Source organism: Rhipicephalus microplus, chromosome 4, assembly GCF_043290135.1.
Source record: "Rhipicephalus microplus isolate Deutch F79 chromosome 4, USDA_Rmic, whole genome shotgun sequence".
NCBI classification, from domain to species: Eukaryota; Metazoa; Arthropoda; class Arachnida; order Ixodida; family Ixodidae; genus Rhipicephalus; species Rhipicephalus microplus.
The window spans coordinates 140388767-140460855 of NC_134703.1; the positions used below are offsets into that span (position 1 = coordinate 140388767).

At 44.1% G+C, this 72089-nt stretch overlaps 2 protein-coding genes across 3 annotated transcripts; both read right to left on the bottom strand.

Annotated features, from left to right (window-relative positions):
* Positions 1-18346: 18346 nt before the first annotated feature.
* LOC119172379 (uncharacterized) lies at positions 18347-28068 on the bottom strand. 2 transcript variants are annotated; one of them, XM_037423445.2, is made up of 3 exons: positions 27886-28068; positions 22987-23026; positions 18347-19426 (listed from the first exon to the last, which is right to left on the bottom strand). In XM_037423445.2, the coding sequence occupies exons 1-3, from the start codon at positions 28021-28023 to the stop codon at positions 18846-18848; spliced, it is 759 nt and encodes a 252-aa protein (XP_037279342.2). In that variant the 5' UTR covers positions 28024-28068; the 3' UTR covers positions 18347-18845. The 2 variants fall into 2 exon arrangements, with proteins under 2 accessions (XP_037279342.2, XP_037279343.1); XM_037423446.2 differs by lacking the exon at positions 27886-28068 and adding an exon at positions 25053-25164.
* Positions 28069-49070: 21002 nt separating this feature from the next.
* Positions 49071-59170, bottom strand: LOC119172380 (uncharacterized). Its single transcript, XM_037423447.2, has 4 exons — positions 59053-59170; positions 58209-58249; positions 50058-50329; positions 49071-49442 (listed from the first exon to the last, which is right to left on the bottom strand). Exons 2-4 carry the CDS (start codon positions 58243-58245, stop codon positions 49134-49136), a joined length of 618 nt encoding a protein of 205 aa, XP_037279344.2. The 5' UTR covers positions 58246-58249; positions 59053-59170; the 3' UTR covers positions 49071-49133.
* Positions 59171-72089: the final 12919 nt, after the last annotated feature.

Sequence of the window (72089 nt, forward strand, 5' to 3'; positions counted from 1 at the left end):
GGCAGACATACAAAACATAGACATGTCGTTATGGCGCCTCATATATGAGCAGCATTTGTTTTTTTGATTGACAATCGCACAACTATGGATGCTAAACCTTGAGCAATATTAGTGGGCGCTGCGGATGGGGTTGACCGTTTGGTGCCGTTTGATGTATAGTTAGGGCGGAAAAACAGACAAGTGTACAGACAGACAAACAGACAGACAGACAGACAGACAGACAGACAGACAGACAGACAGACAGACAGACAGACAGGCAGACAGACAGACAGACAGACAGACAGACAGACAGACAGACAGACCAAAATTTTTCCGTCGAAGGTCCCCAAGAAAGACTATCGTCTTCAGTATATAGCTACATGCAAAAACATAAGACAGTATTTTAGAGGCGAAGCTCCTTGAAGCGGCACCCGTTCATCCCTCGTAGTAGTCGTAGTGTGTAACCAGTCTTACGTTCTGACCTGCAAGGTGGTGCCGGTGGGAGATTTCTCTTGTGTGCTGTTGAACAATAAAAAATTTGCAGCGTGCGCATTAACTAAAAGCCGAATTCTCCTTTCTCTCATTCCCCATCAACAGCCATTGGCATGTACATTGAGCACTATCTGACAAGAAAGGGTTGCTACATTATACTCGCTGGGCGTAAGCTCCTTAGTTTTATAAAGGTTTAGCGAGCGTTGGGCCGCAGTTCCACGGACACAGTGAACTAGTATATAGCATGAACTCGAGGTGGTTAAAGGTTGGAAGTAGACGCGAAGCGCAAGCCGTAAGAAAGTCTGCGTGTGCCACCTCTCGTTTAGTCCTTGGAATGTCCGCTGGATGGCGGTGTTTCTATATGAGGAATATAGAAGCACCGAATATAGAAGCACAATATGGGGCACTGTGGAATTACAATAGGTATGATGTTGTGAGAGGAATATGGAAAGGGGTCATGGTTCCTGGGCTGACGTTTGGCAATGCATGAGATCAGAAGTTCAAGCAAGATTAGAACTTAAGCAACGTGGAATAGGCTTGCTTTAGGAGCTCACGGGAATACACCAAATCAGGGAGTACAAGGTGATATGGGATGGACATCATTTGAGGGCAGGGAAACTAGCAGCAAGATAAAATTTGAGAAGCGATTGAGAGAATTGGGGGAGGAGCGTTGGGCTAGGAAGGTTTTCAGCTACTTGTACATGAAGAATGTCGATACAAAATGGAGGAAGCGAACCAGGAAATTGACTGGTAAATACTTAGAAAAGAGCAAGTGGCCAAACCAAAAAGAAATATCGGTTAAGAAAAAAGTGAAGGAAACGGAGACTTACATGTGGAGAATGGGCATGATTAAGAAGTCCGCACTAGAGATCTATTGAACTTTTAAGCAGAAAATTGCCAAGGAAAGGATCTATGATAATACTCGGGGTAGTTCTCTACTGTTTGAGGCCAGGACGGGAGTACTGCGAACCAAGACATATCGGGCCAAACACGAAGGGGTAGACACAGTATACAGTGCTTGTGGAGAGGAAGAAAAAACTGCCAAGCACTTGATAATGTTCTGTAAAGGGCTTCACCCAATAGTTCAGGATGATGGTGCAGAGTTTTTCAAAGCACTGGGGATTAGGGACCGGGAGGGCAAAATAGACTTTAAGCGGGTAGACTTAACTAGAAGGAGGTTATTTGATTGGTGGCTAAAGTCAAAGCACGAGTGAAAATGAAACCCTTCACTGCAAAGTACGAATCCTCAAACTCACTTTTTAAAGAAAAAAAAATCTATTTTTTGGTCCATTGAGTATTATGGCTTGGTGGCGCTAGCCACCGCCCGATCTAAATGGTACAGCCATATCCATTCATCCAATATATGATGAAAAGATGCGGGATGGTGGTAATTGGAGTGTTGACTAGATGCACGAACGGACACACAGACAGATGCATAGATGGACGCACGGATGGCTGCACGGACGGATATGCTGCCACTTTTTTTTCACATCTCACGGTGAAAATAAGAGCGCAATTGTAGGACTACTATAATTAGTGGTATGATACGCGCAACATAGCTCGGTAGTCTTTATTGCATTGCCAAGAAAAGTTGTCCACGAGTATAGAATGAATACTCTTTCGAAGCTTTCGTATTATTAAAATGATTGTGCCTTTATTGCATTCTGTAAGAGCTTTGGCTACGTCTGTAAGCTCGTGGTATGTCTATTTGTTTGTCCTGGTGGCTTATGCTTTCAGTTATTTTATGTACATCTTATCAATACTGCTGAGCGTACCACGACGTTGGCTTGGTTTAGCTTTGTGTTAGTTCTACACTTTTATCGCGGCGCAAACCTGAGGCGGCAAGAACCATTAAGTGAGAAATATAGTGGTCAGCTCATGAAGAAATTTCTATGAAAGTTCTCAACCACCTTTTCAGGTAATCATTGAATGAACACAGTATCGGACCGTTTTGCCTCATGGCTCGATAGCCGTAAAAACTGAAGGACACTTGTAAATTTGCAAGTGTGTTCGGCGAAAGCCTATGGTCATTCAACTGACTATGCCATGCTTTTTTAGGGGCGAAGCTCCTTAAGCCATGGGTCCTGCGTCCCCGATGTATGTGGTAGTAGTAGTACTTCTATAGTAGTAGTATTGGTAGTAGTAGTAGTAGTAGTAGCAGTAGTAGTAGTAGTAGTAGTAGTTGTAATAGTAGTAGTAGTAGTAGGCAGCCGCATCATGTTTAGTCCTTGGAATGTCCGCTGGATAGCGGCACTTGTATATTATGACAACGCATCCTAGAAAAACTATGCCTGGAACGTCGCTCTCTTTTCAAATGGGAGCCTCCTGCCAGCACGCAATCTCAGAGGCCATGCCTCCTGCCTTGTGTTGCGACCGGCCACTGTGTGAGACCGCTTGCCTCCGTACCGTTCAGTCCCAGACATTACGGCTGCTCGGAGGCAACTGTGAGAGCATTGTGAGAGCATTGCAATGTTCGCAGGGGGCGGCCGTCGGAGACGCTCGCCTCCGTACCGGAGGCGGAGGGTAAGATTAGAGAGAGGGTAGGGCAGCTCGTTCGTGACTCACGTTCCAGTCAACTTGGTCCTGTGCTTGCTGCTGCTAATTTATACCCGCAAAGTTATTAGTCTAATGTGCCCACCAGACCTTCTGTCTCCCCCTAACCCTCCCGCCTTTTCTAGAAATCTAGTTAGTTACCCTTAATGACCACTGGTTATCCTGTCTACGCGCTACATGCCCGGCCCATGTCCATTTCCTCTTCTTGATTTCAACTATTATATCCTTGACCTCCGTTTGTTCCCTAATCCACTCTGCTCTCTTCTTGTTTCTTAAGGTTACACCTACCATTTTTCTTTCCATTGCTCGCTGCCCTCAATTCAAGCGTAACCCTCTTTGTAAGTCTCTAGGTTTCTGCTCCGTAGCTAAGTACCGGCAAGATACAGCTGTTATATACCTTCCTCTTAAGGGATTGTGGCAATCATCCTGTCATAATTTGAGAGTGCTTGCCAAATGTGATTCACCCCGTTTTTATTCTTCTAGTTACTTCAATCTCGTGGCTTGGCTCCGCGGTTATTACCTGTCCTAAGCAGACGTATTTTACAACTTCAAGTGGACTATTACCTAGCTCGAAGCGCTGTCCTCTTCCAAGGTTGTTGTACATTACTTTTATCTTCTGCGTATTAATATTAAGACATACCTTCCTGCTACCCTTGTCTAACTCCGTGATCCTGAGTTGCAATTCGTCCCCTGAGATACTCAGCAGTGCGATGCCATCGGCGAAGCATAGGTTACTAAGGTACTCTCCATTAACCCTTATCCCTGACTCTTCCCATTCTAGGCCTCTGAAAACCTCCTGTAAGCACGCGGTAATTACCATTGGGGAGACTGTATGCCCCTGTATCACACCCTTCTTGATTGGTATTCTGTCGCTTTTTTTATGGAACACTATGGTGACAGTTGATCATCTGTAGGTTTCTTCCAGGATGTTTATATATGCTTTGTCGACGCCCTGATTCCTTAGCCTCTGGGTGACTGCTAATATTACAGTGGTTAAAATACAAATTGGCGATCGCCCATTTGTAGCATGAGACCTCGAGGCAATCCTTAAGGACTTCTCAGAAATAAAACCGCCTAGTCGCTCAATAATTCATCCTGCTCCCGGGATCATACCCGGGACCCTCGCCTTCCGGGGTGGTAAATTTACCAATTGCCAAATGAGAGTATCAGGATGCTAGCAATTGTCATTGCGAGGGTAAACATATCAGTATTCGCTATTCGTAACACGTGTATTTGACCAACTGTCGGGTATATGTTATTATATCTGATTGTCTGATTATATTTGTTAACTATGTATTGTTTTTAGAAGGATCGCTATGTTTTCATGTATTTCTTTTTCATTCCTGTAACAGCTATATGTGAGGGCTGACAGTATCCGTAAATATATAAATGAATAAATAAATAAATATATAAAGACACACACACACACGCACACACACACACACGCACGCACGCACGCACAAACACACACACACACACGCACACACACACACACACACACACTGAAAAGGCACTTGTCGGTGACATGACTAGGGTAAACGGCCATGCTTTAGAGCATTCAAGGAGCACAGGTGCACATACAGGAATGCATAGCTGCCACCTGTGGCGAGCAAACTGTTACACATAGATAATCCCAATAAAATACTCGTCAACCTTGCAAGAAACGATTGGTCATTACTTTGATTTGTTTTCATGAATAAATTACCCGATACAAAAGTTGTTTCTTTAGTATTGTAATTTATTTGGGCATGATAAAACCTAACAACTGTTTTCAATGTATTATGCATATAAAAATGGAGTCTTTGTTTAATCGAATTCCACGGGGCTTGTTTTACGGGATGTGTTTCCACCATTTATGCAGGGTGGATATCTTTGTAGTGTTCAACGAGATATCTTTGGCGAATAGTTCTAGGGCATTTACACTGGCTTAGCCAGGTTTTTTTGTGTGGGTTCATTTCGTAACAAGTGACCAATATATGGTTTCGCTAACGTTATAACTTATGCTCTTTATAATGAAGACTGCCATGAATTTGCTAATTTTGAATAAGGCAACCGTGTTTAGCGCCGAAACGTCAATTAGGTTAAGTATTGTTATTTAGTTGTAGAGTGCGAGTACTACTTAGTTGTAGTGTAGTTGTAGTGTAGTTGTAGTGTAGAGTACTTCTTGCTGACCAGGATGGTCCCCAGCCCCTCCTTTCCTATACTGACATTTTACAACACATCGGGCTCGATGAACGCGCACACCCCCCGACCCTAAGTTACATAAGGTGTTAAAGTGTCACAGGTCACGTGGAGACGACTACAATTGTTTCCAAATCTTTAAATATTGTTCAAGATAGACCCTTAGATATACAATTAGCAGTGTAAATTCTGTCTTAGTCCGGACGGCGGCAAGAGCCAATGGTCGTCCGGACTGGGAGGTACAACCACTTTGGTGACTTATTTAATACCAATAAAGATTTCATTTTCTCTCTTTCTTGTCCAAGTATACAGCTCTTCTCGTTTTTTTTATTGGTTTCCTCGTGGGTCGCGCGCTGCTGTTATGGTTCGGATCAAGCAAGCATGTGCTTTCCGAAAGACGTTTACCTTGTTTCGCACATATGCCGCGGACAATGGGAGGGCGCACACTATTGGTAGGTCTGAGGGCATAGTTTGAAACAATATTGTGTCAATATTACCTTTTTAAATACAAAGACATCAAAACTGTCGCTTTTGATGACATTTATTGGTGGCCAAAGCATGACATATTCGCTGCACTAGAAAATGAATGTCTCCTTCAAGGGCAACAACGCCAATTCACCTCAAATTAAAGCGGCTGCTTCTGTCCGTGTGCTTAATACGACAGAAGCTGAGGAAGCGGCGATAGCGCTAGCAGCAGCATCCGGATTCACCACTATACTCAGTGACTCAAAGGCTGCTATATCCAACTTCGCACGTGGCATTGTGGCCCCCACAACTCTGCGTTTACTATTGCCCAGTCTCCTTACAGATGCTGAGGAAGACGCACTATCCTCCATTGCGCTGGTATGGGTGCCGGCTCACGCGGGGAACCCAGGGAACGAGGCGGCCCACCTATATGCTCGAGGATTCGTCAGCCGAGCGGTGGTACCCGCCTCTGATTTGGAAAACCCTGGTGAAGCCTTGACATCCTACCATGACATCACACAATATTACCGTCTTTCGAGGCAGACAAAACCACCCCCGCACCATAAGCTAACTAAGCGCCAGGAGGTTATCTGGCGCCGCTTGCAAACACATTCATTTCCGTGCCCATACATTTATGCACGTATATACCCCGACTCGATTGATCCGCATTGCTCGCATTGTGGCTCAATAGCCACACTTAATCACATTCTCTGGGCCTGCAGGGAAGATCCCCCCTCTCTCGATCTCCTAGCCGCTCCCTCGCCAGAGGGGTGGGAGGCAGTTCTGACCTCCACCAGCCTGGCCGTTCAGCTCCAGGCCGTACAAAGGGCAGAGGAGGTGGCCATCAGGTTCAGCCTGGCGGGTCACCTACCTCCTTAAGTCTGACGACAATAAAGTTGTGTTCTCTCTCTCTCCTTCAAGGGTATACCGTGAAAGCAGTGCCCGTTTGCTCACTTAGTATTGTCATGCTTCATTTGCCGGGACCACCCACGTACTATACTAGGCCTCCTCTTGTTTGCCTTCATCTCGACCGTTCTTGTTTCTACCGGTCATGCTCCCGTATAGCGGCTCCCTGAGCAGTGTTCTCTCAAAGCCTCGAGGGCCCCCTCGTGTCACTCGGAACAACAACCCAGGGTCCGGGTAATCTCCGACAGGCCCTCTGGTGCAGCCGAGAGCTCCTACAACGACCAAGGGCCAAAAATTCAGGATGCTCAGGTTCAAGGAGACCGCCTCGCTTAACAACGACAAAACAAGCGGCAAATCCCGCGAGACAGGCTAACTGAAGTGGTTGGTGTGATGCGATGGTGATGCGACTGGTGCGCGTAATTGTGAATGATTGAAAAGTGCGCGAAATTAAAGGATGACCGAGTGCACGTGCTGGGTCGCCTGAACAACGACGACGCCGAGGACCGGTACACGTGAGAGCGTGGAGCGCAAGCATCCAAGACCATAAAGCAAACAAGGGCCAATGGCTGATCACCACGGAGTTTTGAAAGGCCAATCGGGACGAGACAAGTGTGCCCCAGAGGAAGCCAATCCTGAAGGGCAAAAGAGCTAGTAGTTCGAGGTGAACGAGGCAAGAGGAAGGTCACAGCGGGGAGCTGAAGACAGGCAGTCGGGTGGCAGACCTGAGCCTTCTGGACTTCACCCGGTCTGGACCTCCGGACAACGCCTTCCAAGGACGGCGAGCTGCCTCAACGGTCGAGACCAAGGCCTGCAGATTCCGGTGCGGGTGCAGCAACGGCAGTTCGGGTCACGGGCCTGAGCCTTGCAACCAGCCACCTCATCGGGCGAATCTGGGCCGCCACAGGCATCACCGAGCGAGTCCCGTTCCATCGTCGCCGCCAGCGAGCATCGGTACACGCCGTCGCCACCATTACAGCAGCAACGTTTTGGTGAGATCGAACTTGCTCTCTTCCCTGCACCGCCGAATCACCGCGTCAGAACTGCATCATGTAGCTGTGACTTTCCGTCGGCAGTTTCGGGACTTTAGATGTTTGTTTTCCTTCTAAATCCCGCTTTTAGCCAGCTATTCATTTCTTGTAGTTTGTGTTTGAGTTTTGCTTCAGTTCTGCAGTAAATGTTTAGGTGTTGTTTGTTAAGCAAACGGCTTTGTCCTTATTAGAAAAACTCTCCGGGGCTCAACCAGGAGAAACAAATCAGCAACAAGAACCCGCATCACAAACTGGCGTCCGCAGCGACAGGACAAAGCCGTTGGTTTGACACCTTCATTTATTGACGCGGTCGACATCATGTCGAATATGCGAGAGCTAATGGCCTTGGCGGATCGCATGGGAATTGATGGGGCGGATTTTAAAGCATGGTACGAGGAGAAGGAGGCACGAGCACGAGAGGAACGGGCTGCGGAACGAGAAGCTCGAAAGGAACAGTTGGAACGGGAGACGCAGGCCAAGAAGGAGCAGCTTGAGCTCGAGACGCGCGAAAAAGAAAAACAGCTCGAACTGGAGACACGCGCAAAGAAGGAGCAGCTGGAATTAGAGAACCAAAACCTGCAACTGCGTCTTAGACTTGCCGAAGCTGAGAGTAGCCGTGTGGAGACAAGAACTGTTGACTCAGCACCAGGCTCAGCACAAGAAAGGAGTGTTTCATGCAGCGTGAATCCTCATAAGTTGATACCGGGATTTAATGAAAGCCGGGACGACTTGGACGCCTATTTAAAAAGGTTCGAGAGAGTCGCCATCGGTCAAGAATGGCCTAGGGACAAATGGGCCACAGCTTTAAGTTTATGTTTGAGCGGAGAAGCCTTAAAGGTGTTTGGAAGACTTTCGCCGGAGGATTCACTCGATTATGATAAAGCCAAGTTGGCGTTGCTCCAGCGTTTCCGTTTTACGGCCGAAGGGTATCGGGAAAAGTTCCGACAAAGCAAGCCACAGGACGGCGAAACAGGCAAGCAGTACGCAACTAGGCTACTGAGTTTTTTCGATCGTTGGGTCGAAATGTCGAGGACCGGAAAAGAATATTCGGCTCTTCGTAACTTGATAGTTACAGAACAGTTCTTAAGAAACTGTCATCACCGTTTGGCACTTTTCCTGCGAGAAAAGAACTTCAACAAGCTAGAGGACATGGCCGAGGCCTCAGATAACTTTTTAGAAGCTCAGAGGCAAGTCAACCTGTTAGTTTTCCGAGAAAAAGTGGAATCTAAAAGCAATACGGAAAAAAGTGGTAGTTACTCGGAGAGAGGAGCAGTACGTTGTTTTGTATGTGGCAAAATGGGTCACAGGGCATCGGAGTGCCGATCAAGGTCAAAACAACCTTTCTGTGGATATTGTCAGAAGGCGGGGCATGATTCCAAAACTTGCTCAAAGAAGAACGGTTCAGCCAACAAGACGTCATGTCTTTTGTCGCCAGAGGAGCACTCAACGGAAGTGAAGCTTTCACCGGACAAAGAAGAGGACATGGCGGGCGCCGTGAATACTCACCCGAAGTTTGCCACACACAAAATGCCCGTGTTACAGGGCCGAATCTTTGGCCGAACCGTCTCAGTGTTGCGGGATACGGGTAGCAATACACTGGTGGTGCGTCGTTCTCTGGTACCCGATGAAGCCCTCATAGGTACTACCGCTACGCTATTCTTAGCCGATGGCAGTAGCATCATCGTTCCTGAGGCGGAGGTGGAAATTCATTCACCTTATTTTTCTGGTACATCTATTGTCAAATGCATGACAAACCCACTCTACGACCTTATCGTCGGAAATGTACCAGGTTCACGTGAAGTCCATGACCCCGATACCAAGTGGGAGGAAAGGATTCCGGTAAAAACCTACCCCAACTATATAGCGAGTGGAAAAGGAGCAGATAGAGAGGATGGTACCCTGAAGTCTTCAGTGGTTGGTATCAAAATCCGAGAGCAACGGTCAATCTCATCTGAAATCGATGTACCCACCTTGAAGACGACCCGAAAGGATCTTAGTGCCGCTCAAAAACAGGACAAGACCCTAGATTCTTGCAGGAGTAAAGTAGGTCAAGGGCTACAGGGAGGATCAAAGTCCTATTCGTTCGAGATAGAAAAGGGGCTGCTATACCGCTATTATCACCTACCATCCGGTAAGGTGATTCAACAAGTAGTAGTGCCCCAAAGATTGCGCAGCCAAGTGCTTACTTTGGCGCACGAAACCCTGATGTCGGGGCATCAAGGAATAAAAAGAACGATTGATCGTGTTCTACAATCATTTTACTGGCCAGGAGTTCAAGAGGCAGTGAGGAGATACGTGCGCTCTTGTGACGCATGCCAACGAACCTACCCCAAGAGCAGAGTTGGTAAGGCACCACTAGGTCGAATGCCTTTGATAGACACCCCATTCGAAAGAGTGGCAGTGGACATTATCGGGCCTTTAAAGCCAATATCACACATGGGTAATCGATATATACTAACACTAGTGGACTTCGCTACTAGATACCCAGATGCAATAGCCCTGCCATCCATCGATTCAGCCACAGTAGCCGAGGCACTGGTAGAGATGTTTTCTCGAATCGGGTTCCCGCGTGAGGTACTTTGTGATCAGGCATCATGCTTTACATCGGAGCTAATGAGAGAGGTCAATGACTTGTTGGCGATCAAGCATCTCAGCTCCACACCCTATCATCCCATGTGTAATGGCTTAGTGGAGAGATTTAATGGCACACTAAAGCAAATGTTGCGTAAATTGTGCCAAGAGGAACCCAAGACATGGGACCGACTATTAGCCCCACTCCTGTTTGCGTACCGGGAAGTCCCGCAAGCCAGCTTGGGATTTTCGCCTTTTGAGCTGATCTACGGTAGAAATGTTCGAGGACCTCTCAGTCTACTTAAAGAATTATGGACCGGAGACAATCAAAGCGAGGAAGTGAAGACAACATATGGGTATGTCCTGGATCTCAGAGATCGCCTAGAAAAAACATTGCAGTTGGCACAAGAAAACCTGTCACGAGCTAAAACAACGCAGAAGAAATACTATGACCGGGGAAGTCGGATGCGTCGGCTAAAGGTTGGAGACCGCGCCCTCGTACTACTTCCCACGACGGAAAACAAGCTTATGATGCATTGGAAAGGACCTTTCAGGGTCACAGGAAAGAAGGGTGACTCTGACTACTGGCTGGATATGGGACATACTACCAAGCTGTTCCATATAAACATGTTAAAACGCTACGAAGAGCGTCCTCCAGAAATATCACCCCAGTCCGCATCTTTCATTGTAGTGGAAGAGGAAGAGACAGACACGCCAGTGCCTACCTTTAAAGCTACTGAGGGCTTTGGTACTGAAGCTATCAAGCTTGGTCCTAACCTCAGGAATAGACAAAGGGAAGAAATTGACGAGCTCCTAGCCACCCATAAAGACGTCTTTTCCGAAGTCCCCGGCAAGACAAACTTGTTAGAGTGTCGTCTTAAACTGACAACGTCCGAGCCTATCAACACTCCACAATATCCGTTACCATTCGCAATGAAAGAGGTAGTTGAGAAAGAAGTCGGAGAAATGCTGCGACTCGGAGTGATTGAAAGGTCCGACTCAAAATTAAGCCCCAGAAATCGGAGATTGGAATGACGTCGATTGTGTTCCTGGGTCATCGACTGGGAGATGGAACAATTCAGCCGGTAGAGGACACGATCATAAAAATCGCCAAAGCCCCATTACCCACTACGAAGAAACAACTACGTTCGTTTCTTGGCTTGGCAGGATATTATCGTGATCTAATCCCTCACTACGCTGAGAAGGCACTGCCTCTGACAGAGATGACAAAGAAAAGGGAGAGTAACAAGATCAATTGGAATATTGAAGGGCAGACAGCTTTCGAAACACTAAAGCAAGCTCTGGCGTCTGGACCTATTTTAAAGGCTCCGGATCTCAAACGTGGATTTGTACTCCGCAGTGACGCCTCCGATTCTTGCATCGGTGCAGTCCTTATGCAAGAGCACGACGGTGTTTTATACCCGGTAAAATACGCCAGTCGTCAGCTACTGCCTCGAGAACAGAACTACTCAACAATCGAGCGGGAGTGTCTCGCGTTGGTGTGGGCAGTGGAAAAGTTCCACATATTTTTATATGGGACATATTTCACGGTTCAAACAGATCACCAACCGTTGCAGTACTTATCTCGAGCAAAACACCTTAACAGCAGAGTTCTGCGGTGGAGTTTAGTACTGCAAGAGTACAACTTTCACGTAGAACATATAAAGGGATCCGAGAATGTTGGAGCCGACTACATGAGTAGGTTGCAGTGAATATGTTCTGTGTGTTATTATTACAAGGTTATGCTTGTGTGGTGGACTGTTACTGGAGTTAATGACTGTATTTGTACTGTTCTTAGTTGCTGCCAAAAACTTTTCTTATTGTTGTTGGTTGAATGTTACGTTCTGTGGACTCGGTGTTTCGACGTGAGACATGTCAACGAAGAAGCAGTGTGGTGCCATCGGTGTGTTGTGATAGCTTGTGTGGTGCGCATCGAACGACAGTTTTTCAACGAGAAAAACTTCTTCGAAAGGGGGCCATTGTGATGCGATGGTGATGCGACTGGTGCGCGTAATTGTGAATGATTGAAAAGTGCGCGAAATTAAAGGATGACCGAGTGCACGTGCTGGGTCGCCTGAACAACGACGACGCCGAGGACCGGTACACGTGAGAGCGTGGAGCGCAAGCATCCAAGACCATAAAGCAAACAAGGGCCAATGGCTGATCACCACGGAGTTTTGAAAGGCCAATCGGGACGAGACAAGTGTGCCCCAGAGGAAGCCAATCCTGAAGGGCAAAAGAGCTAGTAGTTCGAGGTGAACGAGGCAAGAGGAAGGTCACAGCGGGGAGCTGAAGACAGGCAGTCGGGTGGCAGACCTGAGCCTTCTGGACTTCACCCGGTCTGGACCTCCGGACAACGCCTTCCAAGGACGGCGAGCTGCCTCAACGGTCGAGACCAAGGCCTGCAGATTCCGGTGCGGGTGCAGCAACGGCAGTTCGGGTCACGGGCCTGAGCCTTGCAACCAGCCACCTCATCGGGCGAATCTGGGCCGCCACAGGCATCACCGAGCGAGTCCCGTTCCATCGTCGCCGCCAGCGAGCATCGGTACACGCCGTCGCCACCATTACAGCAGCAACGTTTTGGTGAGATCGAACTTGCTCTCTTCCCTGCACCGCCGAATCACCGCGTCAGAACTGCATCATGTAGCTGTGACTTTCCGTCGGCAGTTTCGGGACTTTAGATGTTTGTTTTCCTTCTAAATCCCGCTTTTAGCCAGCTATTCATTTCTTGTAGTTTGTGTTTGAGTTTTGCTTCAGTTCTGCAGTAAATGTTTAGGTGTTGTTTGTTAAGCAAACGGCTTTGTCCTTATTAGAAAAACTCTCCGGGGCTCAACCAGGAGAAACAAATCAGCAACAAGAACCCGCATCACAGTTGGTCCACCAGGGTGGAAATGGAAACCGTCGAAGCAATTAAGGAACCTCCTTTGCCTTCCTTGCTCGCACTTCTTTCTCCTCGACTCGCAGTATAGAACTGTTCGCGTCACTGAGAATAGTCCCAGAGAGAGCCTGACACGCGCTCAACTGGCCGACTGGATCCTTCGCGTTTACCTCGCTGTGTTCCATGCTGCACGCCTGATTTAGCTTTCTTTCGTTTGCCCCGCAGTCCGGCGAGGATTCCTAGATTTCTCCTTGTTTGCCGAAAAGCAAGATTTACCTCTCGCCTCTTCCACATCCGCTCTCGGAGAGCGAAAGACGAGGCCTGCTTACTTGCGAAAAGCAGTCTGTGCAATAAGAAAAAGAGAGAAAGTGTGCGTGTGTGTGTATGTGTGTTTGTTTCGTGTGTTTTTGTGTGTGCGCTTGCCTGCGCGTGGTGTTTGTACAGTGTTTGGCTGTCGTGTCATTCTGAGTATCTTGACTCTTGAGGCTGCAAGATATATACCCTTGAATTTGGCTATATTATTGATGGTTGGCTGTCGCACACTTTTCGGCATGGAATGAATCCTGCCGAAAGTGCTTGGTTCAGCATAAGTAATATTAATTTGCCCTATTATTACTACACTACACCCAAAGACAATATTTGCCCATATAATTTCCTTGACTTAATTTTCTGTCAATTTCTTTGGTTGTCTTTATTAACAAAACGAGCACCTTCAAAAATTTCCTTCGCTTCCATTTTTTCAGTGTTACGTCACGTGTGCGCCTGTTCTTGTAGTAGGAAGGTCACATAATATTATTCCAAAGATTACAATCATGCATCGGTTTCCAGCATTTAATTCTAGCAACAATTTCTGTTAGGCATTCGTTAATCCAACAAAATAAGTAGTCACTGTGGGCCCGGCTAATCGCCGTAGTGGAGATACCTGTAATGTTCGATCACGTAATAGCAAGTATGGATACGTCACACCTCGCTATGATCTCTATTTCGGGTGATTGATGGTGCAAGGACACCAGAACACACAGCCCATATTCTGGCTTCAGTAAGGCAGTCTCGCTGCTGGCAGTTCCACAAGGTCGTGATGGCGTTGGCGTACGGGGAGAGAAATCTAATGAACACGCCTATTTGCGATTGCTGCATAACTCATGCGCGTCTATAGCCAGCTAGTGTAGGCCGTGAAGGCCAGCAGCACCGAAATTTCACTCGTGGTCAGACGTGGGTTGCCGTGGGGTGAATTCCTGCCACGCATTGGCAAGTACCGATCATTGAGGTGTACGCTGCCTGCCGTACACGACGCAGTCATGACAAAACAGATATGGGGAAACTGAGTGCGTTGGCCACTTTCATACGAGTTCTTAACATATGCCTGGGAGTCCATGCAGTGTAGTTGCTGTCGAAAAAACATCATGATGCATTTTGTGTGCTTGGAGTGCAACTATACTTGGATTGCGTCCTTCTTCTTCTCCCTTCCTTCTTCTCTTTCCGTGCGTTTGTTTGATAACTACCAGTGCTAACACTTGAAGCGAAATTTGAAACATTAAGAAAAAAAAACTCATGACTATTAACATGAGAAGTGAATGAGCTGCTCTGTCTCGGTGATCGATGGAGATAACCGTAGATTCAACAGAAAACTTGCACTAAGTGCAGAGTGAGGACTTTAGCGTTACCGCGGAACTACACATGTATCGCCACTCTAACTATATACTGTCCCACCATTAATTGTGCTATTTATTGTTCCTACGAGGTAAACATTGTAATTAGCACTCATGTATCAGTATGAATGCAAACTGTGCCTTGCTGTTTCTATTTTTAATAGAATACCTGACGAAGTGTCTAAATAAGGCTTTGTGGGAAGAGAAAGAAAATACAGCGCTCCTCAGCAAGATATCGCTATTAGTGACACTTCCGGATCGTGATATGCCTTCTAAATATATTTTAACACGCGTTTTATCTCCGGCGATAAAGAGAGCAAGCTTGGTAGCTTGGCGCAGCGAAATGTGCAGATTGACTGTTATAATATTCATCTCATACGTTTCCTACCGTTGTACTATATCCCGGTAGGTTCGTATGCAAAGGCCCTTGCTATAGGCATTGCTATATAGTTAGTTTATTTGATATTTTCCACGCTTGGGGGTGTACACATTACACTGACGTTTTTACTACACTTAATGTAGATACGAAGAATCACATGATGGAAATTCTTGGGTCGAACTTGGGAGCCTCCGCGTTGATTTAGTATAGTTACGGTGCTCGAATACTCACCCTAATGTCGCGTTTTCTCTTCAGGCCGCCGTGGTAGGATTTCAATGTAAACACAATGCCAGTGGCTTATTTGCTGTGTGATGTCAGGGCAGGTTAAGAAAAAAATACTATGTTAATAGAACATATCACGAGGCCTCCATTACAGCTTATCTCGTAGTTTAGGTCGCTTTGGTGCATTAAAACCTGTAATTTGTCGAAGAGCCGGTTACGTTTCTGCACTATATTTCATTAGTTAATCAGTTAGAGTTTGGGTATTGTTAAAGCATTATGATGTAGCGATAGCAATGTGTTAAAATTTATGCCTCGAGAAAGGACAAACCCAGATGGTTCTATCGGGTACTGATGTCTTGCTTGGCGGTCAATAAGTTGTAGATTTGAATTGCAGCGAGAAGAAATGACACCGTTAGTAATTTGCGCACTGTTATTACGGTGATGTGAAGTGTAATTTAGTTTTGTTATGTTCTCATTACAATATAAAAAACCAGTGGACTGTGGCATTGAAATCATTTGAACACGAAAGTGTTTTATACCAGGGTCCGCCAAGATTTCAATGACGCATTTTCATCATGGAAGTGAAGTCGAAAAAATACGCACAATCAGAAGACAAAGAGAAAGAACTTCCGTCAGAGGGATTCGAACGCATTATTACTGGGACCACGACAAATGAAGCCGGATGCGCTATCCACTACACCATGGCCACACAACTTGCACGTTTAGGAAAAATACGCCTTTTTTATTTAGCGCTGTCCTCTCGCAGCGTTCTTGGTAAAACGCAGTGATGCATAATGACGGATGTATTCGCCATTACATCCCTCAAAGCATCGTTTCTAAGCGTCCGTCTATAGTGAACTGGAACCAACATCTATACGTCCAGCGCTTTTCCAATAGAACTGCAATTTTGTCAACGCCTTAATACACCCCCAAGTGTCTACCTTACCCCAGGTGTCGGCGTCGCTCATAGCATCCATCCATACCAAACAGTTATGCGACGCCCGACGGCTTCCTCTGGATTTAACTCTGCGTTCCCCACGTATACGCTCGCCGCATATACAATCGTGGCTGACCCAAGGGAAGACGCGACTTGTGTTGCGTTTCGCTCTCGTCGGGCAGTGGTCATCATCGTCATCATCATCATCAGCCTGGCTACGTCCAGTGCAGGACAAAGGCCTTTCCCTTGTTCCACCAGTTAACCCGGTCCCCGCCAGTTAACCAGGGCAGTGGTGTTGAACTCGAAAATGCCGCGAGTAGGTGACCATAGAACACGGAGGAAGAAACATATCGGAGGTGCAATTAGGTGGCTGCGGCTTCGCGCCGCAAGGCACCGCCAGCTGAAATGTCTCCGTCGGAGCATGCGATCTTAGGGACGAAGCTCCTGAAGCCGTTGGTCTGTCCCTCCTTGCTCGTACGTGACCGCCTAGTTCAATGACTTACTGAACCGGTGCGGATGGTCGGACGGACGGACGGACGGACGGACGGACGGACGGACGGACGGACAGACAGACAGACAGACAGACAGACAGACAGACAGACAGACAGACAGACAGACAGACAGACAGACAGACAGACAGACAGACAGACAGACAGACAGACAGACAGACAGACGGATTGATGGATGCACGATTCACGGATTACCGATAAAACCCTCCGAAGCTTCGCCCCACTCATAATCATTCACTCCGTGGATATGCTGTGATTTTTGTATATCATTTGACCTTATCTGGACGGCTGCTTACGCCCGTTCTAACGGAAGTTTCATCACCTAAATATTTCTTCCTCCGTGCCTTAGGCCAAGTTTAGCGTGAAGCTGTTGCGAACAGACTTCTAGTTTTCTTGTTTGTTGTTTTTTTTCTTTTACGGGCAGTGCTAATTTTCTCTCTTGCATCAGAAAGGATAGCGGGTAACGGATAACACCGAACAAGAAGCGCATGTCCTGTCTGCTTCTTGTCTCATGTTATAAGTTTTCGCGCAATCATTTCTGATGCATGTGAACCACCACCACGCCGAAACGTAATAACTTTGGATGTTCTCGCAAAATTATACTTATTAGGCAGTAACTTCGATTGACTGATGTGCTTGGTTTATTGCCACAAAGCCACCTAACGATTTTGAGAGACGCCGTAGTGGAGGGCTCCGGAAATATCGAGCACATGGGGTTCTTTAACGTGCCCCTAAATCTGAGCACACGGGCCTACAACGTTTCCGCCTTCATCGGAAATGCATCCGCCGCAGCCGGGAATCGATTCCGTGACCTGCGGGTCAGCCGCTGAGTACCTTAGCCACTAGAGCACCACGGCGGGGCTAGGCAGTAGCTTCGAAGAACGCAAATCAATAAACAGCCTAAAAAGAAAGCTGCGCAGAAGGAACTAATATAAAACAAAGATTGCACATTTTAAAGACGCCGGGAGCTTTGGAGTAGAAGGCACACCCTGAGCCGGCCATGGTGCATCAGTGGTTACGGTGATCGGCTGCTAACCAGAAGGTCGCTGGTTCGATCCCAGCCGTGGCGGTCGCATTTGAATGGAGGCCAAATGCTGGAGGCCTGTGTGCCAGTTCTCGTTTAAATAAACCAGGTGTTCGAAATTTCCGCAGTCCTGCGCTACAGCAACCAGCATATATCGTGGTTTTGGAACGTTAAAATAGTGACAATATTATTATGAACCACCCTGAAGCTTCAGTGTAAAATGTTTTGAAATGTGACCATAACGAAACAGCCCACCACAGAAATTGTTGTTAGCGGCTGTTGTTCAAGCAGGAGACTGTTCTGCTCACCAATATGTCGCAGGTGTGACACTTTCTTGTTTAGGTATGACACTCGTTCCTAGAAGCACTCGCATATCGCGTTACTTTTTGTGTTCTTATGGCGCCATTAACTTAAGTACGTAGGTCTGCCTCTAGTATCACTGCATCACGTTGCGGTGAGTACCAGCTCATACTGTGAGCGTTCGTTTACACGAGTCAATGATCCTTGGACTGTCTTCTTACGATACATAACTGACCACTTTCTCATTGTACACCGAATTGTCAAACATTCATCTTTAAACACACGATCACATCTTTATTAGGCGTGCAAACAATGTTCACCGCACAGCACAGAAGCTATCGATCACACTTGCGCAAACTCATTGCGCACCTTTCGCAACAGTTCATACTGGACAGCACAACACAACACTCACGCGTGAAAGCACCAGTTAGCTCGCGCTCGTAGTTGAGTTCTCGAAGCGGACGCAGCGACGTGTCGGCCACTGCGCAACCGGTAGCCTCTCCTGTTCGTTACGAATGCCTTTGCCCATGACGAGCTAACCGCAGTCATTCGTGATGCAAGACACGCACATTCCAATGCACAAGCTGGCACTGCTCCCGGCGCTGCAGCCAACAAATGCTTCTTCTTCGGCTTGTCGAACTACTACTCCCCCGGGTAGAGACGGGGGCCGCTGTTTGAAGTACGTGCTGTGATTCGATGGTTGCAGTGTAAAGGCATGCGAATGACAGCTACTCTTCTGATTACCAGAATAAGTGTAGCGTGGACCACTTGTTCATTTCCTCTTGTACGGGATGACTTCGCTGTCGGCGGCCTTCTTCATGTCTTGCTCGAGATCAGGCGTCGAACTCTTGATGATGGATATGATCTCGTCCCTGTACCCGAGACGTATACTGTTGAACTTGAACTCTTCGCCCAGGTTGACGACCTTGACCTGCGGCACTGTGAGCCTCAGCCGTAGCGTGACGTTCATCTCTTTCCATGGTTCCACGGCAATCTTCATCTGCAGGTGCGGGTTGAGGAACACTCCGCTGGCGCGGACGTTCCTGGGTGGGTACGTCGAGTGCTTCAGCGTGCCCGTGATATCGACGCGGAGCTCCCTGGTGGTCAGGTTGCAGCGTATGGTGATGCCGGTGGCCAGCGCGTGTTCTTCGTGGGCGCAGTTGCCGTCGCGTTCCAGCTTGTTGTAGCCGGTGATGAAGATGTCCCCGAAGTAGGCCCAGATCTCGGGCCGTCCGGCCACTGTTTTGTTGTAGCTGTCCTTGGGCCTGTACGGTGTCTGAATTTGTTGGCCCAGTTCACTGAGCACCACGTCCACGTAGTCATTCACCTCGTCCACCGTAGTGGCCGATGAGACTGCGTTATGAGAGAAGTTATGACACAGAAGCATATCATGATTTACAGGTTATGGTCAAATGACTTTGTCATAGTGTGAATAGTCGAGAAAATATCGTCTCTTCAAGCTGGAAGTTACCTTTCAAGACTTCCTCTAAACCACATACCCAAGTTGCAAGGGCTCCAGCGTAAGCCTTTCGAAGCGCACGACGTTTACGCGCGTGGTTGTGACGCAGGCCTTGATTTTTTCGTACCTTGTGATTCTTGATCAACGTTCTCGAGCAATTGTTTAAGGAGATGTAAAAGACGTCTCATAAATTACATTGGTAAGTACAGGAAGAGAGATATGAAGACATCAGTTGAGTTGCTCTGCACGTGTTCCCCTGGACCTGCTTGTGACATGATATTCAATAAGACACAATACAAGCAAGTCAAGCCAGAGTGAAGCATGCTTGACTGCACTTTGTGGTAGTGCCCTGCATCAAAACTGAATCTTTTCGGCAATGTTGGTTTTCGTTGACGGTCTCACGTTTTCTGAAGTGACGCTTGTGATCACAACTAAACCTAAGGCCAATGTTTGTTGCGTAAACTGTCCTGCTTCCCACTTTTTATCTTTTGGGTTGTGCCTTTAGATGCTAATAATTCTTATTATTATAACCAAATCTATAAGTGACGGTCATGTGCATTTAAGCATAATCACTCGGTGATGTGAATTGTAAAAAGTACTCTGTGCAAATAGTGAAATCACTAAAAAAAGGGAGTTGGTTTTTTTTTCTTTTTACTAACCATGCTATTGCACAGTGTCCTTACAATCTCACACACACCCCCACACACGCGGAAAAAAATGCACTCTTGCACGTGCAAGTCTCTGCCCGGTGAAAATGCTACTCCTGTTTACTAACACGCTCGGCCGATAATGTGAAGGGGTTTATACGGGGCAGAGTAACATATTGCTGAATATTTAGTGGACATGCTTGTGAGTTTTTGCATGATCAGGAACCTCTTGCAATAATTTAGAGTTGTCTCATGTTGTTATAATGAAATATCATAAGTAGGTAAAGTCATCTATTAACGACACAACGAGGAACAATGATTGAGCGTTTTTGTGTACGCATCAAGTAACAATCTAGCCAAAATAGGATATGACAAACCATAAGTGCAACTAAAGGCAGGTAATTTAGGGTCCGTACAAACAGCACTGGTTTGTTGGTGGCTGAAGACATTTTGTTGCTATTGTCCGTATGAATCGCTATTACGTGTTGAACCACATTTTGTGTGTACAGTAATACACTTTAATTCACAACTCACCTGCCTTGTTTGCGAAAATAATTGTCATAGCTTGCTCTTAAATATGTAAAAGCGAAAGCAGGCCACACCAAGAATGTAAAAAGTGACGTTTGCTTTTATGCCAGCTGACAAGCACCTGGAAATTGGTATGAAATCTATCCTATTCGCATGTATGGCCAGACGTTCCAAAGAAGCAACACCACTTTGTTGTTGCTGTTGTTGTTGTTGTTGTTTTGCTCGGATTGCCGAACAGCATCGATTCTAGCTTCCAAGCAATTGACAACTTGGGAACGTTAATTTCCCTAAGCTTGCATCGGGGAAAAAACGTTTGCGATATTCAATTTTAACTTTGTTTTAAGCCATAACGTAAAGATAAGCAAGAATAAACGTGTTTACGCTGCACGCTGAAGCAAACCATTAGAGAAATATGATTTTTTCTTCTTTTTTTTTGCAAACACGAGAGAGCCGCATTACCGGCGGTGACATTCAGACTAGCTATACATGACAATAATACTCGTTGTTGGGCTAGTTGGTGCATTGCTTCAGATGAAAAAACTTCCGGCCAATAAAATAACGCACACAGGAAACGAAGAAGGAGACAGGAAAAACGACGAGTATATATGTGGACGAGTATATATACTTGAGCCACGCATATGTGAATAAACAGTTGGTAGCTGGCCTCTTTCCTGTCTCCTTCTTCGTTTCCTGTGTGCGTTATTTTATTGGCCGGAAGTTTTTTCATCTGTAGCTATACATGCTGTCTAGGAAACTTTATTTTGGTAAATTTCAAGTTGTTACTTCCTAGGGGAATAAAAGGGACTTAAAAGTCTTAAGTGCTAAGTGTACGACGGAAAACAGAAGCACCGAGTCAAACAGCACTACCTATTGAAAGTGCAGAGCATACGGTTTTAGCGCTATTCACAAAGAGAGTATATATTATACGAAAATGTGCACAGCAACCATGTCGGAGCACCTACGGAAATTTTATGCGCGTGTTTCAACACACACTCCTTACCTTAATAACATATGCGAATAATGTTTCTCGCCAATTTGAAAGTTTCGACACTGCACTGATGCAAATCTCTATATTCGACCCACCGGCAATCTCATTAACGACTTATCTTATTGCCGTACAAAATGCGTTCAGCAAAAGAAAAAGAAAAGGTGGTAATGGGGGACCAGCGAATAGGACTTTTGAGCAAAGTCCCATTTTAAATCCTAGTAATAACAAGAAAAAGAACATGCGTCCTCAGTTTTTGTTTCAAAAGAACCCTTACTTTTTTAAGTCTTCTGGACGATATAAGGCTTTGTTGCTGGGGTCGCTAGGTAAGTTTTGAAGTTTTAACATCGTGTACTTGTACCTGGAAAAGCAAGCTTCGGCGAAATTAACGAAGTGCGGGGAATGAGTGGGTGACATTTGCACGCTTTTGAATTCGACAGTATAGTTGAACGTTTCCCGTAAAATTTCAGGAACATTTATAGTACAGCATCAACTAATTTTCACAATAGTCAAAGCGCACGTTTACGAGAACAATTCAAATCTTGGCTCCTTCCTTTTTAGTTGAAGAGCACTTCTTAGGTTTCAGAAAGTTTGTGGAACATATTCTGCGTGTGTTTGTTTTCTCGTGTTGTTTTCTTTCGTGCTGTTTAACATTGAAGATAGGCAGTTCTTTTTTCTTTCAAACTGTGCACCAGTATTTGATACGCATGCAATAAAATAGCGCTGTAGCAGCGTCTATCAGTGCCATCCCAGATAACAAAAAAAAGACCCACAAACGATATCATCTGGAATCAACGCGATACAACCAACACAAATCCAGAAATGTATGTTGAGAGAATGCCTGAATTCACGCCATATTAGGATACAGCAAACTGCGTAAATTGTAGCCCATATCGCGCTGCTATATCCATAAAGATACAAAAATAATCTGTCATTACTTCCAATAAGATAGCTTCTTTCGCTTAAAATGAACAGATAATACTTGGAATCACAAGCAAATCCCCTCAGACACTCACTTTCTTGAGAGCACTTTATCTCGCATTGGCACAAAGCAACATTTTTTTCTTTCATAGTGACCTACCAGTTCTTCGAATGCTAATTTATCTGGGCCATAGCAAGCAATTTTTTCAAAATATTCCGTTTTAATCTAAGATATTTGTGCATCGAGACTGTATAGCTTCCCTAGACCAAGATATCAAGTAGAAAGTTTTCTTGCTTATATCTCTGCATCTACTTATCAGTGATCCAGCAACGTAGTAAAAAGAAAAAAAATTAGTGCGAGAATTTCACTCACCCGAGGCGAAGAGGACAAGAAGAAGGACGGGCAGCATTTCCTGAAACATTAAAATGACAAAATGAGGACAGCAAAATGACAGCTTCGTTTCTCGTTGTGCCTTTCCTAATTAATTTATAGAAATATAGGGAAAAAATTTGGTGTGTTATGGCGGTGTTGGGCCATTCACTGAGTATTCTACACTGTAAACCGTGTTCAGCATAAAGTGACAGCCAAACCCAGGAAAGTATTTCTTTCGCTCTTGTTTTCTGACACTTAGTCGGTTCCAGGTAAAAGAGTAGGTAGTACCCCAAGGCTGCTGCTAAAGCATATCCTACAGTGCGTGTACTTTTTTAAAATTATTTTCATGGAATTCTTTGTTTGTGCAACGGAGGTGCCTTTATGAACACATGGACAATCTAAACTGTTCAGTTATGCATTTCGATGGGTAATTTTGATATAGCACACTTTGCATGTTTACTTAAGTATCTACAACAACCTACCGAGGGATACTTCAAGCAAACGCAACCTTACTTGGGTGTTATTTTCAAAGTCTGGGAAAAACTACCTAATTTTTTTTTAAACCTAACATTCATCTGTGGAGTAGGGGACGTACTTAAAAAAATTCGCCTATTTACCTATGGAACGAAAGTATGTGGAAGTTGATGTACTCTTCTGAGTTTTGTCATTATGTTTTGCGTATACTATACTTCAAACGAACGTGTTGAAATAAAAACTGCTAGGCCTGCTCGGAACCTGCAGTAGAGTCACAGCGACCGCTGGAATAGCAGCCTTGCAAAGCCTCTTTTTCAACGCTCTTTGGGTAACTGCGGCAACCACATTTGCAGAGTACCCACTACGCAATAAATCATAATTTTTGCGTATTAGGTAAGCATTCACTACGCCATCCTTCGTCATTCTTCAGAGAAGCGTGGTACCCCCTACACACGTGCAAGAAATTTCATTGCAATTTTCTGATGCTGTGGCTGACGACGATGAAGAATTATGCCTGTAGCTTTAGTAATGAGTTGGAGCATTTGATGACCAACTCGTGACCCACTTCGTATTGTGTGACGCCTGGTTGTTACTTGGTTGTTCTAAAACGAATGCTGTAGACAGCGTTTTTAGTAGCAGGCCTGTCTTTGTGAAGGCACCCTTGAGAACTGCAAGTCTGCTTGTTGAAACACAGCTCCAGAAAAACACGCCTGTTTTCAAAGCTGTTTTCCGATCTTCAAGCATGCATGTTCTCCCGAATATTTGCTGTATAAGTGAACATGCTAAAACGCAGTTTTCTTTTTTCTGTTGTCTACACCCTTAGGACACACTGGGATTATTGTTATTAATACTACGTTATCAACTCCAACATATCTGTGAAAAAATAAAGTTGATGCTACACATCAATTTCTCCAAGGCCACCAGTGGTTCTTATTTCATATAGCTCATCGTCTTTTTTTTTAACAAGTGCTGGCTTCTGGATATCACACATATCGGTGCAATTTAATTCTCCCATGTTGACCTTTCTCGTCACCTTCAATTCGTCATTCTCAATGCAAATAGCATACGCTTTCAAGGGAGATAAGCGTCAAAAACAAAGACTCGAACAGAATATCAATGAGCTCTGTGCGTCTTCGTGCTCATTTTGCAGCGTTAGTTCTCGCAGAAAACTGCAAATGGAGGTTTGGGAGTGGTCTCCACAATAGAATCAGTACGAAGACCCATTCAATGGTGACATCCGTGATCAATATGACCCATTGGGAAGGATTCTGTCTTGCCCTTAATAATCGACACCGCATTTAGTGTCCTTGAATAACAGTTAGAGACAAGAAGAAACCCAGCGAAATGTGCGGCAGACGGTACTTGCAGCGAGGTACATGAACTGACTTCAAATCGGGGTGTGCCTTATGATACGTTAGCTGCATAATGAAAGAACAGACAGTTTTTTAATCGCAGTTTTTCGCCAGCTATACCCACTATTTTCATCATACTACTGAGGAAATCTTTTTCTGAAAATATATTGCTGGTTTCATGAAAGGCCTGCATTCCTCTGGAAGGAAAGTTAAGAAAAAAGTAATATCCTGTCTACTTACAGAGAAATGCGATGTCGGTCGATTGCCGCCTATGAAATCACCAGCATTAAAGCAAGCCGATATCCTTGAGCGACTGCACGCAGCCAAGAAAGTACTTGCGACATGTGGGACGGCGTTTCTGTTTGCAAAGTGGATCGCAATGAGTCATATACATCGGGCGGATACGTTCAGCTCAGGAGAAGAAATTTCGAATAGTTTGCGACAAAAAAAAAATCGAAACGCACAGCGAGACTGCCAAGCCACCTGATTTGTCCTGGTCAAACTGGTCGTTGTAGAAAGCTGTCCTTCAAGAAACATGCTTTACTAAAACTGAGACGTATGGCGCTTAACAATTGTTAAGAGTGTTATTTCAGGGTCTCGGGGCCCTGGGATAATTCGTAATTGCTAACGGTATTAACCTGCGTGCTAAGACTGCGTTGGCAATTATTACTAAATATAGAAAAAAATTTATTACAAAATGGGGATATCATCGAATGTGTGGAGTCAGACATCGTTATTTTCAAATATGCGCAGAGCTGCTATAAAAAAACGTAATGATATCCTGATGTCGCATGCATGGTTTTTGGACATTTCATATGATTTCGTATGTTATAATTATGTTGTTAGCCACATATACGCCTTCATTTCATTAACCCTTTTCACTTTCTTCCTTTCAGTAAGTCGGCTGGCATTGTTGGTTACTATCTAGTTCCCTGCATTTTATTTCTGGTTTGAAGAAAAAAAAACGTTGCTTGTACGTTAACATTTCATCTAGCGTGCATATTGCCCCAACAGCAAATTCCACTGGTAGATACGGGGTGGCCGCCGAAATTCTAGAAGCGAGCCCTCAGATGTCGCCAAGCCAGTCTGCGAGTGGAACACGTGAATGACCTGAGTGAAGTCACTCTGTAAGTTCCTTACGCATACGTCACTAAACCGGTACACGAAACTTCCTGGGCGTAGCCTATTATATTCGGCCGTGCAAATGGTGGGACATAAAACATGTCCTTATAATCATTCCGTATAGCACATATGGCTCGTCGTCCTTACTGCTGCTACGGCCAGCAGGACTAGTTCTCTCGCTGTCGCTGATAGCGAGTGGGTTGCATCAAAACTGCCAGTGTAAAACGCGAACTTGTTCCAAATCTACCAGCGGAATGCAGATTCTCGGCCGTGGAGCAATAAGAAACTTGCTCCCGCTCGACGGGTGGAATTCGCCATAGGAGACGAAGAATTGTGATGCCACATACGGGTCCACCGGGAAGTGCGAAAGTGCTCAAGAGCCCGCACTTCTAACATTTCAAAGATGAATCTGCCGAATGTTCGATTATCATTTGCAGCTTCAACACTTCCCATAAAATTATAGTGAACGTGTACTTCATGACGGGGAAAATTTAGAGCATCTGCACACATCATTTACTCGTCCCCATGCCTGCTCAGTGAAATATATTAAGTTCACTTATTCTTCTCGCACCAGAAAAACCACACAATCAGCATATTCTTACGGTTTCAATCTTCAACAGTCTACAATACATCTACTTAAAATAAAAAAAACAAGCTGGCTTTCGCCTTGTATATAGTCGAGTGGGGCGGATGCATAATGGAACCTTTCCGTGTTTTGTCTCCAAATAATCTATGCAGCATAACATTATCCATTCCCAGTCCTGCAAATAGCAAGGTTATCGTACTTAAAAAGAAACGCAATGAAATGAAGTGGGTACGACACTGCTATCTGCCAAAAACTTCCACTTGGTTTGCGAGCTCACACGTGTTTTACATATCGTTCACTGCGAGCCACGTAACGGCAGCTACCAGTAAGCCTAAACGACGGACAGGCAGCGGAATTAGCACAACGTCAACAGTGTCGTAAATGTAGCAGAACTAAGCGTAAACTTCGTATTTCTCACGTGAATGAATTGATCGTCGTCCGTTTTTAGCAAACGTGGCCGCCATTTCGCTTACGCAACAACGGCGATTTTCCCTTCAGCCTGGCCATACGGCAGCAGGGTGTGCGCCTTCGTCACGCTACTTTCCGATCGCTTTCTTCACGTGGCCCGAGTGACCGAAACGTGCTGTATAAAACAGGTTGTCAGATGAACTGGAAGTAATTTGCATAATTACAACTTATTCAAGTTCTCCTCTTGTTATCTTGAACACCTATGCGCGCAGCTTCTAAACACACATTCTCTAAAACCTTGTAGGAAGCCGTCTACCAAACCCGAGACAGCTCTGAGTCAGTTTTCATGTTCCTATTCCCAAACTCGCCTCTCGCTGGACAACGAGTCGTTTCTATGGGCGTGAGAACGTGATAAGGTACAGAGTTGAATGCGCCTTTGTCACTGCATCTCTTTGACTTGAGCCTCTAAACAACGCCTTCACGCTCACTTTCCCTGACACATGACCCAGGAAGTTTCGGTTACATGGGTGTAATATTTAGCACATTATGCCTTGAAGGCACTCTCACGAAATCCCTCCAACACACCCACCGAAGTACTAACGCGAGCTTGAAACATCAAAAATATGTTTATGACAGCGCATTTCCTTTCTTCAAGAGACATTTTTTTTTGCCTGTGGTGACGAGTTGTGCTCACAATTCATCATTGATGTACCCGTGAAAAAAAATTGCTTTTATAGTGTTCCATGCTAATCTCACGTGTTGAAACGCTACCGACCACATCAACGTTACCGAAGTGTTCACAAAAATTACGTACTCCCGGCCACAATCTTGAGTTAGCACTAGCCGAGTGTTCTGCCTTTATGCTGACACCTAACGCTTACGTTATTATATCGCCTCTTCGCAGAAAGCCTTAAGAAAAAAACTTTTACGCACGAAGGCATCTGGCTGAGCACTCACCAAAAAGTGGTGTATCCAAAAACCCGAGCGATGGTGCCGGTTTCGAAGAGCTGCCACACGACCAGCTGCTGGTTTCTTCGAACACGCGTGGCGCCACGGACAGTATCCGTCGCCTGAGCCGGCCAAGCTACGCCACATCTCGCGTCACTCGCCCAGCCAATCAGGTTCCGATTTGAAGCCGTATTGCAAGCCAATCATGCATAAAAAAGGGAAGGAAGATCGGTTCTTTCCACCATCTTTCATTCGTCTCTTGTTATTTCTTTTATGTTTCTCTCAATCTGGATAGACTGGGTAAACTTTCACCCACCTAGCGAGATTCTCGCTTACACGTAAGGGGTGCGGCACTGCCGTTGGCGCCTGGGCAATCTCCAGCCGCGATCAGTTTGTGATCCCGTCTTCAAGGCCAAATACGACGGCACGCCTAATGGCGGAGGGTCGTTTAGAGAGCGTTCTTTCTCGCTACTGGCCTTGCCGAACACCCGGCGCCGCTCCCAAAACATCCCTCGATTTCGTTACCACGCGACGAAGTGAACTACCTCGCACTGCGTAGTTTCGCGAAGTAAACAAAAAATTTGGTAGATACCACGTACAGTGGGAATCGATAATATGCGAAGCACGAATAAGGAAGGTTGATATGTCAATTTAAAATCAGCACAACGTTACTAGGCAGACGTGAATTATGCCGTACATGACTTCCATGCCATTATTGTTATGTTTGCGCCAGGCATTTGTGTTCATCGTCCATTCACGTCACGTAACACCAAATTTGGTATATGTGAAGCTAGCGAAACGGTCGTGAGCACGCTATTAGCGTAGCATGTAGTCATGTTTACATGACACGCATGTCATGATTATAATGTTTGGACGTGTCATTTACCATCGTCATCTAGCCGTGTCACGCATGTCATGATTATCATGTTTGCACCAAATTATATCAGTTTGCACCTGCGTCATTAATTCACGTCCCGCAATACGAAATTAGGTATATGTGACTGGCGAAGCGACCACGAGCGCACCATGAGCGTGGCGCGTAGTCATAACTTACACGACATGCATGTCATGATTTCCACATTAGGGTTTGTCATCTATGTTCTCCATGCAGTCATCATACCATACCAGTTTTCCAGTGTGTCATGTGAACGAAACCACCGCAAAAGCAGAGAGACAATGAAATGTAAATCATGACATTCATGACATACATGCCCCGATTTTTATGTTACGACTAGTCATTTATGCTCGTCATACAGTCATGGTATATCCTAATAATATTGGTATAGATACCTTTATCGAAACGGCCAGGAGAGCTAGAAGTCGTACGCGGCTAGATAGATAGATAGATAGATAGATAGATAGATAGATAGATAGATAGATAGATAGATAGATAGATAGATAGATAGATAGATAGATAGATAGATAGATAGATAGATAGATAGATAGATAGATAGATAGATAGATAGATAGATAGATAGATAGATAGATAGATAGATAGATAGATAGATAGATAGATAGATAGATAGATAGATAGATAGATAGATAGATAGATAGATAGATAGATAGATAGATAGATAGATAGATAGATAGATAGATAGATAGATAGATAGATAGATAGATAGATAGATAGATAGATAGATAGATAGATAGATAGATAGATAGATAGATAGATAGATAGATTCAAAGTTGCCAAAGTTCGCTAAAAAATGATTCGCATTTAGAAGATCACGAATGAACGTATTCCATCTGTCGCACCCCTCCGCGCGAGCGCAATAGCGAACAGGCTTGTCGATTTAAGTCGCTGTCGAGAAAACCGCAATAGAGCACCGTGAAGCGAAGGAAAACGGTCGAGATCGTATAGTGAATAAATTGGGCACCATCCACAGGGAGCTGTTACATGAAGATGACTTCGTAAGAAGTTCGAGAAGTCTGTAAATTATACCAGGAGAGCATTCGCTATCGAGATGCATTTAGAAACTGACTCGTCTGTTTTTTATTACGAAAGAACGCGTTTCTTTGGTGGAGTTAGGAAATGACTGTCAGTTGTTTAATTCGCGGGAAATTAATCTGTACGTATTGAGGTGGTGGCCACGCACCATACATTTCTTTTGAAATTAGGATCACTCGCAACTGCTGCTTCAGTTACACCTGTGCCCCACGTCCCCTTTAGCACTGAAAGCTATCCGCTATAAACGTGGTGCACGTACACTCCAAGACCAATTTCTTCGGGCAACTGGTCCAGAAACTCCGTACCTCAAATAAAAAATTACCTTGGAACATTTCCCTCTCCATTTATGTTAGTTTGGTTTGAGCCCATTATACCTCCTGGTGGTGCGGGCCGCCCCCATTTTCTTTCTCGTTATTTTCATATGTAGGAGGTAATTCTGGAGGAATTCGAAGACTTGCATGTTACTCCTTATATATGAAAATAACTAGAAAGACGCTACTATGCTGTGCAGATTTTGGTTAAGCGTTGCATTTACCAATGCGTACGCGTTCCGCATAATAATGGCTGACACTGCTGCATGCGACCATTGCGGCAGTCATGAAACAACTTGGCACATTTTGTGTGAATGCCCACAATACAGCTCGCAGAGACAGTCACTCTGCAGTGCACTAGATGAACTGGACAACCAGACTCTTTCGGAAGAAAGAATCCTGCGCTACTGAAAGGACTTCATGTGCCCCGCCGCGGTGGTCTAGTGGCTAAGGTACTCGGCTGCTGACCCGCAGGGCGCGGGTTCGAATCCCGGCTGTGGCTGCATTTCCGATGGAGGCGGAAATGTCGTAGGCCCGTGTGCTCAGATTTGGGTGCACGTTAAAGAACCCTAGGTGGTCGAAATTTCCGGAGCCCTCCACTACGGCGTCTATCATAATCATATAGTGGTTTTGGGACGTTAAACCCCAGATATCAATCAAACAGGACTTCATGTCGCAGAAGAAGGCTGTAAAGGCGCTCTTGCGCTTCTTGCGTTCAACCGGCCTGTCCAAACGACTGTGATCGGAACTCCCTGAATGTGTGCGCATGTGATTGTTTTTCTAATTTATTTTATATATCTCTATATCCTCTTTCCGACCCCTTTCCCCAACCATGTGCAGGGTAGCAAACCAATTCCAGGTTAACCTCACTGTCTCTTCCTTTTACTTATTTCTCTCTCTCTCTCTTCATATATAGGGGGACAAAAGAGCACACTGCCGTACACAAAATTGCCTTCGCGGTGTCTTGACTTTTCTCGTGTCCGTGTGTGCCCGTCCTGCTTATTCCACATGAATTCCTACTAGCTAGCTTTGCTCCTTGTAACTCTACACCAAGTGTCATCACAGCGGATGGTTCTCTTCCTAGGAGCAATGGTGTGGACATAAAACCAACGTACTTCGGCGTGTTTCGCTAGACCTTCATCAGTGGTGTAATTCCGTAAGTCCGGTGTTTGGTGTTCATGCGTCTGTGCGTGCTCGTGGCCGTGTGTCTGTATGTTTGTGTGTTTATTGAGAATGCATTGCTGTCGAATGCGGGCAAGTCCAAACAAGACGGTGAGGTGTGATGTGAGCCTGTGGCCTGGAGGAGGAGGTAAGTGTTGATGAGGATAGTTACAGTAGTCTCAGAGGTCGAAGTCCATTTGTTTACCAAGAGCACGGCGGACCCTGGTCGGAAAACCAGGAATGCAACAGGAAACATCCAGCAGTCTATTTGCCACTGCGAACTTGGACAAGGCACCAGTTAAATTAGTGGCTTGCTTTTCAAAAGGAAAATGAACAAGGCGTAATTACTTGTGCAAGTGTTGCGGATGTCATGGTTCATGTATTAAGTAAAGACGGAGCAGTGATGCTATCATTTTCAGTCGCAGGGGTTTTTCTCACCTTTTTGGTGTAACTGCGATTATAATCGAGAGAATCCACGAAAAAATGATTATGATTGACTAGGATAGCAAAAGAGGTGAATCGAAGTATAAATATATGTCGTGGTAAAGTGTTAGTATCTAATGTGCGTCATGTGGATAAGACGGCGTTGGGTATTAAGTACGCCAACTTAAGTGAATATGCACTAGATTTTTTATATGTCGATAGCTCCTAATAAAGTGTGGTAGTGTTTTGTCACTGTTAAGCACAAGTACGAATGGGTCACAGTGAGCAGCGTGCTTTGAAATTTATTGAAGTAGTGCTGTTCATTCAAGCAAAGTGCGCCAAACATACACCTGTCCGTTGTAGTTATATTAAATCGATGAAGATCATACTTGAAGTGCCCGTGAGCAGGCAACAAATGTGGAACCACTCAGGAAATTTGTACGGATGCGGGATCCAATGAAGTAATGCTGTCTCAGGTCTCCAGTCTGCCAACGGGTGTGCCAATACGAATTCAAGAGTTTATGAAAACGAGTCCGTACAGTACGAATTGAAATTTTGGCAAACGCAAGAATCCAAATCTCCCTCCTGATGCGGCTGATGCATCATTTTTTCCTAAAATTTCTATATGGCCGGGTACATAATACAGTATTTTTTTTGCCTGACGAAATATTACGGTTAAGAAGCACCTTCATGTTATGAATTCTTCCGCCGTTATGAGTGAGACTTGATAGTTTGTTAAGAAGGATAGCCACTCGCTGTAAATGAGAGCTGGAAAGTTATAGTTAGTTGTAAAGGTGAAATGAAGTTCTTGTTGAAGTGCAAATTATTCCGTGGCGTATGCGCTTGAAGCGTGGCATATCTAAACGTTCTTGACAGTTACGTTTTTTTTTTATATTTGGTCAAAGCAATGTATGATGCTGCCGCCACGTATCACGTGTGCGAGCCATCGGTGTATACATGAATGGCTTTTGTTTCGGAAATAATGGCTTCTCGTGACGATGTAAATTTAGTGAAACTAAATTTATATTTTTACTGTGATGATGAGCCCACGGATTGCATGGATATAGTATGTCAGCCCATTTGAATGTTTTTACACAATAGTGTGGTATGTTACGGTGTATGAATAGAGAAAATTCTGCAGATAGTCTGTCCAACTGTTGTGGTAACAGAGGTGCGTTAGCGAGAATTTGTAGGGACTACGTATGTGTGGTGTAAAATGCACCTATTAAAAATCACTACGGTTCCCTGAACCAATAAAACTCGCGCCCTAATCAATTTCAATAAAAACATGGGCGACCATACTAAAGATGCATATGTGAGAGACGGCAGTATGACTTGGTCGTAGGGTCGTCGAAGAGGTGTACTGTTTAGCGAATGGTGCCATTTAACAAATGTAAGAAGGCGAGATGTGGACACTTCAGCTTTTCCTTTTATGTAATCAATATGGGCAAGAAACTTTAAAAAGGGGTACTTCTACGATTTTTGCATACGATTTTCGGAAAGCCTTTCACTCGATCAAGCTGCAAGTTTTGTTTCAAAAGTTAACGACATGTGGTATCCATGGACTGGCACTTACAATAATAGAGAGTTACCTCGAAGGCTGAACCCAATACACAGAGCTTCACGAATTCAAGTCTTGCTTAGGGAACATAAGCTTTGGGAGTCCACAAGGATTTATTTTGGGCCCTCTGCCTTTTATTTTATACATTATTAATATTACGAATTTTCCTTCGCTCCTGCCACTGCTATGTACGCCGATGATACCGATGTTTTCTTTTATGGTGCAGATCTTAACTTATTAGAGCAGCGTGCCAACACCTGGCTTAACGAACTTCACATCTGTCTGAATGAGAATTACACTAACTTAGACGTCAATAAAACACAGTATATACGTAATCTTTCGTTCAACACGTCAGCCACTCTTTCATGACATAAAATTTAGAATCATTCATTCTACAATAGCACCCGTAAACTCTAGTCGATTTGTAGGGGTAATTTTTAGGTCTGACCTCAGCGGGTGTGAACATGTAAATTATAGTCGTGTTAAGTTATCTACGTCTCTCTGTCTTTTATACAAATTCAAATATTTTTGCCTTAACCTATTAGAAATCAATTATACTTCTCATATATTTTTTCTTATGTAACACACTTTCATCTAGTCTGGGGTACATGCAACAAGAGAGACGTCGAACGTGTTTCCTCTTAACAAAGAAAAAGCTTGAAAATAATTTGCTCTTATCTGCCGTAATTAGCTGATTCACTGTATTAAGCTTTGAACATACTACCATTCTCTAAACTGTATAGATTTTGCTTAGTGACAATGACTTTCCGCAAAACTGAACACGATTATACCGCCTTCTGAAATACTTGGCAAGACAAGTGGCATACAACCTACGCCATACATCACTGACGGGTTCAAGACCGCGGACTAACTACAGCGCTAAAACTAAAATCAAATAATTTCTTTGTGTATTACTCACCCATTTTTATTTAAGCTCGCCAATGTAGCCACATGTATTTCTCATTTGAAAAAACAAGGTAAACAACTACTCATGTCTCCTACAAATGTATACCGTTCCAATGATTTATTATAAAATCCATATATTTACCTTTTGCGTTGTATTGTATGCACTTAATATGCGAAGACATTTACTTTCTGTATTACAGTTTGTACAAACTTTTTTCTTATATTCATGTTAAAGTGTTTCTTTTATTTCATTCTTAGTTACATACCGCTTGATGAGGAGTTAGTTATTTCTATATTTTGACATGTTTTTCTTTTTTTTTTTGTTCCTCCTGTCGGACACTTGAGTCCGGCGCAATGGCCTCGTCAGGAGACACATCAGTTCCTTTTGTCTTACCTCAAGGACACATTTGTTGTGCATGTATGTCTGAAATAAACAAATCGAATTGAAAGAATCCAGTTTTTTTATTGTGTTTGCCATTCATACGTCGAGATGGTCGGCGTTTTAATGCGCCAATGTGCCGTAGGTAAAGAGCACGAAGAAAGACTTCTGTGTTCTCTCTCTCTCTCTCTCTCTCTCTATCTATCTGTGTCTGGGGGGGGGGGGGGTGTTTCTGCGAACGAGATGACTGCAGTCTGGAACATTTATGAGCTCGAACAGTCCTAAAACTCCGATGAGTATGTCGAACACTTCACGCATACCTAGCGTTTTGGTTGCCCAACAGTTCACAGAAGACGTTCGATCTGCTCCACTGCTTCGAACTTGCAGTGAGTGTCACACCAGGAAAACTTACGGGGGCGATGACGCAAAATGACGCCAACCACCCGGTGTTGTCGTCATTCTTATTGCTGCGTTTGATGAAACTGATTTTGATTTACTGAGATATCCTTAATGGCTCAAGTTTATGTCGACCGCAAATAGAATTTTTATTTTAAACTTTCCAATTTTGCCCACGTTGCGTTCTCTGATTGTACGCCTTCAAAAAAAGTCATTCGAGTATTCTTTATACAGAACCAATGAAAACGACTGGCACTTATTACGCCAAGAAACCAATCGTGAAACCTGCAGGATAATGATTCTCACTGGAAGTTCAACCAAATGAATGTTGACGAAAAATCTTTTTCGGTCACTGGGATTCGAGCCCCTAACCTTTTGATTGTGCGTCCAACACTTCAGATTTAAGCAACGCCCTCCACCATGATCATCATTATCGCCGTCGTTGTCATAATCATCATCATCAGTTTGACTATTCCAACTGAAAGACAAAGGCCTCTCTCATGTTCCGCCAATAAACGTGCTCCTGTGCTTTGTGCTTCCAGGTTACGCCTGCAAACTTCTTAATCTCACCTGCCCACCTAATGTTCTGTCTTATGCATTGGCCTTCTCTTGTATTTCAGCCAGTTACCCTCAATGACCAGTGGTTATTCTGTCTACGCAGTACGTGCCCAGCCCATGTCCGTTTCTTCCATCGTAGCCCTCCATCGTAGCTGAAATGGTTGAGCATCAGATGCGCATTAGGTTTTAGGGTTCAGATCTCACTGACGGAAAAGCAGATTTCTCATCAACTTTTATTCCTAATAACTTTATTGAGAAGTTAAGAAGAATGCACTGCAGAAAAAACACAACAAAAAAATGATGTCCACCAGTCTTTTTTTTTTTTGGCTTTGTTCTCCACCAGTTTCATAATTTGTGCACTTTGACTCTTTTCTGCAAGGCTTCACTTGCCACGATAGGAACCTCTTCAAAGAAGCACGTTAACTCGCTTTTCGTCAGACGAGTGCCAACCGACTCTTCGAATAAATATAATAATCTACAGAGAAAGTTCACGGGTCTTTTTAAAGACAGTTAAATATGTAGCAAGCCCTGACTCACAAAGTCATTAAAGTGATTTATTACTCTATTATACATAAAATACCAATACAGAAAAAAATACATAGGCGAGGGTCACATAGCCGAAGACTGGAGTGGAACCCTAGTTTAATAATAGTTAACAAGAAGTCTAAAAAGAGAAAATAGTGAGCAGATGAACGAAAATGAAAAAGAAAACACAAAAAACACAACGTCCAATGGTCAAAGTACATTTACTGAAACACAGTGACAAGGTAAGATAAGAGAGAATAAAATCTACCAAGACTAATTATAACACAACGTGATGATCGTAAAAAGACTAAAATGACTCCTGGCCCCACCGTGGTGGTCTAGTGGCTAAGGTACTCGGCTGCTGACCCGCAGGTCGCGGGTTCGAATCCCGGCTGCGGCGGCTGCATTTCCGATGGACGTGGAAATGTTGTAGGCCCGTGTGCTGATATTTGGGTGCACGTTAAAGAACCCCAGGTGGTCGAAATTTCCGGAGCCCTCCACTACGGCGTCTCTCATAATCATATGGTGGTTTTGGGACGTTAAACCCAACATATCAGTCGATTAAAATGACTCCTGTTTTATGTTTGTTTTTTCTTAGGGTGCTAGTTAAGGCCCAAATTTTTTCCTACTTCGTCACGTCGGCTAATTCTTGTCTGTTACTCTGTACTGCTCTTCATTTAACTTGATTCTAATTAGGATCATTTCATTGAACGCCATCTATGCCTGTGCAGTATATTCTAAAAACAGATTCGCCGTTTTTTACGTCGACTATAATAATAGAATCCGGCCGCTTGCTGCCTTGTTCATACCGCTGTCTTTCTATCTCTCCTTTTTCTGCGTCTTAGATTTGTTACGCCACTTGTTGCTCGGTTCTTAACTCTCTACATCGAAAGTTCTCACTACGCCATTTTTACTTTTATTTTGCTTGTTTTTTTTTTTGCTATTATATGCCTGGTCGGCAGTAGTTTTCTTTCTGCGAAAGTGTTCGTGACTTGACACAAAGAAGTGTTTCTCTGAGTGACTCCAGTCACTGGAAAACTGGCAAAAATTTTTTTCATCATCAAATATTTTTTTGTAGTCGCAGTTCTACTAGTCTGAGCATGTTTTTTTTTCGTTCTAATCACTACATGCATCAACAGCTACAAAAAGTGGTCTTTAGACTTTATGTGTGATCGTTCACTGTGGAGCTTGTGATATGAATTTCTTAAATGAGTTCCACGAAACACGTTGCCCTTACGAATACTCCTAAGGCTTCATTCGCCCTCGCATATAATGAAACTATTTCAAAAGAAAGCGCTTTCGAGTTGCTCACTTTGCGTCTACGAAATAACAGCAGCAGATCTAACACATACGTCACATATGGTGCGTTAGGTATCATGACAGCCTTTTTTCCAGGTGCTTTGTCATACGGTTTCTTGAATTTGTGAAGTTGATGACATTGTTCTAGAACTAACAAAAACTACCTTTATGGTAATGAAACTCTTCTGGTAACTGGCGAGCTGAAGGTAGAGCTACAAGCCGGTACATCGTGCATCAGTTTTTATTTTCATCGCAAAAGTTCACGTTACTATTTTTTTTACAGCGAAGTTGTAGGTGCATATAGACGAAAACTCGTCCTTCCATGTACGCGGAGACTCTTTTAATCATGTGCCGCTAATATTGGCCAACCTCCACTACTTATGTCTGGTCCACAGAAATAGAAGAAAACTGGGTGCAACTGAGGAGCGAACGTGATTACAATAATAGAAAATGGGGGCTGTCATAGGCTGGCACTTTAGTAATTTCATTCTGGTTTTAATGTGTTAGAAATGCTTCAGTGAACTCCCAAGATTAACCCAATGATAAAGAGGGGAGCCGCGCTTGTCAGCTTCCCTGGTTAACCATATAAACGGACTGATTAGGCGGTGATTTTCTTTAACTACGTAAGTTCACATGAAGCAGTTATGTCTCCTTTGAAAAATTACAAGATAAGAGACTCTTTGCAATTGTTATATTGCTGAGATGCTTCTTGCAAGTCTTCTGCTAAGCGCTTCAATGCTCCCATTGCGTCTGTAGAACTTTCGTCGGATCCCTTAATTTAAGTTTCCAAAGCGCTAATCTTTCCTTCCGACACAACGATGAAAATTTAATGTTGCAGCATTGCATGTTTTTCATAGCAGAGTGACTACATTTCGAGCCAGAAAATAAAAAAATATGCAGAAATGCGGCGTTCAAGGATTATTGTTCTAGTGTAGAATAGAATGCGCTTTTAAGAATAATTGCATCACACGTAGCATGGTTGTTATTCCTTGAGGGCTCCCCTTTAAAAGCTTTTTCGATGGTATGGCCCTCAAGTTCAAGTTCGCGATGGTTGTAGTGGTGTGATATGAAAATACAATCCAGATAACCTAAATATTACCTTAATTTTCTCTGTTTTTTTTTATTTGAAACATTTCTTCGCGAACCTCGGTGACTTTGACCGCAACTATCTGTTTTATCTAGCCGCCTACGACTTTCAGCTCTGCTGGATGTTTCGATATTGGGATATATACCAAAATTGGTATGGCATAACATGACTAAGTAGAGCATAGGTGACTAGTCATAACATGAAAATATTGGCATGTATGTCATGTAAGTCATAATTTACATGCTACCCTTGCTGTAGTTTCGTTCGCATCACATATTTCAAAACTGTCATGGTATGACATGACTGCATGGTGAACATAAGTGATAGATCCCAACATGGAAATCACGGTATGACATGTTAGTCGTGACTACAGGCCACGCTCATAGTGCACTCGCGGCCATTTCACTTACTTCACATACACAAAATTTGGTGAATGGATGACGAAGGTATATAACTGGTGCAAACATGGTGATCATGACACGCGTGTCACGTAAGAACATCATGTGGGTATAGCGGGAAATTAGACGGCAGTCAGACTTGTCCAGAGTGCTCTCGAGCTTACACCAACGAAGAATGCTCCCAAAGACAATCAGCGTATCTTACGAGAAGCTGTCAATAAGCATTTTCACTCGTTAAGGCTGACCCATCACCAGCCATGTGTGACATAAGGGCTATCAAGGGAAAAGGCCTGCTTGCTTCATCGCATCCGAACGGGATCAGTGCGTGCACCAGCATGGCTCCACCAGATCAGACTCTCCGCGACGCCCTTGTGCCCGAAGTGCAAGGAAAATGGTGATATATAACACTATTTGCTTAAGTGTCGTGAGCGTATAAGAAGGAACGGCAAGGTTTATTTGAGGAACTGCTACGGTTAGGCTCGCCATGTGACAGCGTGACTGATATTGTGTTTCCGCGTGGTCACTCGATCTAGAAAAGAGGTGTCGCGACTTCTCTTGAAATTCTTGAATGCTAGAGAATGCTAGAGAATGCTAGAGAATGCTCGCATATGACTGGTGACAAGGGACAATTATGTTTGGGGTATGGTGCAGCGAGCTAGAGTACCGGCACAATACTGCATGTGGAATAGCATAGAGACCGCCGTCTTATGCAGGCTTACGTCACGCTATGCACAATTTTTATTTTAAGAACCTGCTCGTGCTTAGTTAAAAAACAAACACAGGACATTAGCTACAATTAGCAAAGAGGAAACCGGGTGGGACAATCGCCTGCAAATTATGCAAGGCTAGATCTCCGGCTACCTGCAACATCTGTAAACACATGTTCTTAAACATGACCAAACATGTTCTTAAACATGACCACATGTCAGGTTCATGATGAGCTCGTGGCCATTTCACTAGCTTCACAAATAGAAAATTTCGTATTACGTCACGTGAATGGATGGCGAAGGTAAATGAGACGTCAAAATGATAATTATAATATGCGTGTCATAGAAAACATGACTACGTGCTACACTCGCAGCGTGCTTCGCGGCCGTTTTGCTTGATTAACATATACCAAGTTTGATAATACGTGACGCTAACGGACGACGAAGGAAATGACACGTCCAAACATGATAATCAGGACATGCGTGTGATGTAAGAACATGACTGCATGCGACGCTTATGATGTGCTTGCGGCTGTTTGCCTAGCTTCACGTACTAAATTTTGTATTACGTGGCGTAAGTAGATAACAAAGGCAAATGACACGTTCAAACATGATAGTCATGACATGCGTATCATTTAAAACATTACTATATGCTACACTGATAGAACGCTTGCGGCCGTTTCGCTAGCTTCACATGTACTGAATATTGTATTACGTGACGTGAATGGACGTCGAACACAAATGTCTGGCACAAACATGATAATCATGACATGAGAATCATGTACGGCATAGTTTACAAGCCAACCATTGATGGCGCAGGCACTGCCTGCGTTATTGAAGCCGTCCTTACGAAACCATAAACAACATACCTGCATCTTATCCAGATACATTAGTGCTCATAACATTTCTCTTTGTGTTTACTGTGTACTGCATCCGTCCGCCTCACAACATTGTGGTGATTTCAGAGTGACATATCAACATTCCTCCTTCGTGCTTCGCATATCAAAGGTTCCCACTGTACGGGGTATCTGCCAATTTGTTTTTTACACTAGTCATCTTTTCTTTCTTTTTCACTCCTCGTGGGCGCTCAGCACTACAGCTGACGTTCGTTTTCCGAATCAAAGCCTCAGTGAGGTTGGTGACATTCCTGAAGAATTTATGACGGAGACTAGAACAATCCTGCTCAACGCATCAGTTTTTGATAAGCAGTTTTGTTCCATGAGATAGCAATTTTACCGCCCCATTAGAGCAAGTATTTTCTATTTCGCGAATATTCTTGCACAGATTTGGCGAAGGGGAGAGTTTTCCGAGTGAATATGCTAATATTTGAACCGTAATTTGGTGCTGTCTGAGGTCATGAGAATGTCCAAACCTAATTCTTCAAGAGACAGGGAAACAACTTTATTTTGGAATTTTTCATGGTTTTCCCGGGACGGAGCAGCATCTGACAGTGCTCTCAAAACGCTGATGGCCTTCTCAAAAAAGGCTGTGTCTACATTGCCTTTTTACAGCGAAAGTTGTTATGAGATCACTTCTCGGGTCATGCGCAGTCGTTGTCCGCCGCCGATGCCACCAGTATCCGTAACCACATCGCGTGAATGCGTAAACCTTGCATAAATGTCACAGTGGGGCTGCTGGGTGCCAGCCCAGTATTTTACCACTCAGCTACACTGGTTCTTGTGACTTGTTATGAAACTTGCCTTAGGCAGGCTTGATGTCGGGAAAGCAATCGCGTTATTACGACTTATATAGTGTTTTGCAACAGTGAAAGAACAACCAGTCGTCGCACAATGCCAATAGCGTAATGAGTGGGCCGTCCAATGCTCCAAACCATCACAAAAGCTTGTTCTTGTTCCCCTATTATCTGTGGCGCATACCAACTTCAGCCTTAATTCCGCATCTTCGTCAGCCACTGCATGGACAATTGTTACAAAATACCCAGCAAGTGTTAGCGGCTACCACGTTTCTCAGAGATTGACGAAAAACAGCATAGCGAATGCTGGCCTACTCTCCAAAGTTTATTATTTATGTCCTAGTGGGTAGCAAGCAAGTGTGCTTGCAGTAGTTGCCCAATTAGTGTTTTGAGAATGCTCTGAATGGCCGCTCTTCTAGCTTTCGCTGTGACTGTGCTGCGCCTACCGCGCAGGCTTGGCGTTCTTTTAGGGCATCCTCTTTTAAGCACTTTGTAACGTTCTTTAAAAATGTCTTTAAAAAAAGAAAAAAAATTGGTCCCCTTTAACTTGTTCCCAATTCTGTCGTATAGTTGCTACAAATAACTCTCCTACACTTTACTTGGTTGGATTATATGTTGGTTCTCATTTATGAAAACCACCTAGACATTCGGCCAACTCCGCAACCGGCTAGACAGAACACCGAAGATGGTCTTGAACTCTTGTTATTGTTCTGCTCTGGTGGCAAAATCAGATTTATTTTGTCTTTCGACAAGTTGACTCTGCGCTGAATGCCACAGACTCCGAAACTATTATCTACTACGCTAGAATCTACTATATTGTTAGTACTACTATATTTTAATATTAATTATTATTATTATTATTATTATTATTATTATTATTATTATTATTATTATTATTATTATTATTATTATTATTATTATTATTATTATTATTATTATTATTATTATTATTATTATTATTATTATTATTATTATTATTATTATTATTATTATTATTAATCTACTACTACGCCATAATCTACTATATCATTAGGAGCAATCTCTGTTTCCACAGAGATTGCTCCTAATAATATCTTCCACAATAAAACTAGCAAGACGCTGTGTGGGCGTCTACAGTGCTTCGCACGTGCTCGCGCATATTGGAGCAGTGCAACGCATGACTCTCGTGCACGGGCACGAGCCCAGAAACTGACCTTGTGTTGTTCAGAAAGATACAAGTGTGTGGAATGCTTTAGCGGACTCTTTATTGTCTTAAACCTACTTTTCTGGGCACAATTATTGTGTGTGTGTTCCCCCTCTTATATTAAGTGACATTCTGGTGAAGGTGCGGGGTATCAGTGGAAGTCCCCTTGGCGCAAGAGAGCGGAGCCCTCACCCTCTGTGATTTGAGCCTGGTGAACTGACTCCAGTACACCAGTGCTCGAGCCGCCGCCTCCGGGGTGAGTCACCTGATTAGGACCACTCCTCACTGTTCCACCAACATAGGCAGCGGTAACCGACAACTTCAGAGAAATGGCCAATCCAGCTTCACCATCTGAACTCATCGTGTCTCCCTCATGCTTACCTGAATCCTTCCATGGTGACGCGCACGAAGATGTAGAAGACTGGCTGGAGCATTTAGAGTGGGTCGCAAGGGTCAACTCCTGGGATGAGGTGAGAAAACGGGGCCACGTGCACTTCGCGTTGGAGGATGAAGCGAGAATATGGTTTGAGAAATACGAAGGGGTGATTACGACGTGGGAAGACTTCGGCAGCATTTGGCTGCTGCCTGCGTGTGCCAGCACCGATAGGCAGGAAAGAGCAGAAAACGTCCTCCAATAGAGAAACCAGCGCACGAACGAGAGTTTCGGCATGTATTGGCCGACACTCTCGTGCTAACACGTGCTGATCCGAACATGACAGAAGAAAAGAAACTGCACTGTATGGTGGGTGAAGTCAAGCAGGACTTACTTGCCGGCCTAGTTCGCAACCTTTCGCGTGCAGTTGCCTAATTACGCACGGAAGTCACGAACATAGAAAGAGCACTTCAGCAGCGTGCCCATCTCTACAATGAGGTGAGAAAACGGGGCCACGTGCACTTCGCGTTGGAGGATGAAGCGAGAATATGGTTTGAGAAATACGAAGGGGTGATAACGACGTGGGAAGGGATGCCAGTAGTAAGCCCACGGACGTCCTTTCGACAAAGCAAGACAACTATAGCAAGACACCGATGGAGCTGGTGTGGTCCATCGTAAAAGATGAGCTTCGAAAGCTTCTGCAACCGCAAGTCATGCCAACCATTTCACTTCTGACATTTGTCATTCGTGACGAAGTTCGGCACGCCATTTTTCAGCCGGAACCAGAAGTGCAACCTCTTCGACTTCAACAACCACTGCAGGAACATCGTGTGCCAATGTACACAGATGCTTTACGCCAACCTGCCGTGCACAATGCCTCGTTCGCGATTCCCGGTGCCCGCCAGTCACGCTCGCCCGGCTCACTTTTTCTTGGTGAGCACAGACCACGGAAAAGTGACCTGTGGCGCACACCTGACACGACACCGCTCTATTTTCACTGCGGAAAAGCTGGACCTCTTTACCGACACTGCCCATACCAAAGAGTCTGTCTGCGTGGGGTTCCTGCGTATGCACTATACCCACGTAATGGTGAAAGACCTATGAAATAGAGCAGTACATTTCAAGGCTGCAATCTCAAGCTGCTCGCTTCTAGCACCAGCCAAGGTCACAAGCGCTGAATCGTTATCGATCGTCAAGCCAACGACGTTAAGGTTCACCTTCAAATTCACGAAACCGTCGCTCAGTGAGCCCTCGCCAGAAAAACTGCAGCAGGAAACATGAGAAGGCAAGGCCGCTGTTGTCCGACAAAGCGAAGATCCTCCATCAAGGCCTTAGCAAAGTGCGATGAGCAGAAAATGAAGAAAACATAAGCTGATAAAAGATCTCTTCAGGCTTTCGTGTTACGGCGCATAAGCGGGAATTGAACGTTTACGTCGCTGGTCTCCTCGTTCAACAAAAATGCTTGAGAGACGTAATACTCAAGATTCCTGCTTCCTAACGATGCCATAAAAAATCTGCGGATTTCTAGTATTTTAAATGTGAATCATTTTTAGCGACCTTCGATGACAATGAGCACATCTATCTATCTATCTATCTATCTATCTATCTATCTATCTATCTATCTATCTATCTATCTATCTGTCTATCTATCTATCTATCTATCTATCTATCTATCTATCTGACGCGCGGTTCAAGACATGAATAATGTCACAATCTCGTCGCGTACGTCGTCAAACACTTCCCGCCGGGCAGTGGCACATACACACGGGCAGGTATGTGCCACTGACATCCGCGTATGTGCCACAGGTGATTGATACTAAGTATCTTTCCAGGAACGACGAGAACACACATAGGCTATTTTAACGCGCGAGCGTTAAGAAATACTCAATATCGGTAGCGTCGATGCGAGGAACGCAAAAATTAAATGACAGAGTTCCAGCTGGAATCAAACTCAAGCATTCTGCGTGGCAATGAAGCATTTTCCCACAGAGCTTCGCCAGATCTAGGAAGTACTTCTAAAATAGACGCTAATCTTCGTAAAACGTCAATAGTGGTTGCAGTGCTGCCTACCCAGTTTTGCAAACACTACATATGTACTCTTTTGATACAGCCGTCACGTTGGGATAACGTCAATTGTGGTTAGTTGCCATGCGCTGAAGTTGATTTCTGTAGCAGTTTCCAGGGCCAGCATCCTCGCGAGCATCAGCGCTTCATATCAGCTTCTGGTGGTACTAATACGCATGTTCCAGTTGGCATCGTCGCGCGAGTGCAAACAACTGGTTATATAAACATCTTAAACTCTTCAACATATGTCTGTGCATGCAACACTTGTAGATATATATTTTTCATCATTTGATTACGTGTCACTCAATAAAATTAATTGCAACGCGGTCAATTCCCCTCCGCGTACTTCGCGTAACGTCGATTCCCAGGTACTTGAGATCTGCCGATTTTTTTTCTTTCTTGACAAAACTGGCGTGCTATCCACGGCGACTTAACCATTCCACTGCGATGCAGCGTGCCGGTCAGCGTAAGGAATGACGCATTCGTTGACTCTGTAGGGCATTATTGCATTGCTGAGGACATTATTGGCTTACCTGGTGGGCTTGCCAATGTACGGCTCACCAATTTTGAAATGATTGCTCAAACTGGCAAAACCATGCGGACGTCGTCTACGTTGCCCACACGAAGCCATGGCACGAGAGAGCATCAAGCATCTCCCCTCTCGGATACCTCTCGAATGCACGCATCGGGACGATGCACATTATTTAGGCGGACTAATGCCACAGGTATTACTCTCAATAATCTCTTTTTTAAGAGGACCAGCGAAACGCTGCGTGGGTGTCTACATTTTCTCGCACGTTCTCACGCATTTTGGTAGAGTTTAGCGCATGCCGAGCTCTCGTGCCCGGGCTTGAGCCGAGAAACTGACTTACCTGGTGTTTTTCACAAAAGTGCACGTGTGTAGTACACTTTAGTGGGCTCAGATACCTAGTTATCAGATACCTAGTTTTCTGGGCACAAGTTCGCCCTTAAACTTTGTGTGTGTGTGTTCCTCCTCTTGCATTCTGTGACAATATTGTCATAAAGGCAAACCACTATGGGCAGTTTCATTTCTTCCGCATGCGACAAAATTTCCAATATTGTTTAAAGGCCAAGATGCATGATTGACTGCATAACGAAGGAAGATGGTGAAACTCGCCGAGAATGACAAAACAAACAGAGTTAGCGTGTCTACAGAGCGTCATTAGCCGAAGAAACCCAGCAGCGCGAATGGAAAGTGTTATTTCAAGTTTACAAGAAAAAAAAAGCTACGACATGTATCTCACCGGCAGTGTCTTAGCATGACTCAGACACCGTGGTATGCCAGGGAAATCACTTACTAAAACTAACAAACTCATTACCTTCCTTTTATTTTGTCTCCCTCCCTCTTGCACTGTGATACATCCTTGTTTTATTTTTGTCTTCGATGCGACGTTCACGTGGATACAAGGATGCACGTAACATTCTGATTGCCACAGACATGACTTCTCGGGACGCGTCTCAACCGTTTGTTCGTAATGTTATTCAGTGGGCACGTGTGCTTTTATACCGGACTTTTCCGCCGAGGGATTTAACGGTCATCTAAAATTACCTTATTTTATGCATGACGCGCGCGCATTATAGGCGGCCAAGAAAAATTCGAATTCCGTCATGGTGAATCACCACCGTTCTACAGAACTACGCCCTCTAAAGCTTTCTGTCAAGGTGTAAGAAAAAAAACGGTGTGCTGCAAGATTGAGACGGCAACAGGTGTGCGGAGGTTAAATGGGCAGTGAGCAAAAGAGTCTTTCCCGGTAGCGAACGCTTGCAGAAACGGCGAAATATAACAACGTCATCACATTCCAGTTCTGTCTTTTACAGTGGCGCTCTCGTATTCTTAAGCTCGCTTCTATCGCTTGACGAGGATGGAGAGTAGTGGAAGGTACAAGAAAGAAAGCAGTGATTAGTCATGCTTCTCAAGATGACGCTTCATCCCTGAAAAATGAGGCCTACCTAATATTCTACACTCTCAAAAAATATTTTCAGTTCTTCACCGCTTGTACCTTGGAATTTTTTCTGAACTAAAGCAACTGAATGACCATTAGAAATGCATGTATATTATCTAAGAACGTAAAACCTTAATTCGACACTATTTCGTTACCACAGGTAAGCCTTGTGAATCAAATCGAAGCAACTGAAGCACGGCTTCTTGCACAATACAAAGTACAATATAAGCTTGCACGATAATAAAACTGATACTTGACAAATTAGCAAGTTTTTCACAATATACGGCAGTCCGAATCGTTTTTGGCATGGTGGAGGATGACGATTGTGAAATATTAAGCTTAATTTGAAAAGGCATATCAGGCTTTTTTTTTCTTTTGAAGCGTTAGCCATAACTGAAGGCATAATACCCAATGTTCCTTTTTTGGTGTTTTCCTGAGTCAGAAACGGCGACAAGCTGACAGGTCTTCACCAATCGGCCGCACGCGACTTCCGTGTCAATATGTCTCTTTCTACCGTTTGCATAAAAAAAAAAGATCAGGTTCGGAGTGCTTCAAGATTGAGACGGCAGCAGGCCTGCGGAGGTTGAATGGGCAGTGAGCAAAAGAGCGAGAAAAAATTGGCCCACTAAGCCACGCAAGCCTTCAAACACAAAACTGGACGATTCGGAATCTGCTTGCTCCAAGGTTGCTTCTACGTCTTAGATAGGTGATGCAGGCTGTTTCTATAGGTTGCTTCTAGGTCATTGCTGGCCTTTAACAAGCCTTTTCTTGTTTCTACGTCAGTTCTCAGCGCAGAGAGGTCCAAGTTCAAAGTCGGTCACCGCCATGACATGGGCACGTCGTTGGCGTAAGCCTTGCGTCGATTCGGGGTCTTTTGGCACCCGCCCTTGCCTTTCCCGTTACCTGGTATTCTCTCGTTGTACACATCTTCGGTTCGCCGCTATTTCATACTATGTAACTACTTTCATTCGTTACTTTTTACTATGTGACGTGTAACGTCACGCAACGGTTAAATGTATGCACGACAAAGGTCGCCGCTTTGCTGCCCTTTGTGTATCGTTGGCACTTGTATATACATTCAAGGCTTCCATATCCTTAATGAAAAGGTAATGAAGCCAATGAAGGAAGCCAAGGAAGTAAGCCAATAAAGTCAAAGAAGGTAGCGTGCGAACTACGCGGCATCAACTGCATAATATGGACTGCCGTTTTGGAAATCGTGCTTGTCCTAAATTAAATCATTTGACGGGCCCCTGTTCGCATGACCTTGCTAGTTCAGTACTATGTATTCACCAGGATCAATAGTTTTCCGTTATGTTACCAGTGGAGAGAGATTTCACGGAAACTAGCACTATGCGAACACATTAAACAGAAAGCTACTTTACGCTTTCTTGCATGCAGTCGAATATGACCATGTCATTTGTACACATCAAGAAACCATTTAGTATTAAGCTGTCGCAGAACTTTCAGACTGTGGTGTTTCACGCCCGAAAACTTGATTTTCCAACAGTGAACGATGGTTAGGCATATCTAGCGCAGGCTTATCTAGCATGACAAAAACACAGTAAAAATTGCAAATATTTTGCTTATTGCCGCCTCATTCAATGACGCTCTCGATCTGGGGGTCACGAACTGTGCTAAATTGACGCTATTTGTGTTACATGCCTGGTTGTTCCTTTCTTTCACAGCGGAATATCTGTCATACATACAGCATAAGTCATACAGCATAATTTTGTCAAGTGAGACCTGGACTAGTCTGCCATCCTGCTGCAACTTGACTTCTGACACTAGTTGGTTCGTACTTAAAACGCTAACCAGCAACAACAGGTACACATGATTTCGCTCACTTCCTAGGTTTTTTCCATCTATGCATCTTTATTTGCTTTCTTGAGTGCTATCATCTTTATCTGCTTATACCTTTCTCGCCTCTACATGTTTTCTACTACAGATATAGTACCCCCCTCTAGGTGGCAGTAAGCCTGATCAGCCCCTATTCTCGTCCGTGTCGTTGTGTTTGCATGCGTATGAATATCGAATATCAGAATAGCTAATGCAATTTTGAAATGGATTGAAGTCTGTGCGTATCACCATGACCGCAAAATGTGTGCGCTATCTGACCGTTGCGTTGAGACACGAGCTTTCCTTAGCTCAGGACAACGTCGTGATCTAAAGATAACGACACTGAAAGTAGCCTCATGTGTCGACCATTTACAGTATCCTGGTACTTTTCTTTTACTATGTTCAGTTTAAAAATTAGCCTGTTGTCAAGCGTGTGATCACTGCCTTTTATTGTCGGTATCTGTTCTGTTTTCAGTAGCCACACCCTAGCAGCAGGGCCAGAGGACCTTGCCGGCGCTTTCGGAGATGGCCCAGGACAGGGTCCTCTCGATGCTGACGGCCAGAATGTCGCGGATCACCTCGTAGTATCCCCAGCGCAGCTTCTGAGTTTGGGGGTTTTCGTCCAGGCCAGTGAATGTGGTGGTGAAGTTTCCGAGCTTGGGGAAGGCACGTGCCCTGGGCCCCTTCCAGGCACCGGCGGACACGTACAGGCGGCCGTGAACCTCCGGAAACGTCGTGTCAGCCGTGACGGTCGTGCTGTTACGGTCGTACTTGAGCTGGCTCTTCACACTCACCTGAAAGATGCAAAGTTTTACCTAGGAAGCGACTATCTGAATAGTCTAATGAACAGAGATTGTAAACGATAGGAGAAAAGCGAAAAGAAAACTGGTATCCGTTACGCTTTTTGGTGAGGCATGACTTGCCGCTCAAATGACTTTCCTTAAAAAGATACGTTAATTCTATTGTACTCACCGACGATAGCATAATGATCTTCAAAGAGAGTGAGCGTGTCTCTTTAAAGAAAGTCCCATACGTGGCAAGCTATGTCGCGACGAGTATGATGACCGCTAACCCCGCCTTTGGAGAACGTTGCCGAGTGCATGGGTGGTACTGTTTCTTTAGTCGCGGAAGTGGCCGGCAGCCGTGCTGAGGTCATCTGAGTAGGCCTTATTCAGATTTCTTAAGCTGTTTATGACTGTATAATAACATTTCTCGGCTTGCCTGGTTTATCTGAGGCATGTCAGACGGCACGAACTATCCAGCGTCTCATATTTACGACGAATGTATCTGGTGAAAGGCTAATCACAAGCCTGCGGCTGAACTAGAATTCTCTTACTTATACTACGCATCACCGTTAACCGTCTCCGAGATTGAGCGCATTAAATCTTGCAAGCAGTCATCCCCTTTACCTTGATTTCTCCGTAAGTGACGTTGCAGCCAACGTATACTCGGTACGGGAACAGCCGGTTGTAAGACGAGCAGTCTCCCGAGCGCTGGATGGTGCCGAGACCGGTAATGGTTGATGGCTGGAACTTCACGCTCACGACGTGTGGGTGGTCCCTGATGTGGAAGCTGAAGCCACGCGTTGTCAAGGGGTCAATCTTCTCGGCGGGAAGCTCTTCCTTCAGTATCTTGTCCACGTACGCATTAAGATCCTCGTTGGACTGCTGTTGGCTGAGCCCTGCAATAGTGACCAGTCTCAGTTAGCGTACCAATGGCGAAGATTTGTCGGGCTTTAAAAAAAAGTGATTTAATATGTTCGGTGGTGTATTCGGTTTCAAGCTCGATCGTTTGGCGACCTCACCGGGATCTTCTACCTTACTCGTTAGTTGAGATGGTGGAGCGTCTGCCTTCGCATGACGGTTTAGATTCAAGTGGCTGGCCAGGAAGAATTTACTCACCACAAGAAAGGTTGTCCTTTCAATGATTATGCACTTGTTTAAACTGGAGCTTCATGATATAGAAAAATGCACTAAATGCAGAATTCCAGATACCTGTGCAAATGGGTTTAATTGGGTTAATGTTCATGTAAAAGGGCAGCACCAAAAATTTATACATAGATCGAGAAGATGGAAGGACATGTGCTGTACTTACGAATCACCCACACAGAGCACATAGAATGTTCTGTCATACTCGCATTCTTCGTATTCGCTTTTGGCGCTGCCTTTCTACATCTGTCGCTAAAGCATGGAAAATTTTCATTTACACGAGCCTGATATCACCTTTTGATCTTCTACGAAAGCAATCAGATATGTTATTAGGATAATGATTGATTGATATACGAGGTTTAATGCCCCAAACTCACCATATGATTATCAGAGACGCCGTAGTGGAGTGCTCCGGAAATTTCGACCACCCGGGTTTCTTTAACGTGCACCCAAATTTGAGCACACGAGCCTACGGCATTTTCGCCTCCATCAAGAATGCTGCCACCGCAGCGATGGTATTAGGACGGCTTAGATAGTTTTACTCTTTCTCGCGAACCATAAAGAGCCACACATCATCAAGACCATCATAATAATGTCCTTTTCTTTATCTTCATTGTTAGTATGGCACAAGCTGCGGACAAAGCGTGAACGTGGCTTCGCAGAATGAGACCGTAAGGATTGTAAAGCTGAATGTTGATGCAGTGGCGGTACAAAGTGTTTTGGGGAGGCTGACATTATTTTGAAGCCGATTATTTCCTCGTATTCTGAATGTAGAATGCCAAAAAAAGGAGAGACAGTCAATAGTGTCTTTTCTGTCTATTCTTTCTTTGCTGCAGATGTTTTCTTGTATTCCAGTAAACAGCACCAACTATCCCAACAACAAGTACTACTGGTCTATATCGAAGTAGGAACACCGATGAGTATTGTTAACTAGAAATCACAAGGACTTAATAAGTTAATTTCTGTTCAACCACGGCCCCGCCGCGGTGGTCTAGTGGCTAAGGTACTCGGCTGCTGACCCGCAGGTCGCGGGTTTAAATCCCGGCTGCGGCGGCTGCATTTCCGATGGAGGCGGAAATGTCGAGGCCCGTGTGCTCAGATTTGGGTGCACGTTAAAGAACCCCAGGTGGTCAAAATTTCCGGAGCCCTCCACTACGGCGTCTCTCATAATCATATGGTGGTTTTGGGACGCTAAACCCCACAAATCAATCATCATTCTGTTCAACCACGGACGCTGTGTATCTACCGACCACTATGCTTATCTTTGTCTTCAGTGCTCTGATTCTTTATAATGTACAAGGTATTGTAGCTGTCATAAGGACATGCGAAAACCTCTACGTATTAACGTTCTATACGCGATAAATACTTAAACACACATTCCATGCATTTGGCTGTTCCGACATGATGTACCTTTGTTCTTCCTGTTTTATGTTTTTCTTAACGTCTCATTTGCTCGTAATGCTAAAATCCTTTTGGTAAGCTCATTTGAAATAATATGAACATATTTATTCATGAAGAAATATGACTATCTCATTTGTCTTGGAACAGACAGTGCTTACTTCTTAGATTTTATGCACAAAAATATTCACTGTATTGCTACGATTTGTTAGCAATCTCATAACATTAGTGCTACTCTTCTGATTCCAATGTCGAAGTGGCTTCAAAGGGGAAAAAAAGACGTGCGTAAAATGCGTTTTTATCCAAGTAAAATTTGTCGCTGTATTGAAAGGCTGTGCCCCTACATATAACGGCAACGTCTCGCTATCACGCTTAGTTCGATCGTCAAGTTTGTTTCGTTATTGTTTTGACAGCTCCTTGGATAAGAGCAGCGTCCAATATGACGGGGCTTAGCTGATTAGTTGCAAGATATGGACATCATAATTGCGAAGAGAACTGTTTCAAGCGCGTAAGCATACCAAATAACCACATATAACCTCAATCAAAATGAACTTAAGAGATATTCGTCAATTAATCTTGCAGTTAGTAAAAATGTCGAAATATTAGATGCGGAGCATCTAATACTCGAGGCTTGTAGTGCGGCGCCGTCCGCAAGCTTCCTCCTCCTTCTTCCACCATCTGTGCATTCCTTCCTCCTCTACACACCGCGCGCGCTTCACTCCTCCACCATCTGTGCAACCTTCCTCCTCTACAGACCGCGTGCGCTTCTCCTCTTCACGAACATTCGCTAGCTGTATAATGTAGCGCGCATGCACCGTCACGCTTCGAGAACATCGGCAGCTGACGCGCGCGCATGCGCCGTTGCACTTCTTCCCCTTCTCGAACATTCGACAGCTGACGCGCGCATGCACCATCACCCACCATCTGTGCCGCGCGCGCTTCTCTTCTTCGAGAACATTCTACAATTCTCCTGATTCTCCAGTGGACGCGCATGATTCTCCAGTGGACGCGCAGTGGACGCGCCGTCGCGCTTCGAGAACATTCAACAGCTGACAGTGCATGCGCCGTCGCGCTGTATATATACTCAAGGTCGGCGCTCGCTCGCTCAGTTGCCGCTCGTCGGTTGGTTTGTACGGCGCGTCGACGTCCAAGGTCGCGGTGAAATGAATTCCAACGAATCCACAAACACAATGATCGACGTCCCTTCGACCAGCGCCGCCCTTTCGCATACGTGTGTACGTGTTCACTCATTTAACACCCCCTCCTACAACCACGTTAACCAATTTAGCCATCGACCCAAGTAAGTCGCAATTTAACACCCCATTTCACAACCACGTTAACCAATTTAGCCATCGACCCAAGTAAGTCGCACTTTAACACCCCATTAACCAATTATATGCTCCGCATCCTCCTCAGTCTTCCCCCGAGGGAAGCTGCGGGCAATTTTTTTGCATGCGTTAATTTTCTCCATAACAAGAAGCAAAACGAAGCAAATTTATATATATTTGTGAACTGCTGGTGGAAGAACCTTTTTCTCGACTTCTACAGTTCAGGGTACGTGTTTGTAAGAACATCCTAAGCCATAGTGGTTCCTGGGAGAACACTTCAGCTCAACCTGATGCTTGTACATAAAGTCGCCTATTACGGCTTGCCATTCCCGAATGTCACTTACAAAAACAAAGCTTCGTTAGTTCAATCCTTGAGTTGGTATGGCCAAAAGTTTGTTATCGCATTTACTTGGGCTCCATGCAGGCTTGAAGGCGAAAAAATCATCTTTATAACGATAATTTATTTGTTATTGCTCTATAATAAAGATTGGGTAGTGTATCAGGGATAACTATGTACTACGTGTCTCACATTACAAGCAGCCCAGGAAGAAAACTTCAATGGTTAGGTAAAATTCAATGCCCTTAATAGGGGCGCACAAGCTAATTTCTCAACAGATTGTAATACTCCTTCAAAATATAATTTAACAAGAAGACATTATTCGAGTGAACGAGGACTTCACTGCACGCGGATGAACAGTGCAAGACTGCACAAGTTCAGGATTTAATGTATTCCTGTTCTGTTATACCCTGTAAGCTAAGGCGGAGCCTCTACTTTCAAACATTGGAGCTCTGGCGTAATTAGTGCTCCAGTGGCTAAAGCTACAGAGCCCCCCCCCCCCCCTCCCTACAAAATACGCATGAACATACGCAAGGTGTAATAGCACTCTGCGCCTCCCCCCCCCCCCCACACACCCAAAATTACTGGCTACAATTCAGCACTCGAGCCTCATTATTTGAACTATACCTTAACATTCGCGTTACTACATCACATGTTCTTGAACAAAAAGAATTCATTCGTGAGTTGTTGGGCTTATGCGTTTCGTTTTCGTTTAAAAGCGGCTGCAGCAGCACAAATTAAAAGAAAAATAGCGCACAAATTATGTGCACAAATGTACCACAGCCCAGGTGAACAGCACATTATATTAACGCCCCCGCAGAAGCTTATGTTAAGTACATATTAGAAAAACAATACCCTGTTTACTGGCACCACGATTACATATCACATAACAAATAGTCGGAGTTTCGGCGCAAGGCCGAAGCATTGAATGCGGTAGCGTCCCATCGCATGGTTATACGAAATAGGGTCAAGAGACTCAAGAGCAATTCGAAATGTAGTGAAAAGAGCAGAATGTACATTGAGCTGCAGCGTTTCGCGCATGTGCAGCAGCGCGTTCTTCCTATGCCTGGCTACGTATGCGAGCCCATCTTACTTCAGCGCGACTAGCATTCAGTTGAAGTTGTTCCGCAGGTGTTCGTAGAACACAGGAGGTATCACTATGGCCGAACTACATAGAACGTTTCCACCGGCGTTCTTGCGGCGTTTCCTTCCTTGGCGTCAGTTGACGTCGACGATACCAGTGACGGTAGCCAAAAATACAGTTCCAATGCACTTCACCAAAACGTCGACCTCGAATTGCCCCAGACATTTCAGCATGAGCCTCTTCCCCAGAAGCAGCTGGAGGGTGAAAGAAGCCTGCTTGCTTCTGCCTTCGGTCGGTTGGTATATGGTACCCACCGACCACTGGGGATCGGCATTGAAACCGGCGTTCAATATATATATATATATATATATATATATATATATATATATATATATATATATATATATATATATATATATATATATATAAGGAAAAGAAGTGTATACCTAAGGGCTCGTTTTTCCGTGTTTTAACACAATATTAATGAGATCTAACAGACAGTAATGCCAAGGAATGTACAGGGGAAGTTATTAGAACCAATGGAATGTAAATAAGAAGAAAGAAAAGTGTATGAAAGATAAACAGCCGTGGGCAGGAATCGAACCTACGACCTTCGAATAACGCGTTCGATGCGTTATTCGAACGCGTTATTCGAAGGTCGTAGGTTCGATTCCTGCCCACGGCTGGTTATTTTTTCATCCCCTTTTCTTTCTTCTTATTTACATTCCATTGGTTCTAATAACTTCCCCTGTACATTCCTTGGCATTACTGTCTGTTAGATCTCATTTATATATATATATATATATATATATATATATATATATATCTTCAGCCATGGTAGCCGCATTATGATGACGTCAAAATGTGACATTGCCGTACCACTTACAGTTATGTTTATTTGAAGCAAGATAGTTGAAAGTGAAGCTGTATCTGTGCGCAGAATTCTTCCTTTACAGGAAATTACCAATCGTTGTGATGTAATTATTACAGCATTTACGTAATCATCGTTTTAGAAGTAAACAGGTCCATCAAACTAAAAATAATTGACATCATAGAATATTGCTGTCGTTTACATATTACTCTGACCCGAATAAATTGGCTGTGTAGTCTATTCGGCCAGAAGAACAAAATAAAAACAAAAATGATCGACCATTAACATCCGGGAAAGAATTGCTGAATATACTGAAGTAACCTCAACTGTATTGCAAGGCGTATTTCCCAAGTTCTCTCTTTTCTTAAATTTTGATTAAGCACGAGTTGGCAAATGAAACCTGTCGTGCTCACCAGACGTTTTTTTGACTGAAGTTCGCGAAATGGTATGAAAACTAAGATCTAAAGCTTTACTTAGAAAATAGGACTAAGGAAAACAGATAAATTCGTAAAACAGCCACCGGTCAATCTTGCTGACACATTCATGCAAGACGTGTGTTATTGCCAGACAATCACGAAATTTTATTTCACCCAAAACATAGTTAGCCGTGATATCTGTATTCCCCAAGCCGTCTACGATTGAGCGTAGTTTGTAAAAAAAGGGCACCGCCTAACACTAGTGTTCATATATATATATATATATATATATATATATATATATATATATATATATATATATATATATATATATATATATATATATATATAATGAATCTGAATAACGGACGTGCTGCTACTGAAGAAGACGATGATGATCGGTGGCAGTAGTAGTAGCTCGAGCACGCCGCTCGCTGGTAGCCAGACCTGCCTCTTAAAGCACCTTTCGCCAAGCTGCGTCGGAAGCTTCCTCGACGTACAGCACCTATATATATATTCGACAGAAACATAGATGGCCTCTACGGTGGTCATCATGAAATTCGTTCTTCAAAAGTCGTATGCTGTACATGCCATGGTGCATATAACAAAAAACAAAAACAAACCATATATGTAAAATTAGTGCCTGTCGTACGAATGGCGGATTTTGCATCTGCGGTCATAGTGTGTTGCGTAACATCCAATGTCGCGATCTGCATTTATATTGAAAGCTCGAAGACAATCTTTTCCGTGAGGCCAAGCATTGCCTTGTTCCATTCCTAACTTTTGGCTTCGCATTGTAAGCTTACAATGTGTACGCAAGGACACAGTCATATTGCACAATCTTTTACTTCCGTCAGGCATTAATGACAGAAATAAAACTGATATCATCTCGACATTCCATCCCCATTGGCATGCAAAGTTGGCGTGGTTGCGTCACTTTGTGGAAGCGTCTCATAGTCCCGGCATTTCCCCCTCTGAATACAAAGTCGGTGACCCGGATGACAAATTTTTAGACGGGGATGTCAAAAGAAGATTTTTTAGAGGGAAGAAACGACTAGAAAATGGCATTGCCGAACTGTACTACTAACTCCAGAGGAAATTAATATGCGCTATAGATATGCGAGGGCAAAAAATGCTTGCATGCTTGTTATCGATATCCTTTCGGTAACTGCATCTATTATTGTAGGCTTATATCTTTGTATATTGCGCAAGGCTTAATTATAGGCAGGTGCAAAAAGCACAAACTAAGGACACTTTACTAAGTTCCGATTAAGACCTCCCTTCAGCAAAGTTTTGCACTAACTAAAATAATGGTCGATTACTAAGTATAGTCCAATACAATTTTCTGTCCAGTGATGTAACTGCAAACGCTACATTTGAGCAATTCTTGGAACCGAGATGTTAAGTGGAAACGTTTTGATCCGCTAACCACAAGCAATATGATACTGTTTAGTGCAGAAAAAGAGTTGCGTTTTATAGGTGAACTGTCATGTTTGACAAGTTTATTGTGTTACTTGGCACCACTGCTAATAACAGTTGTGTCATCGAATGGCCCCAAATCTGTAAAAAACAGATATATCTTTGTCTAAAAAATTTCTCAGTTTTTCGCGACGCAATGTACACCACCTCATAAAATACAGATATTTGTAAGTTATCTTGTTTTGGTTTTGAATACTGGCATAATTCGGCTTAACTGTTGAATGTATAGACTCGAAAATTTTCTGTCGCTTTTAAAATGTTTTCGTAATGAAAGCTAGAGTTGTGATAGCCACTAAAATAAGCTTTAAATATTCCTAGCCTAATAGCTATAGTATAACTCTTATATCTCATTTGCCATCGTCTAGTGCACCCTATGCGCTTTCCATGCAAACATGTTTTGGCTAGCCCATACAACATTTGAAATATATATGAGCGTTAATGGGTGATACCTGCGTATATATTTGTACTTCCAAAGATAGCTGCGGACGTTATCCAACTTTGTAGCCAAACTTACGGAGCGTTAACCACCTGTTATAGAGGACATTTATTCCCTGATGAGGTTGTGGGTGCTATTCTTGAGCAACGCCTAACGTAGTGTAGCTTCTTTTATGACCATTTCGCCGAAGTGCAGAAACCGTTATGTTAACCATGTGACGTCTATTTCATCTGCTGGCGACGAACAAGACTGCGGATCCACGAGAAAGAAAAAATGAACTTACCCGCTAAGAGCAGAAGCGTGGTCGTGAAGAGGATCATCCTTCTGCAAAATAAACGACGCTTCAGTGGTGTGATACGTGTTTGTGAAACTAAACAAAGAAAACGTGTATGATTCAGTAGGCAAGCAGCTTAACCGGTTGTGTACGTCTGCCAAAGGGCATGCGAAACACATTTTCATGGTCGCTATCTTTAGAATATGTGCGGCTAAGAAGACCCAACTTTGATGCAGGAGACTGACGTGGATGACAAGTTTACAAATCGAAGTTAGTGCCTTCGTGCTGGTAGGTCTTATCTCACCGTAGTGCCTGCCGGTTTGGATGCGCTGTTAAAGCTGTTGTGAGCCGAATGCCTAATTATTGTGGGCCCCACAACACGGCGCCCTCAACTGGGCAATGCTGTATGACACTGCGTGTGTACGTATTGGGATGAGCTTTCTCAACTGCGACCAGTTGGATCCGAATGAAGTACCATATCGGGGCAGCTGTTGACATACCCGCCATGATATCTTGGCAAACTGTCGCTCCACTAATGTTGATGACGCGGATTTATATCGCGTCCATGATAGCTGTATTCAGGGCGATATATATTGATGTGTTCAACACATTAAACTGCAGCATCAACATTTGCTATATCATACTTGACATTCAAGGGCTATATCGGGCGAATTCGAGAAACGCGGCCGTTTTTGCGACACAGATCGCATCTGCGTCTTTATTTCGACTTGAGTTACCACTGGTGGCGTTGCTGCTGAAAATTTGACTTTCACACGTTACGGCATATCCTCTACTTTAGAAAGGCGTGGCGAATAGGTACGGCTATAAAGAACAGGTCGCATTTGTGACTTACCTTGGTGGTGATTCTGCGCCTTCTTGAAAGTACCGAAATGCCGCGACTACTGGAGCGTCTCCCTTATAAGTCGAACCATCATGTGGTCTATTTATCAGCTCGCTGGAAAATAAAAGTATAGCGTCCTGTTGGAGTCCCGATATAGAATATGAGCTGTTTGTGCCCCGCCGATTGTTTATCGGTGTTCAATAGATAAGCCTCGCACCAGGGGTGTCAACGAAGAAAGGAAATATGCTGCTATGAATGATAACACGCCGACTACACGAGAAGTGCCATGATTGTACATTGTTTCGAGCTGATAGCCTTGTTTGTGAAGCGAAGCTGAGTCAGGCAATACCTGAGAGTCACAGTTGGGTGGACTGTAGTAATCCTTCTATTACGTATTGTGCAGAAATGTTCATGTCAAACAAAATGTGCAACAGATGGTAAGGCACATAATTCTTACGGTCTATATCAGTGGACATCAGCGCTATCAACACGCTGCAAGAAATAAAAGCGCAAAGTAAACGTAGATGCTTACGAAACGGTCACCAGACTACCAGTATAGTAACAAGGCCGGCTTTTGTGCTAGGAAAGTTGCGCACAGAGAATGTGCATTTCTTTTAGTTATCCAATGCTCACCAGGTTTTGTTAGCCGTGTTGTCTTTTCATGAGTGAATGGATACAAAGTGCGTGAAATTGTAATGCCGAACGAGCGTTATGAAAGGTCCTGAATTTCAACCCACTACCGGCTACAGAAAAGCAGCAAGCCACCCCTCAATGGCTTTCGTAAGTTGTGACGGTGAGCGTGGGTTACCAAAGATATGAAATTTCAAGAGTCTAGCGTTCATACGCCACCCATTGCTCCCATTCTTCATCTTTTTTTTTTATTCTTAGCACGCCCCTACTTTTCCCAATCTCTCGTTCATGCACCATTCTCTCCATTCCCCCTATGCATTGTTACCAAACCGGATGTTTCTGTTTAACTTAAACAACATGCAAGTCATCTTGCATCTATTTCTCTCATTTACCTCCTAACCTAAATTAGCAAAACCTTCTTTGTCTTCATATGGGGAACAAAAAAAAAGATTCAGTATTTTGCATTTCACTGAACTCGCTTAAAAATTCCATTGAATTGTACCGACGTAATCACTTGTCAAAAGTGGTAGAGCACGTGACTGTGGACACTGTGATTATACGCATGTGTTACCTCACGTTACCCATAGAAGCTACTATTCGTTCATGCGTCATATATACCGGAAGGACCTAGCATAAAGTGTGACTGTGTTACGTACCGTTACGGCGAAGGTCTTTTCATATTTATGCACAAAACCGCAGCTGCATGAAGTGACCGTTTGGGTGCTCTAAAGAAGTCTGCTTCCGTCTGTACTCCTATACAAGGCCACTTGACCCCTGCCATCTAACCGAACTAATGTGTGCATGACTCCTTGTTTCAAGCGAAATATAAGTCTTTCCTTGAGGGCTACTATCCACCGCTGAATAACTGCCTTCATCTTAATGATCCTATATGCGAAAAAAATGTGGGGCAGTTTTTTTCTGTCTTTCTCTAAAAAAGCCGGATCCGGAAGCCGGTATTGGGCTGAATTCTAGGATAATGTAAAATACGCGTAAGTGTGTTCATCATTTCAAACACTTCTAATGAAGATGGCACACTTCCCTAATGTAATGTTCACTAAAAAAACTGTATCGAAACAAATATGGGCGTAATCCTGCATCTGTATTATCTGTATGAATGCAGCAGAACCAGCACTGTGTCAACAACCGTGACCAAAAGAGCCAAACGTGGCCGCATCTAATGTGTCTTATTTGTGTCATAGTTGCTTTGTTATCGTGCTTGCGCTTCACAATTACTTTTTCTGTTGAGAGTTTGTACTCACTGAAGGACATGCTACTGCGCGGCAAAACGTGAGCAGCAGAAAACGTACGAAGCCCATTTTCCGCTCCTGCCTATCAGAGTTTCTTTTCGTGTATCGCGCAACAAAATGGCGTACTTCTTTGGCTCCAAGACGGTACATTTGCAATATATTTCAACGGAAGTAAAGTTTTGGGTACCCTGTTGCAGAAAGGTAAATGATTTAGAGGATGTGCTTTAGCGATGTTCCTCATTACTGGGCAGTGATCAAGCTAACCAAGTCAAGGGGGGCTTGGTTGACCCAACAACCGGGGTCAGCTTTGGCCCGTCCGGAGGGCCCACAATGTGGGGGTCAGGCTTGGCCTTCTCGTCCCAACGAAAGAGGAGCCCACTGCACGCTAGTCGCGTCTCTCACGAATATGACTAAACTTTGAACAATCAGCCGATCAATCGCTTTATTTCTTGATGAAGAAGTGATCCTAAACAACGTGCCATAAAGCCATCTAAGCAGCCGAGACAAAAAAAGCTGCAGCATTTTTGAAGGTGTTAAATAGAAGCTAAGAACGTGAATGTACTGCCGACCGTCCAGTACAGCGCGCCTGTTGCCAGGTGGAGTCACTCATTATTCCAGCCTAGTTGCCACTACGCTCATTCAACAAACGACGGTATCGACGAAAGCACAAAATAGTGTTAACTGTTTTCCAAACTATTGCTATATCATTAATTTGGGGGATTTCGTAACCAATTTGAACCCCGACGAACTGGTGCAATTTATAAAAGCCAAATCCAATTTTTACTCATGAATGACAACAATAGTGGGGTGAATCGAATGACAAACAGGGGAGATTTTATCGGCAATATAGGACTTAAGTCTTTTGGTGACACAAGCACACTGGCGCCAAATTGTTACGGTTGGCCTGACCATATTGTCAGTACTAGACAGATGTGGTTTTCGCTGTTTCATTTGCAGTGGACTTGGTTCTTTCAGAAAAAAACACATATCTGCCCCACAAAAACGTTCCGAATGTCTGTCCCATAGTGAAAATTGGAAGTGTCCAGAACCTCATGTGTTTTTGGGAAGAACACTCGAAACATGTACAGATCGCCAACTGAACACATCGTTGTTTACTGTACTTCGTGGTGGTCGGTGTGCGGGCCTTCGGTTTGACCCGATATATGTACGGGGCAGCGTACTCATCAGGCCCCATATGCAGACAAACGTCATACGCTGCAATGTGTGCGAAAGACGGTTCTAACTCATTCATATGTGGGACATATGATCAGAGTAAACGGGCCGCCAATGACAAAAAAAGCCCTGCTCAGAATGTAGTGAAAGGTACGCCGAAGATTGTAGTTGATCCTCAGAGAACACGTACGTAGATCACGATGTCGTACGTCTGATGATCGCTTTCGTACTACACGTAATGACGCACAGTGTGGCTTAATTAAAATACTTTCAGATACAGATAAGCACTATTAAAAATAGACTTACTGTGTGCACGTGCATCTTAGTCTAATCCTCTTATCAGAAATGATAACCCAATATCAATTTAAGTGATTGAATATGCAATGAACACTTTTGAAACGATACAGTTTTATGTATGACGCGCCATTCTTGAGGATATGTTTAGCGTAACCATCTCTGATATTCCTATTTAAATATAAATAACACGTAGAAAAATACATTTACCGAACAAAGGTTGCCTTCTTTTCGGTTAAACATAATGCGCTTGAAGAAATAAACTACAGACTTCATCGTTGTAAAAGAAAACAAGGAAATAACTGTTATCCCAAATGAGAAAACTCAACCGTACTGCATTTGAGAAAGGACACCATGTGACATTTCAGTGGCTGCCAACTCATTGCGGCACTATAGGCAACGAACACACCTTAAATGTTTCTCAATCAGCTCTTAAAGGCGTCACGGAAGAGACTGTACCCTAACGAGGCCTGATGTTGCTAGCTGACTACGATGGTCTGCGCAAGATGATACGCAATCTGCAAGAAATGCAGCAAGTAACCGCAACAACCGGTGACAGCGCTTTAATTGAAGTCCACCCTAGAGAGGTCATTCTGCTTGGTCAGTTACTGCTAGGGGTAGCTTTCAAAAAAAAGAGAGATGAGTACCATTTATAGGAAGGCAGAAATTTCAGCCGCCGTACAGAAATGCTTCTTTTCGTGAATAAGGCAAGTTCGGATATAAGTGAGACGTGAAGAATGCTGTGAAGGCGAGAAACAGGTAAATATCAGGCACAGAGTTTTCAGGCTCTAACGCGAGTTCGTGTGATGACAGAATCCATCATTGTCTACATTGACCTGCAATTCAGTGACAGTAAAACTCCTTGAACGCGGGGTATAGCTGAAGCCACTTAGACAGGTGGTCTTGTCTGTTAAGTGTATAGCATTTTAAAGGCCTGGCTCTGTCGCGTGATCGCGCTCACAATCAAGTGATCAATGCAAGCCTAAAGCATGCTCACAATGCTTAAAACCGGGAAAAAACAAATGAGCAAGGTCTAAAATTCTGTATTTAACATAAAGAGTTTGGAAGCAATTGTAATAATTAACTCATAACTGGGGAAAAGCCCCGAGAACATTCGCCTGACAGCTGCACCATCTAAGAGAGGGCGCCACCACCTGGCCAATCGCGAAGTTTCTCCTCCCACGGGCGCTTCTCGAGCGTCATCGTCGCTACATCTCATGGAGAATGCAACCATACGGAACCCACTGCAAATGACACGAAATTTCAGCTACCCTAAAAAGCAGAAAATCCATAAAACGCAGGAATAAATAGGGCGCATGTCGCACACCGAATTTGCCAATATTCCTAGAAGATTCTAGTTGTACCGGGGAAACCCTGCAGGCTCACCTCAAACATTGACGTCATCGACGGTTTTGTAAGCAGAGCAGTGGGTATTCGTAAAATACCCACTGCTCCGCTACACACCTTCGTAGGTGCGTAGGAGAGCAGTGTCTTTCTAGGTACTGCTTTCTAGAAAGGTTCTATGCATCTGCTCTGCTACGCACCCGTGCTACGCATGTTTTCTAATTTCGCCGTAGTGGAGCTTCCTTTTTTTTCAAGGCGGCAACTGCCTTCTTTAGCCCGTGTATATTTAGTTTTCCTAGACTTTTTCCCAACCAAAACAGGGGATAAAACGAGAAGGAGGAAACGGGGGTGGGGGTGGAGGAGAAAAAAGGACTTGGCAAAGTAAAAGATAGCCTCGCTATTGAGAAAAAAGACAAGGCAATTTGTTGAGACGGTGGCTATAGCGACATTGATTTTTCATCTCTTTAAGCTTCCCTCTTCTCGTGAACTTTAGCCTTATTTACAACACGACGAGATTTTTCTCTGCATAAAAAGCAAACGAGGGCGACAGACAAACTAGTACAGCATACAACTGTATTTCGTCCAGCTCGCCGATATCATCCAAATTCATTCACAATGTCATTGACTGTTCACATTAAAATGCTTGACTATGCTTTTGCAATGACATTTGTAGCGACAATCCTTCACAACAGATCATCTGCGACTGTCGCGCTACGCTGAGCAGATACGATCACAAATAATAACTCCCACTAGGAACTTCAGAAGTACAGATTTTTTGACGCGTCTATGTACATCTTTCTAGATCAGCAAAACGCATAGGATTATACAAAAAAACATAAGCACAAAGCTTAAAAATGCGTAGCTATGTGCACCATATGTACAAGTAGATATTGTATTCATGTCAATTGCAATTGTTGATATATCGATGATGAACGAAGGAACAGGAGGCAAAAGAAAGGCAGGGATGTTAAACAATCTAAGAGGACTGGTAGGCTACCTTACGCAGAAGGTATGCGTTGGGCGCTTTAAGGATAAAAAAAGACAGAGAAGAGAACACGCACACATAAAGTCTCACTTCACGGTCATTGTTACACATTCAGAGGGGACAGATTCCGTATATATACCTACGGCTTGCGCAAACTTTTACAACGCTTAGGTGCGTTTCTGCAATAGTCGTATACTTCTAATTAGAGGAGTATCCCTGAACAACGTATAGTGCGTGCGGTTTGTTCGATTTGAACGTTTAGCTTATGAAATATCTACATCAACGTTTATTGTTGCTTAAGTGCGCTGAAAGCTTGTTACTTGAGTACACTGCATAAGACAAAATTTTCGGCCATTTCTAAAAGAACATACAAGCACCTACCTGCCTTCAGAGTCACCATAGTAACCTAGTTCTAATCTAACAATATATAATAATGATCAATAATGACGGTACTGCAGCAAGACAAATGTCTTTCATTGCTAACATTTTAGAGAGTTTAAAAGCTAAGGCACATGGTGACCCAAATTGTCGACTTCGCTGACGCGTGATCTAGGACAAGAATGGTCCTACAAGACAAAATGAGATAGCCTTCTGGTTGTTTGACTGGCCTTTGCAAATATTTAGGGTACTGTGTGAATAATTTTATAAATTATATATTTTGTGCTGACGTAAACATCAGCCGTTTAAGTGCACTCCGTAGAACGCTCCCAGATCACTTGAAGTCATGAAAGTATTCGTGAATAGTTGCCACTTCTGTTTGCACAAGGAGATGTATGCAGTGAAGGGAGGCGGCGTCTTTTTCTCAGCAGCTATAGCGCTGGGCCAACTTGCGGAATTCAATAAACAGCCCTTAGGCAACAGACGTACCGTTGCCGTACAGTGTACATAGCTACAGAATCGGGAATTGCGATGCATCGCTATGCACTGCAGGCCTATAGCCCTCCTGCCACTTGCGCCACGTAAAGTGCCACGTGCCGCAAAGCTCACGCAATAGCCTTTCAATGCCTTGTTGTGAAGTCGGAATACCACTCCACGTGGCAGCAGACAAGGTAACGCGGTTGCATAATGGTCGGACATATGTCCAGGCGTACACCTTCAGTCAAAACATTCGAGGTTACTTCACAGGTGAAAAGATTTGTCGTGTGCTCCTGTGGCAAGATGTCTACGCTATACATGAAAATTGCCTCTTTGTCTTCAAATTAAATCATGTAGTAATCGTGTTTTGCAGACGATAGCTATTGCGTGGTTCTAAAGAAGATGAAATAAGAAAGTGCGGACTGATTTCGGCCATGTGAGTCTTTTTTAGGTACCCCTCAATTGATGTACAGCAGTGTTTTTTCGCTCCCAATGGAGTGCGTCCAGCATGGCCGGGAGTTGTCGAACTGACGTTTTCGATCTACCCCTTCATTTAGTTCATCCCTATGTACGTGCGAGAATATTTACTGATCATTCTTTCCTTTCCTCCGTCCCCTCTTCCTCTCTCAGTCACTCTCTCATAATTACACTCTCATTTCCAGTGATAGGTTAGCCAACCGGCCATGGCCCTGGTTAACCTCATGGTCTTCTTTCTTTTTTTTTCCTTCGCATATGCGCTAATAAAGTGTTCAGCTGCTGACCCGCAAGTGGCGGGATTGAATCCCTGCTGCTGCGGCTGCATTTTCGATGGAAGCGAAAATGCAGTAGGCTTGTGTCCTGAGATTTGGATGCACTTTAAAGAACCACGGGGGTCGAAATTTTTAGAAGCATTCACTACGGCATCTCTCATATTCATAAGGTGGTTTTGAGACGTTAAATTTCACATATCCATCCATCCGTCCGTCCACCCATCCATCCATCCATCCATCCATCCATCCATCCATCCATCCATCCATCCATCCATCCATCCATCCATCCATCCATCCATCCATCCATCCATTCATCCATTCATCCATCCAGATTCATTCATTCATTCATCCACCCATTCATTCATCCATCCTTCCATCCATCCATCCATTTATCCATTCATCAATCAATCAATCAATCAATCAATCAAATTAAACATATGAGAAAGGCTACGAAAGCTCTCTTGTGCTTCTAAAGGACCATCGGACTTCAGGAGCGCTTGTGAACGAACAACACGAGACCGTGTCGTGTAGATTCAAACTGCTTCTGACTCCTCTTTCTATTTTTAATATTTCCTTTGTATCACTTTTTCAATCCTACACCTCAAGTGTAGGGTAGCCAACAGAGCCAAAGCTTGGTTAACCTCCGTGAATTTTGTCCCTCTTTCTTTCTTTCTTCCTTTCTTTCTTTCTTTCTTTCTTTCTTTCTTTGTTTCTTTCTTTCTTACTTTCTTTCCTTCTTTCTTTCTTTCAATCTTCTCTATTTTTCGCTTCCCTCACCTGTTTGTCAGCATAAAGTTTCTCCCCAAACTAACTCTCTCCCATTCTCTCTCCCCAATCAGCTTCAAGCTTCCTTTTGGACGTGAATTTTGTTTGAAATATTCTAACAGGATAATTGGGTCACGTCATAAGGTAGGCGGAACGTCACACACCACTGCGTGACTTGAGTCACCTCCTAGCACGTTAGGAGATGAATAATCGTTGATTACGATCAACACGTTCATCAACATTACGTTACACAATAAATCTTTGTCATATTAGTTCAACTCAACGGGTGGCACTTTTGTGTTGCCTTGAAGGTGGACGGCCACACTTTCCGCCTTGTTTTCAGACCACTGCGCTCCACGCACAAGGCGATACCCATTAAGCTACCATGGATTCGAAGGACTTATCCACGTTTCTTTTAGCCAGAAAATGTCAGGTCTTTATGAATTAGTATGGCGCAATACGTCTGGTAGATGTGGATGTAGGGAACGCAAACCTACACAGATCAGAGAACGTTATGCGTGTGCGCCCGTTTAAAGGTACACTCATCGGGCCCACATATTCAGAAGTTACGGGTATTACCCTTTTTTTCACTGTGTGTGTGCGGTGTGTGTGTGTGTGTGTGTGTGTGTGTGTGTGTGTGTGTGTGTGTGTGTGTGTGTGTGTGTGTGTGTGTGTGTGTGTGTGTGTGTGTGTGTGTGTGTGTGTGTGTGTGTGTGTGACACTTCACAGGTGACTGTGGGGAAGGAAGATGAGGAAGACGAAGAGTCAGAATAAACTGGTGTTCTGACTGACGCCATGTCTTATCCGGTACACTAAGTCGACAAGATCTACCACAACAACATCATGAGCCCACCAAACAAGATGATCAGCCTGCCGAAATACACCAGAGCTGAATACGACGTTTCTGTTGACGAGTGGTTTCACCTCTTTGAAACGAAGGCGAACAACGTCAGCTGGTCCGAACGAGATCGCATCGACTGCATCAACAAGTACCTGGAAGGTGAGGCATTCCGCTGGTACCTCACCGAGATTTTTGACGCAGAAAATACGTGGGAAGGCATCAAAGCAAGCATGATAGCACGATTTTCTGAACCTGTCAGCGACACTTTTCTCCAATTCATACTCTGCAGGCTCAAAAGGGAACAGCGCATCAGGCACTACTACGAAGAGAAGACGCGTCTTGGTCGCCTCGCAGACTCGAAAGACGTTTACATAGTATCAGGATTGACCAACGGTGTACCTGAGGAGATCGAAAGGCGCCTAGCTTGATTGACGCTCACCATCCCGGCCAAGTGGCTTGCTGCTGCGCTTCAAGCGGAAGACTGTCCACGGAGATGCTTCCCAACACTCGTCAAAACGGCAGCTCATGCGTCGAGAGCGTCATTCTACGCGACCACGAATCCCTGCAGGATTGATGCGCACCCCTCACAGTGAGTGCCGACATTGTGCATCCGGGGGTTTGCCAAATCAGTTTCACTGGCACAATGAGTGCCCTCGTCGTGAAATGGTGTCTGCTCTAACTAACAACCAGGGAAACGAAGAAGGCGGCCCAAAGCTTCATTAATACGTTTTGGTGCACTTGTGAACGGACACATGGTGAACGCAACCCTGGATACAGGAGCGACTATTACCTGTATCAATGAAGTTGTGTTCAAAAAACTCAAGCTGCAGTTGCTCGAGGATCCATGCATTAGTGCCCAACAAGTCACCTCAACCACAAAAACTTTGGGCCACGTAGACATACAGTTAGAAATAGAAAAGATAAAGCGGGCAGTCCAAGCACACGTTCTGCCTGGCATGAAGACTGAATTCTTGCTAGGCCTGGACAACAACTCCTTTTTCAACCTGTCACTGGACTTCAACACAATGACTTTGCTTCAAGACAACAAAGCCCTGCAGTATTCCTTTCAAACTCAAAAGTGTGTCTTAGCACCGATACAATCCAACTCCAAGCCATTGATGTCACGCACCTTCTACCATCACAACAAGCTGCTTTGGGAGATGTGCTTCACAGTTACGAGGAGATTTTCTCAAAGTCTCAGATGGACTTCGGATGTATCGCGAATGAAAGACACTGCATTGCCCTCAGCAGCAACGTCCCTATCTACAGACCACCGTATCGATGCTCCCCGACACATTTACTGAGCACCTACAGCACCTCCAAGCTCTATTGCATGCCCTAAATATGGAGACTATAAAACTTAAATTGAAGAAATGCCATTTTGCCCAAGATTCTATTGAATATCTGGGTCACAGAGTGTCGCACGGTACAGTGTCACCTATATGAAGAAACAAAGAAGCTGTATTGTGATTCCCAAGACCGAAATCCCCGAAAGAGCTTCATTGTTTTTAGGCACCACCAACGTTTACCGCCAGTTTATACCACACTTCAGTGACATAGTTTTCCCACTTACGGAGCTGTTGAAGAAGGACACACCATGGGAATGGGATGCCTCATGTCAATAAGCTTTTGAGAACATGAAATACTGTCTGACCAAAGACCCATTTTACGAATTTTTTTCTTGCGAGAAACCACGCATTCTTTATTGCGACGCATCTAACGTAGGCGTAGGTTCAGTTCTGAAGCAACGAGATCATGATGGTAAAGAACACCCCGCTGCCTATCACTCGCGTAAGCTACTCACGCACGAATTAAATTATGCCATTACAGAGCTCGAATGCCTCGCTATAATTGGCGCTGTTGACAAGTGGCACTACTATCTACATGGACGACCATTCACTGTTGTCACCGATCATGCTGCTTTAGAATGGCTCAGAAACATAAAAAAAACCATGGCCGGCTCTTTCGATGGTCTTTGAAGCTGTCTGTGTATGACGTTAACATTCGACATCAAAAAGGCAGCTAAAACATCGAGGCGGACGCATTTCTAGAAGCCCTATGGTTCAACTCCTTTCATTACCAGAACTTCAAACTTACGAGGATGACCGCCCTCGCTGCAAGTACACAACGGAAAACGTGGTCAATATCGTGACACGTAAAGGAATTCGCAAACTGTACGTTCCTCTCAAGCTTCAATTGGGCCTTCTGCAGAAAGCACACTGCCAGTTCGGACACGTCGGAGTAAAGAAAACTCTGAGCTTGTTGTCATCATCCTACTATTAGCCGGAAATCATCACAGACGTTTCATTTTATGTCCGCCACTGTGACATATGTCAGCGTAGTAAGAAGCCGAAAATTAAGAGATTCGGATCTCTCGAGTCACTACCACCTGCAGAACAACCCTTTGATCTTTTAGCAATGGACACTATAGGTGGCTTCTCAGGATACGGCTCTACAAAGAAGTTTATTCACTTGGCGATCGACCACGCTACGCGGTATGTCTGTGCGTTTCCCCACAAAAACAAAACTTGTGACGCATACATTTCATGCATCATCGCCATCTTTGCTGCAGGAAAACCCAAGAAGTTCCGATCTGATCGTGGACCAGCTTTCACAGCTGGAAAATACAAGCAGTTTCTAAAACGCAATGGTGCCCACCAATTGTTCACATCCTCCCTACAATCTATGTAATGGCATGAACGAACGTACGAGTCCGGCTATTGTAACCCGGCTAAAGTGCAAAATGAATGAGCAGCCACAAAAATCTTGGGTCAAACATCTTTCAGATGTTGTCGATGAATACAACAGAACCCCACATGAAGTAACACGATATCCACCATCGTACCTGATGTATGAAATTCCTTCATACGACACAATTTTAGACGCACCAATGGAGAGTGTGCAAGAAGCAAGGAAAAGTGCAATCAAGAACACGCTTGCCTATCATGAGAAGAACAAAATAATCTAAGACGAAAAATTGCTACCACAAGATCTCCAATCTGGTCGATTGGTCCTCTACAAAACACTTTGGCACCCGAACAAAGGAAAGCTCAGTTCAGCCATGGAAGAACCTTACATAATTCTTCACAGAGTCTCTCCTGTGAACTATGAAATCGACCGATGCGTAGCTCCGTCAAGCAGAACTATGACATTGTGCACGTCAACAAACTGCGTCGCTACTATTGTCCCAATAAGTTGACGCTCTCTCGGGGGGAGGGGGACACGTATGACGCTTCACAGGTGAATGTAGGAAAGGAAGATGAGGAAGACGAAGAGTCAGAATAAACTGGTGTTCTGACTGACGCCATGTTTCATTCATTACAATATATATATATATATATATATATATATATATATATATATATATATATATATATATATATATATATATATATATATATATATATATATATATAAAGGTGCTATCCCAAACTTTGGCTCCAACACCTGTGTAGCTTAGCCGATGTAGAAAGGTTGTTAGTATTTTTTTCCTGCCAAACAAATTTTTTTTTACTGTATTTAGAGGACACTACACCATCAGTACTGGCCACTCTTTGCTAGATACGCCGAGTGCACATGTAAAGTTGTCTTAGGGTAGTTAGTTAAACAACGTACATTCTTGTTTCACTCGGCAAATAGTAAGGAGACAGGAACAGCACTGTCATGCAAATTGGCGCAAGCGCGTAAGTATACGACAGCTTGCGTCTAAGTACACTACAATTTCAAAAAAAAAAAATGGCAGATCCCACGTACAGTGGGAATCGATGATATGCGAAACACAAATGGGAAATGATGATACGTCACTTTAAAATCAGCACAACGTTACGAGGTGGAGGTAAATGAAGCCATAGAAGACTTCCGTGTCATGATTATCATGTTTAGATGTGTCATTTACCTTCGTATTCTATTCACGTCACGTGATACCAAATTAAGTATATGTGGAGCTAGTGAGACGGCCGCGAGCACGCTATGAGTGTGTTGTCATGTTCTTGCATGACACGCATGTCAGGACCATCATGTTTGCACCAGCCATGGACTGGAAGTTGGCTTGCGTGGTACCAATTCATAAAAGCGGACCGAGGCAAAGAGTTGAGAATTATAGGCCAGTGTCCTTTACTAGTTTTGTATGCAAAGTTATGGAACAAGCGATTTATGGCAGCATCATG

Bases quoted from the DNA above. Each gene is read 5' to 3' on its own strand.
- LOC119172380 (XM_037423447.2), bottom strand. From the start codon at position 58,245: ATGATCCTCTTCACGACCACGCTTCTGCTCTTAGCGG. The intron at 50,330-58,208 runs GTAAGTTCATTT...TCACTATTGCAG, and splicing joins CACGCTTCTGCTCTTAGCGG to GGCTCAGCCAACAGCAGTCC. The intron at 49,443-50,057 runs GTAAAGGGGATG...TGCATCTTTCAG, and splicing joins TCACTTACGGAGAAATCAAG to GTGAGTGTGAAGAGCCAGCT.
- LOC119172379 (XM_037423445.2), bottom strand. From the start codon at position 28,023: ATGTGGCGTAGCTTGGCCGGCTCAGGCGACGGATACTGTCCGTGGCGC. The intron at 23,027-27,885 runs GTGAGTGCTCAG...TTAATGTTTCAG, and splicing joins TTTGGATACACCACTTTTTG to GAAATGCTGCCCGTCCTTCT. The intron at 19,427-22,986 runs GTGAGTGAAATT...CTCATAACGCAG, and splicing joins TCTTGTCCTCTTCGCCTCGG to TCTCATCGGCCACTACGGTG.